The following is a 69,635-nucleotide window of genomic DNA, read 5'->3' on the forward strand; positions in this document are numbered from 1 at the left end:
GTGTAGGGCCTCACTACACCTGGCTTGGCACCCTGTGGTTTCAGGCTCTGTTTGCAACCTTGTGCTTGTTCCCTGGCTCAGCTGGTAGTAGTGCCCCAAAGGGCCAATTGCCTGAAGGCTTAGGTGTGTTTCTAGGTCCTCCCAGTGGATCTTGTCTCTGCTCATCTTCTTCAAGGGCATTCACTGCCTTTTTTCAGCTTCAGCTAAGGCTGGCCCTCTTTAGGCTGCTCTCTGAGTGGTCCTCACCAGTTGTGTGTTATTAACCCAGTCCCTTAACCTATCAGGAACTTCTTTCTCTCTTTAATAAAACAGATAATGTTTCCTGCCATGTTTCCTTCTAGGGTTATTGTGGAGTCAAATGAACTAATGGACACAAACGCCCTGTGGAAGACAGAAGACAACATATTTAGAAAGTATTTCTGGATCTCTTATTTCTTTTTATTTATTTATTTTTCCTACATGAAGGATTTGTTTTTCTTACTGAGTACCTTGTTCTCATAACTAAATTAAGTACTTGGATGAAGAAAGTAGATTCAAAAAATTAGAAAGCTCGGCTTTTACCCTTGAAGACTTCACATCATGGAAGAGATACCATAAAGATGTGACATACTTAGAGAACCATCGTCATTCCAGCGAATCAATGGAAGGCAATGTAGGTGATAATAGCTGGATATAGAATTCCACTTGAATGTAGGCCCCATGGGGCAGGAAATGTTGTTTCTTCATGTTCATTGCTGCATCTTCTGTGCCTAGAACAGTACCAGGCATAGCAGGCACTCATTCTTCCTGTTTATTGAATCAATGAATACAGAAGTGCAGTGATGCTTTCGAGGGACACAGAAGGTTTGAGGGGCTTGAACTCTTGCAGAGAGGCACACATGTTCTGGAGTGGAAGGTGATCTAATAGCAATTATTCCAGGTCAACTGTTCCTGCAGCTGTCACTTCAACTGTCCTAGAGGTGATAGAAATTAAATAAAGCCCCTACGACTGCAAACCAGCCAGGAGGTAAGTATGTGACTCTCAGGCCAAGTTCTTCACTCTCTTTTTTATTTCAGCCCCTCTTGTAATCCAGTCTCTCTGCTCCGCTTATCTCTGCCGTCTCTAATTTCTGGATGTCATCTTTAGAGTCCATGTGAGAGCACAGCTTTTGATGTGATATTATCAACTTAATATCTCCAGTCAATTTTTTTCACAATGCTTCTTTAATTATACTGTTCATTATATTTGAAGTGTGTAATTTTAAAATGACAATCTCCTTTTTTTCCAGGATGCTTGCTAAATATTTAAACTTTGAAATGTTTTCAGTCTCTTTTTCTTTCTGGCTAAATCTATTTTCGCACTCTCTGGGGGAGCACAAGAAAATATTGACTGTGTTTAAGGTGAGGTTTTCAAGTTATATTTTTTGCACTTATGCTTGATTTGCCACAGCTTGGAGTTCATGTTTTGATTTGGTTATAATTACTAGATCTGCTTCTACTGTTGACCTAATTATCTTCTTTTTGGTGAGCTATGTATCTTAGTTAACTTTCAATTCCTGCATAATTGTATTGGTACAAGGAATGTGGGAGACACTATATCTATACTTTACTCCTCTATTATTGAAACTGACTACAAGACTTACCGATGTCTATAATGTTTATGTTTTTAATGCATGTGTTCACTGGTGAAAGCTTATGGTTTGCATAAATGTTAGTATTTTCTATAATATATTTAAGCATTTTCTATTTCATTTTGGTATTTTGTACTCTTTTACTATTTCCTATATTTTATACTTTTTTATAGTCAACAAATTTATAAAAGTGGGCAAATTCTCAATTCCGGCTTGCTGAAAGATAAATATAGAAAGCTGCAGTGGCTTCCTTTTCCTGAATTCACATTAATCTTCTCAAAGGGACATATTTCTTTCTATATACATTTAAATCGCTGTTTAATACACAGGCATGTGATTTGGGTGCTTTTAATAATTGAACAGTGCCTCTAATTTCCAACGCTTTCTCTTCATTCTTTAATGTGCTTCTGATTAAAACCGCCTCCCACTGTCTCGCATCCGATGGGATCTCTATATGATCATTATCATCCTCAACCACAAAATATATGCCAATTTCTAACTACCTGCTGGATTGAAAATATGAGACTTGGACCCTGCTCTCAAGGAGCTTACCGTTGAAAAAGAAAGCGAAAATGACTGCCTCAAAAATGCCAGCCTGCCTAGAAAACGATAGCATGGCAGAGTTGAAGAAGGGAAAAATGAGGACGGTGTCTGCTCAGCTCGGAAGCTACAGCAACGCCTCCCTCTCTTCCAGGACTTCCCAGCAGTTTCCTCAGCGCTGCACTAACTTCTTCCCTATAGTGTCTGTTCGGTCCTCATTTTAAAGAATATATTAACACTGAGTCACAGAATCTTAGAGTTGGCCTGGAGCTTGGAGGTCATTTGATCCAACTCAATCGTTTTAAGAACTGGCAGTCTGAGGCCCAAAAATGTTAAGTAGCTTGGCCAAGGTCATTCAGCTAGTTTAGTAATGAAATTGGAACCATAAACCATGTCTTCTGATAGCTGCTCTCTCTGAGACTCCTCAAATCGTTGGCATTTTTAACCATTAGATCTAATGTTTGTTGATTTGTTCCTTCCCCAGAAAGAGCACCTGCTTGCGCAGAGCACTATGCTTGGCACTGGGTCTGCAACATGAGTGTGCACGAGACGACAGTTTGGAAGGGCGGTGTCAGGTGACCATATAAGTTAGCCTCTAAAGTGAGAACCTTTGAAGCGGTGAAAGGGTCTAACAGCTATATGCACATCAGGTGTAAACCAGGATGTGTGCCAGGGACATCAGGTCTTTGCAGGATATATACATGGTCTGTACAGGGAACTGTGAGGGCACAAAGGTGGGAAGGCCAATTCTGTTGGAGGGGGAGGAGTGTCCATTCAGGGAAGGCTTCCTGGATGAGGCGATGCTTGCAAATTACTGGGGTTTTGATATTCGCCAAGAAGACAATGGCAAAAGAGCATTTCCCATCCCTGGCGTGCTCCAGACACAGCACGACAGCTGACAAGAGCTGAGCCTGCAGAGGAGGGACTCCAATCCCAGAAGACTTCTCCCACTATACTCAGCAAGTGGACAGGGCTTTGTTTTCTGCAGAGGACTGGTATTTGGTCGTTGCCGCAACAAATATCATTGTCTACTAAGAAGCAGGTACTACTGTAGGCGCTGGGAATACCATGGACACGACAGGCAGATCCCTGCCCTGCGTGACATGGCACAGTGGTTCAGTGGGGACGCCGGAGACATACTGTGTGTGTTCCCAGCCCAGTTGCACCACACGATGAACATGTCACCTTGCTCAAGCTGCACCAGCTCTCAGGATTTTGGTTTCTTCATTTGTAAGATGGAGATACAAGTTCCTCCAAATGGGTCATTGTCACAGGACCTAAATCAGTTAGCATTCACAGTGCCTGACCAACACCCAGACATAGAAAGTGCTTATAAACAAGTCTGTACAATAGAACTGAGCTTTACTAGTTGGGAGAACCACAGCAAATGGTTAAATTCTGTAAAGAAAATAGGAAGACTTCTCTGAGGAAGTGACATTGGAGTTGAGATTGTACGACAAAAAAAGAACATTCCAGGGAGAGAGAAGAGCTTGAGCAAAGGTCCTAGGTGGGAGAGGGCATTGGTGTACTTGAAAAGCAGCAGGCCGGAGTGGCCAAGGTAGAGAGCGGTGTGAGATGAAGCCACGGAGTGGCCAAGCTGGGTCACGCAAAGCTTGCCAGGAGCCGAGCGTGAACACCCGTGGTGGTCATGGCTACAGGGGAATGACAAGGTCAAATTTATGGTTCAGAAAGAACTCTGGTACAAAAGCAGAATTCTGGTGAGAAGATTAAGGTGTTCTGTTGATCTTCACAAAAGAAGTAAAATGGGTCTGGAGAGGAAAAATGAGAGTAAAGGTAGACGACGTCACAAGGTCTAGTCACAAATTAGACGTGTGGGAAGTGAGAAAAAGGGAGGGGTCATGGGACACTGCTGCTCTTCTGCCTTGGCTCCATTTGCGGTGCCACCCTCTCAAGTGAGGAATCCTGGGGAAGCAGGGGACAGCGCCAAGAGGATGGGGTCACTTTGGCACCTATTGAGGCTGAGAGGCTATGTTAGGAGGAGAGCGATCTGCATCCAGTTTGGAGACTCAAGAATCGGCAGCACCAGGTTAAGACTATGGAAGAGGCAAGATGGCCCCCAGAGGGTATAGGAGGCAGCCAGAATCGAGGGACAGGGCTGCAGCGAGGAGGGCTGTGCCCATTGTCGGTGCTCGATTACTGCTTGAAGAATGAATGGATGTGCGAAGTGTTCAGCAGAGGAAGAAGAGCTCGTGGAAATAGCTGAGAAGGAAAGACCAGAGAGAGAGGAAAGAATAAAACCAGCATGAAGGACGGTGTCGAGCAGGAGGGAAGAGTCAAGGGGTCAGATGAAGCTGGAAGACCACCCCTCTGGGTGGGGAACCATTATGACATCACTGGCCACTTTGACAACAGTGTCAGTGCGGTTGGGGGTGAGGAGTCGGAGTGCAATGAGCCAAGAATGAATGGGAGGTGGGAAGAGATGGCACACGCACACCCTTCTTTCAAGGAAATCGCCTGCGAAGAGAAGAACAGCGGGGAGACAGGAAGTCGGGTGTGGTAATTGGAAAGAAATGAGCTGCCGTGACCTGCAGGAAGGTGTCAGTAGAGAAAGAGGGCTTGAAAATGGAACCTGGGAATAAGGGATAGAGCAGGGGGTTCTCAGTGTGGAACAGCCAGGGAGGCGGATGGGCCCTGAGATTAGCCCCAGCTGAGAGAAGACATGTCTTCCTCTGAACCTCGAGAGGGGCTGTGAGGGCCGTCCGAAAGGAGATCGTTTGGAAGGTGTAGGGGCAGGAGGCTGAAGGTGTTTACACTTGAAAACCCCTGGAATAGTCACAGGGATGGAGAAGGTAGTGTAGTTGAAGTAAGCTTTGAGTCCAGCTCCATTCTGACAGAAGCCATGTCTTACTGCTTGTAACTTCTTTGGAGGGAGAAGTGGATGGATTTGGGAAGCAGTGCAAGTGATAGCAGAAGGCCCAGTTCCTGTGACCACTAGCTGTGCCAGAGGTCAGTGAGGCCCCAGACAGGTGTCCTGTACAGGATGGAGAGCTTGGAGTCCACAGCGGCTGTGATGGCCCCAGCTGGCAGATAAACAGGAGTTTCTGCCTCCCTCAGGCTCAGCCTCTGCTTGTCTCTCCTACTTTTGCCCTGGGCTTTCTGCAAAGCCTAGCCCCCAGCCCCCAGCTCTTCTCTCCCTTGAAGTCCTCATTTGTTATCCTAATTTCATATATCATCTCTGTGGAGGTGACTCCCACGGCTACCGTGGCCCTGACCTTCCCGCCCCACCTGGCCAGCAAATTCACCATTGGACTTGCCCTGGACTCTCCGATGAGGAGCAAGGTCTCCCGTGATCCTCCCCTCCAAACAGGCTCAGGCTCTGCTCCCTTCTCCCAGGACCACCTCTGCCCCAAACGTGCCAGGCCTGCCCTGCTGCCTATGTGACTCCCCGCCCAGCTGGGCATTTACTGCACGCCCTCTTGTGTGTTATGTCTGGTCCTCCCTCCAGTGGAGGAAGCCGCCTGAAGACTTGGGCTTACACTGTGTGTGTTTCCTCCACATGTGTGGAATGAGCCCTGGAAAATAGCCATTTCCTCAGTCAGTAAATACTTGTGAAGGAAATGTGAGAGGCCACTGTGTAGTAGCTGAGGCCACAGGGACAGACTAGGGGACATGCCAGGAGAGTTGGAGATTTGCAAAGTAACTATTGCAGGAGGGCATAGGCGCGTAAAGTTTTTGCATCTGAAATGATGGCAGGAAGGGGACATTGAGTCACTTTGCCAGAAAGGCCCAGCCAGTGCATGGTTGGAAGAGGACGGGGCCTGGGGAGAAGGAGCTGGTGGTGACTTTAGCCCAGGATGGGAATAGGTTGGTGGCTGACAGCCACAAGAGGCTCTAGGAAGGGCGGTATCATGCTCAAGGCAATGAGAAAAGCAGCTTTGGCACTGGGGCCGGGCACCTGGCAGGCAGTTGCTGGAGGCCAGATGCCTGGGGGAGGACGTTGTAATGGGCAGGGTTGATCTTCAGAGACTAGACTGAGACAGTGACCGAGGACTGGAGAGAGGAGTTGAAATGGGGCAGAGGAAGATCAGCGTTTGGCAGAGGGCGCGGAAGGAGGAGCGTGGCGGCAGCTCACATAGTCTAAGCTTTGCCCTGTGAGTGGAAGAGAAGGAATAAAGAACGATTGGCTGATGGACATTGCATTCTTGGTGGCCCTCACCTAACCCTATTCAAAGGGCTTGTTCCTACAGTTACCCCAGTCCCTCTCTCGGAGATCCCCCTGAGCGGTGTTGAGAAAGAATAGTGGCATCTTCCCTCTGTGGAAGTGGAAGGGGCGAGCTAACTACTTCTCATCTGGTTGGGGGTGGGGAGTGACTTGTGACTTAGGTTTGACCTATCAGACCTTCTCTTTCAGGACGCTGAGTCCTGAGCAGGTGACCTTAGGATGTAGGAGAAGATGGAGATCATTCTATCTGGCAGTTAGCCTGTTCTACTAAGCTACTAGCAGTGGGGCCGTTGTCTTTCTGCCAACCCAAACGTGGCCTTCCAGCCCCCAGTCAATTCTGGGAGCCACATCTACCATCAGAATCACCACCACATTCGCACACACACACACACACACACACACACACACGTGCACACAGTCACGCACGCATGCTTACGTTAAATAATTCTGCTTTGGTTAGCTGGAGTCAGTTTCCATTGCTGGCAACCAAGAACTCTGACTAAATCTGAGAGTTCAATTCTGTTCATTAAAGGTTTGAGAACGCTTTCAGATTCCTGTACAGATGTGGAGTCTGTGGAAGAATCCAAAAGAACCTCACGTTTGTTCATGTCTTTAGTCTCCTTTGTGCCAGATACTGCATGCCAGGTACTGGGGACAGATAGAAACACAACAGGCCCTGGTCTCCATGTAAGCAAGTGATGGTGTCTTAGTTTGAGTTCACTCAGACGCAAACCCCGTGGGGAGGATTCGAGTGCAAGTAGTTTATTTGGGCAGAGGTCCTCGGATGTAGGGGAGGGGAGTAGGGAACTAGGGCAGGCAAGGGGAGAAGGCCAGCAGAGGGTACATCATCAAGCGAGCTACTACAGTGGCCACTGGAGCTCGGCCTGGCTGGGGCCTCTGGGAGACAGTGTAGAACAGGCCTCAAAGTTTCTTCTCTCTACCAGCTGTCACCTCCAGAGGCTGTGGGCTGCTGGACACTCTCACCGCCCTGCAAGTACGCAGAGTTAGCAGCCTGAGCAGCCCTCAGGCAGAGGCCCAGCACGGGGAATGCCGAGGGGCCATGGGCGGGCCACCATGTCCAGGGCTGAGGAATGCAGTGGAGAGAGAAGCCTCTGGGTTCTCTAAGAGATCTAGGACAGGGACAGTGGGCACCAGAAGAGGACAGTCAGTTCCAGAGAGAAAATGTCAGACTCAAACGACGTCCTTTACTAAGGCTTTCGAGGCATGATGGGTTTTGAATTTGAACTTGCAGACGTGGTAAAGGAAGGCCAGCTAGAAAGAAAATTTGCTTTGCCAGGGTCCCAGCCCATGAGGAGCCAGCCCATGGAAGACAGCCAGCCGGGCTCTAAGAGAGAAGCACAAGATGGGGCCTGCGGGGAGAGGGTGTGGAGGCCCCAGAGCAGCAGCATCTCACTGACTGGCCTTTCTGCTCCCAGGAGCCCCGGTGCCACCAGCTACAGGAAACACCCTTTAAACCACTCATTTCTATCGAGGGCCCACCCCTGTCCCAGCTTTTTCCACTAGTCCTTGATTCCCGGTAAAGAGGCGTGATGATAACCCACTGCAGGGAAAAGTACCAGGAGATGAAGGGTCTTTCCCAAGGTCGCCTGGCTCGAGCGAGGCCAGAGCAGAGTTTGAACCCAGGTAGTATGACTCCCAGGCCTGTGCTCCCAGCCTTCCCAGAAGGATTATTTAAAAATTATTTAACGGAGCAGGTTAAGCTCCTGCTCCGTTAACACACTGAAGGCTGTGTGTGTGCTAAATGACAAGTGACATAAAACGAAGTTTGTGGGGGCTACTGGCTGCTTCCATGGCTGCAGAGGGCCTCCCCCAGGTAAGTGAACTTGAAAGATGGCCAGGCATGGGTGGAGTACAGGGTTATGGTGAAGAAGGTTTCCCTGGGCACCAGCCTGGGGCACGACAGGGTGAGAGGGGGACAGGCACTGCTGCCGGCTGCGGGACGAGATGCGTCCACGTGACATGGTGAAGAGCCCAATATGGGAGTCACTCGGTCAGGCACCAGAGAGCACGAAGTTCGCAAAGGATGAAGAAGACACTGACTGCCCTTTCTCTCAAACAGAACTACATTCCAGTGGAGGAGATATAAAAGGCCACACGAATGATGGAGGGAGGTGACAGCTGCCATGACAGGGTGACGGCAGCCTGGGAGTGGAGGAGGCCCAGGAAGTGGGGAGGGCAATGTGGTCCCAGTCCTTCTATGGAAAGGCAGGCCCTGCCTCCCACATCCTCGCCACCCCCCACACTCCTCTCTCCTGCCTGCCAGCTCCCGTGCGCCCAGCGCCCAGGCTGAAGGCCCCTGCCTCTGCCAGGCCCCAGCGATCGTGCCTGCCCCCACCCCTTAAGCCTCCTCCTGTCTCCCTGCAAGAGTCAGCAGGTTGCAGTTAACACACACACACACACACACACACACACACACACACACGCAGTGTGCTACAGTCAGCGGGGAAATCCCCCATGCCCACCACCCAGACATCTGTGGGTCAGACTGTCCTAGACCCAGGCTTGCACGAGGACCTGGAGATGCAGGCAGTGGGGCAGTGATGTGCTCTCAGGGGCCCAGTGAGGCCTGGATGCTCATAGTCATGTGACAGATCTGAGGACGGCAATCCCTTTGGACACAGCCCTGAGCCTTCGCAGCTTAGCTGTGCCCGGAGTGACTGATGCTGTGGCTCTTTGGGAACTGAGGTGATGCACCAGATAAAGAGGGCTGCTCCTCACAGGGCGCTGTTCTGGAGACACTTTGAACCACACAGCTCAAGCTTCATTCCTTCTCGTCCGGAGATACTCCAGGGTGGGCACAAGGCAAGTTCGTTAAATTGAGATTCTACTTCAGCCCGAGAGAGAGCTCTAGCTTGGGCTAAGGTGCCTTTTCCTTAACCCCTTCAGCAATCATGTGGGAAGGGCCGGGGGTTTGCAGAGTCTGTAGCCAAAGGCCAGGTGGCAGAAAGTGGCCCTGCCGCAGGCAGGCTGCTCCATGGCCATGGGCGCCCTGACTCGCTCCCTTGGATCTCACCAGCCTGTGCCTGCAGTTCAGGACTGGGGCGGAGGCTGCCCTCTCCAGGGAGGAGAGGAGGGAGCTGGGGCAGGCAAGGTGGGCTTGTCTGTAGGGTTCAGGACAGCATGTACGACTGGAACAGAAGCCTCTTCTAAAGAATGTGCCGAGTGTGGGGGCAGGGTCCCCTTCGAAAGGGAGATTTGGTCCGGATCGGGCCCATAGTTCCGAGTGAACATGGTGTTCTGGGTTTCAGGAGAGTTCTTGGCGGGAGCTGAGGAGGCAAAGTTGGGGGACAAACTGGGCCTTTACTCTTTAAGTGAGGGGTCTCGGTGCTGGCCCTGCCTAGTTTCCATCCTGAACATATGCTCGAGCGTCTTGTCCTATGCAGGTCTGCAGGTCCAACCGGCTCATTCAGCCTGTGGCTCTCACCCTGCCCTGCTCCACCCTCCATCAGGCTGCAGAAATTCTTCAAGTTCCCCTTCCCATCCACACCTCCCTCTTCCTCCCGCTTGCCTGGCTTGGCCCACAATTCTTCGCTCACTTCCACCATGAACCTCCTTTCCAGGGTACAGCCCCATGCACAGGTGACCACAGACCACTGCCCTGTGAGGCTGGACAGCATAGAACTTTAGCCAGAGACATAGTGGGGCTCAGGCCGGGTGAGTGGAGGGAGTCAAGGCTCTTTCTGGCCAGTGGACAGCGGTGCCTCGTGCCCTAGCAAGTGCCCGGCCTCCCTGACGCGGCCGGGCAATCTTTCTTTCCCTTCAATCTTGCCCCGCCCCCCGCAATCTTTGCCCCGCCCCACAATCTTTGCCCCGCCCCGCAGGCTCTTAATACCTGTCCTAATACCCTCTGCTACGAGGCCGGCTCGGGGCTGGGAAGAGGGGCTAGTGAGCTTGGAGAGGCCCTGGGAGATGCTCTGCCCGAAGCCCAGAGACCTTGGGAGCGGCGGCCTGGGGTCTTAGGCCTTCAAAACCAGGGTCGCCAGGGTCGACTGTCAACCCAGGGGTGGGGCCATGCCCTGGGGCTCTGAAGAGAGCTCACTGGGACTAAGAGCTTAGATCTGATTCGAATCTGTGTTTGGATAATTGATGTTAACTGTCTTCCTCCCGGGCTGAGGGAACTGGGCTGGGAGACGAGCACCGCACCCACCCGAGAGTGAAAATGTGTGAACAAACCCATTAAAGGCTGTTTACATTTCTATTGTCATCTGACAAAGTCTGTTTGTTTAAACCTCAGGAGGTCTCCCCCCGCCGCCCCCAGTTCATTTGGGTCTCTGCTCCAGTTCAGAACTTGAATTTCACAAGTAGGTGTGAATTACACCCATCTTATCTGTCTTGCCTGGAAGTGGGGCAGTTCAGGCCTTACACAGGCCACGTGCATTTAACAACATCATCTGCACTGAGGGAGGCCCAGAGGGGCTGTCGCTAGGTCACCCAGACCTGCCCTTAGCTGGTTTGCCACCTTGGTGCCATTCAGGCACCCCTCCGTGCGGAGGGCTGAGGCCATGATGACAAGGGTCTTTAGAGTCTCTCAGCTGAAAGGTTACGCCCTCCCTCTTTCCCCCACCCTCCCGCCTAGATATGACCATGTCAGTCTGACCACTTCTGGAGATTTCTCCTGCTAACCACTTTGATTAGTTTTTAAATAGCCCTTTTTTTAAAAAAAAATTTGGAACTTTTAGATTTACAGAAAAAATGTGAAGATAATACAGTTTGCACATTCTCTGGCACCACTTCCCCTATTATTAGTATCTTATATTTAGCCTGGTACATTTGTTACAAGTGACAAACCGATATCGATACATTAGTATTAATTAAAGTCCATTCCTTATGCAGATTTCCTTAGTTTTTACCTAATGTCCTTTTCTGTCCCAGGATCCCATCTCGGACACCGCACTACATTTGGTTGTCATATCTCCCTAGGCTCCTCTGGGCTGACAGTTTCTCAGATTTGCCCGTTTTTGATGAGTTTGACAGTTTTGAAGAGGGTCTGTCAGATTGTTTGTAGAATGTCCCTCCATTGTGGCTCGATGTTTTTCTCTTGATTAGATAGGGCTTATAGGTTTTTGGAAGGAAAATCACAGAGATAAAGAGCTTCGATTAATTTACAACAAAAATAATGATAGTTCCGAAATTGTTCATTTTCTCTCTCAATCCTTCCCTGCCTTCCTTCTTTCCTGCTTTTTTTCTCCCATTTTCTTCCCTGGTGCATCTACCGGCTTTGCCTGTTCCAAGCCCTTCCTCCGCCTCTCTGTCGTGTAGTGGAGCAGGGGCAGGCCACCAGAGCTAAGGAGTCGGGAGGCAGGGCGCTCGGTGGGAAGGGAGCGGACCAGGAAGGCCAAGGACTTGATCATGGACTTCCCGGGTTCAAATCCCGGATGTCTATGTTGAGAGCACCCACCTTGTTAGGGTTGTTGGGAGCTTAAGTAAGCAGTTAGAGAATAGCTCCACCAAAGGGGGTGCTCGAGGTGAGCCCTAAACAGTTCTGCGAGACAGGAGTGGGAGGGAGTCGGGGAGCAACACCCCCGGCCCTGCACAGGCTCTACGGCAGAACTGCCCTCGCGGCTGGCTCTTGGGCGCACACAGGGACATCACTAATGAAGGCGACCTCCCTAGAATACCCATAAGGCTCCCTTCTGCTGGGCACTCACCAGGCCAGGTGCCTGGAAGCGACCTGGTGAGGAACTATTAGCATCTCCACTTTACAGAGGCAGCCGAAGCCCCACCCACTGGGTTGGCCTTGTTTATCGACGGTAAATCAAGGTATCTGAAACCAAGTGTCATGGGAAAAGCCAGAAGTTCTTCCTTCTCTAAAAACCTTTCTCTTCTAGTTTACTGATTCCTGGACTCCCTTTAAAAAATACTGAATACAAGCTGCACTAGCACTTTGATGGGACAGAATTTCAATTAGGGAACTGTTGGTCACTTTAGTCAGAATTGAAGAGCAGGAAGACCTGAGCCTGAGCCCTGCCAGCACCGCGTGACCTTGGGTGGGTCTCCGAACCTAAGTTTCCTTTTCTGCACAAGGGGGTGTGTGTGTGTGGGGGGGGAGGAATGATGCAGGGCCATTGAGTAGTTAATATGTACTCCTGATCAGCAGGACTCCTATTTAAATAGCGTTTGTTGTTTTCGAATAAGCTTAATAGCTGAAAAACTAGAAACAATGCAAATAAATGTGCAATAGCCAGTAGGTTTTAAAAAGCTTTTTAGAATGTTCACTAGATTAAAATAATATGCAGCCACTGAAAAAGATATTCACCTAAATATATGATGGTATCTTGGATTGCATCTTGGAACAGAAAAAGGATATTAGTGAAAACACTGGGGAAACTGAATAAAGTCTGGAGTTTAATAAATAGCATTAAATATGAATTTCTTAGTTTTGGTAAATGAATGCTAATGTTAGGGGAAGCCAGGCAAAGGTTTACGGCGACTCCGTGGACTAGTTTTGTAATTCTTGTTTACATCTAACACTATTTCAAAAAAATTTAATGATATTCACAAGTCGTTTGCAATCTAGGCATGTTTGGACTAAAATGTTAAATGAAAAAAGCAGAATTCGAAATTGTGTAACAGTGTGACTACAACTATGCAAATGTGTTTTTTTAATAGGAAAAAAGAGGAAAAGAAAATAAGCAAATTATCAACAGTCAATTTGGTTGACCATGAAATTGAGAGTAATTTAAATCCTATTTTTTTATGTGTTCCAGTTTTTCCTTAATATGGGATCTCGACCACTCCGATCTCTTCAGAGGATGCGAACAGCAGAGGGTCTAGTTCATTTAAGGTGAAGGGCCTTATGGGAAGGCTGTCTGATCACCCTCAGGGGCAGTGGGAGTTAAAGATCAGACCCCTACAGCTCAGGTTATAAGCATTGTCTGCTGCCTACAGGCTTGCCATCCCCACCCACTGCCCAGAGGATGCATGCGTCCAGCCCAGGCTCAAATCCTAGACTTGTCACTTGCTAGCTTGTGACCTTTAACCTCTCTGCCTCTCAGTTTCCTCATCTATAAAACGGGGCTGCTAATAGCTGTACCTACCTTGTAGGTGATTATGAAGATTGAATGAGTTAACTTCAGAACTGCCTGGCATGTAGTAAGTAAGCTCTATGTACTTGTTAAAAGAGCCAATGTCCCCGCAATTAATTTAAACGTCCCTCGTTGTCTCTTGCCCCAGATTTAAAGTCTTAAAGTGGTGTGGAGGGAGCAGGAAGGGTGGATATTGGGATGTCCTAGCTGCAGAGTCAGGGGAGAGAGAGAGTCGAGTGGGTGGTCCTGTTTCCATAGGGGAGGGGCGCTGCCCCCCAGCAAGGCTGCACAGAGGATGGAGAAATCCGGGAGGGTCTAGGTATAGGGCTAGGGGGCAGGGATTTTGTAGTAAGTGCGCAACAAAGACCTTTGGAATGAATGAAAACTCATGAATGAATGAACCGAATAGAAAATTTTAAAAAATGCAACAAGTACAACAAAAAGCAGAGCTCACCAGGGAGGAGATTCCAGGAAGCAGGAGAGAGTTGAAAAAATGAGACAGGGCGGGGCAAGGAGGGGATCTTGATGTGTCATGGAGGTGGCTGCTAGGGTGATGGATGCATTTACATCTGGTGGTCAGGTGGTTCCCAGCCTGGGGGGGGCGGGGTAGAGGTGAATGGGAAGCTGTGGAGATGGACCTAGGGCAGATAGGTGACTGGTAACAATTTTAAAGTACTTTTATCAGGCATTTTTTTGGGGAGGGGGGAGTTGGCATGGGAAAGTGAAAAGAGGAGAGCCCAGGGTGTCTAAAGTGGCATTGTTGGGCCAGAGGGAAGCCCTGAGGATTGTCACCTTTTGGTCATGTGACTTTGCTCCTTCAGCTGGTGGTCTACTGGGAGAAGGGAGTTCGAAACTCAGCTGACCTTTTTCTGCAGCCTCCCACCCCCATCGTAGGGTCTGGGGCTCCGTGTGGGCTAGTCATCCAGCAGGAAGGGCCCCAAGATCCTCCAGATCCCCCTCTCCTTCCCCTCCCTCTTCCTTCTGCCAGCCCCCCAAGATAATTCCGGCCACACTGGGCATGCCCCCAGGTGCTGGCTCACAGCACCTTACATTCTGGGAGCACTCCCTTGGGGTTCCTTTACATTCTTGGAGAATTTTGATCTCGAACGATGTTGAAATTCTGGAGTGGGTTCAAGGGTAAAGGAGGGCAGGGACCGAGACCCCTCAGTCTCCACCTGCCTCCCCAGGGGTAGCAGAGAGGAAAATGTGAGCCTGGGATCCAGGGCTCCGTGTGGGAAGCACTTCGCAGCGATGTCTCCCTTGATCTCACTCCAGCCCACGCACTTGACTATAACCCTGTGAGGTAGTAATTGCAGGGCTAGGATTCAGACCCCAGATTCTGACCTAGAGCCATAACAAACTGGGGACAGCATGCCCCCAGTTTGACCAGAATGTTCAAGTCGCTTGGCCACTCTGAGCCTGTTTTTATTTCTGTACAGTTGGGGTGGGCCCGCAGAGTAGGTGGCACTTGGTGGGAATGGTGTGTCACCCCAGGCAGGAACGATGGGGCAGATCTCCATGCCTGGCCTGCCTGCCAGCCTCTACCAGGCTGAGGAAAGTCTCCTCTCCTTGGGCCCTGCTGCCCTCTGCTGGTTGAGGTCCAGCCGCCTGGCCAGTGCCCAGAGAAGGTTGGGAGCTGGCGCTGGGAGTCGTGACTCATCCTGTGTCCAAGTGCCCAGCTCTGGCTCTGCCACTCACTGCTTTTGGTCCTACTCTTTAGCTTTCTGAACCTGTTTCCTCATCCATAAAGTGGGGATTGTAAGAACCGAATGATAGGATGTGCAGAATATTATCTGTGGGGCCCGGCCAGACAGGACCCTGATGCCCTTCTGCTGGGCAGACAGGAGCAGGGGTCCTGCAACAACCCTGTTTCAGATGCACAGGTGCGGTGGGCGAGCTCTGGGTCAATGGTGTTTTTCGTTGGGTGAAAAGCACCTCCCCGATCCCCCCACCCCCAACTCCCTTCCTGTTTATCTCAATGGCAGGAACAGGCTGCTGAGTGGATATTGGATGCTCCCCTCCCCCACTGGTGGTATCCACATAGGCGCTTCCATGGAGGATGGAGGCTTGGAAGGCAAGGACCACATCCTGCTCACTTTCCCACTCCCTCTGCGCTCAGCACTGGACCAGGCTTGGTGTCTCCTCTGCAAACATGAGCCTTGGAGGAATTCCAGCCCCATCCACCTGGCTCCTCTCGCAGGGTCCTACAAAGAGCCAGCTGCCTCGTGCTCCATGTCCACTCCCCTCTGAGGCCTCCCATCTTTGTCACCAGGAGGGTCTGAGTTCCCTCCCTCCTCCTTCCAGGGCATGGTGACCCACATTGGTAGGAGGGGACAATATCAGTCAAACACTTCCATGCTTGCTCCTGCTTTGCAGAGCCTGCGACAACCTTGCATAGTAAACAATGACCCTCATTTCATAGTCAATAACTCTAGTTAGCAGTTAACGCTGAGTGAATAAACTCTTGCTGCATGAACTCATTGAATTTTCCCAACACTCCAGGAGGTAGGGACCACTCTTATCCTCATTTTCCAGATAAAGAAACAGACACAAAGAGAGCTCTAGTGACTCGGCCAATGTCACAGAGCTGGTAAATTGCAGAACCAGGATTTGAACCCAGGAAAAACCCCTACTTTACACAATCTGACCTTAATCAGAAGCCTTTAGCTTGGAGGTCAAGCCCTTGGAATGTGGAGTGAGTGGTCAGCTAGTCCGTTTCGAACCTCTCTGCTCCTCAGCCTGGTCACAGGCTTTGTTGATTCCCTAGCCAGTTGCTTTGGAATGATTTCCTGGGGGCCATGAGTTCTCATTCTCCAAAGGAAGGGCCTGCAGGAGCAGAAGGAGGCCAGAGAGAGAGCAAAGAAGGTGACTTGAAGTAGGGTGATCTGCCAGCCGTGTTCTCTCTCTTTATCCAGATGTGGGGCCCAGGGTGCTGTCCAGACAGAGGGGAGAGAAGCTTCATGACTCAAAGTGCGGCCCGCCCTGCCCTCCTGACGATGCCAGGGAGTGGCTTGTCCTGGAGTAGATGACTTGGAGTCTCCACCTCCACCCCTTGCCTTCCCGGCAGATAACCCTGAGGCCAGGCGGAGGCGGTGTGGAGAAATGAAGACACTGTGGTTTGTGGCTCTCGGCCCTGGCTAGGCTTCTGGGCTGCGCCAGTTGTCCGGCTGTGCCTGTCCTGCCAGGAGGGGGTTATGAGGAATTGAAAGAGGAGTTTGGTGGGTGAGGAAGAACAGCCACCCATAATAATAACCCTGGCTCTTTGGCAGGGATCTCCAAATATTACCACTCACTGTGCCCTCCTGTGACACCTGATATGGCTGCGTGTGGCCGCTGGGAGGGATGAGGCCTGAAGCTGGAAACCAGCCACCTAATATTCCCACCTCTCCCAGTGCCGGGGTCGCTGAAGGGGCTCACCGTCTCCTCTGAAGGAGCTCACCGTCTCCGGTTTCTCATGCAGGGGAGAGGCCAGCATTCTTCCCTCACTCACAGCGTCCCCACCCCTCCCACAGTCTCTCAATGCTGTGGCGGCTACCCAGCCCAGAAGTCACCTGGCCTTGACTTGTCATGGCTTGTTTCTTGTTTCTGGATATCTGCAGCCACCCAACTGGTCTACCAGTCCCACCTCCACCCTCCCAGCCACCTGGTCCTGCCACCAGACCTGTTATTTTAAAGAGTCCAATCTGGCCTTTCCCATAGCATGGGAAGAAAAACCCAGTTCCTTAGCCTGGGGGCCCTGGCGCAGACAATGGATGCTTTCATGTGTGTGCAGTGAGGTGGGTGTGAGGAAGCCAGCAGCTCCATAGGCTTCCTGGAGAAGGTGGTGTCTGAGCTGGACCCTGAAGGATTTGGGGGTGGAGGGGGCTTTGAACAGGCGGTAACTGGGAGGAAGGATGTGCTGAGGTGGGGGAACAGCCTGGGCAGAGGCTTAGAGGCTGGTATGGGGCACGTCATTAGTGCTCCCTGGGTGTGGCTGGGGTGTCAGGTGCGCAGGCTCAGAGCCTGGAGCCTGGGAGACTTTTGTGGCAATCCAAGATGAGGGACAGAACCGGAGCATAGATTCACAGCATCCATCTGTTTACCACACAGTTCTTAAGTGCTTTCTGTACATCAGGCACAGGGCATTCCGACTAACCCAGTCTGTGCTCTAGGAGAGCTGGCCATTCGTGGGGGAGACAGATGGAACCATGTCAAATGGTGACGATCTCTCCAAGAAAGTAAAGGGGAGCAGCTAAGGGCGGGGCCAAGGGCGGGGCTTGGATCCAGGCCGTCCCACTCCAGCACCTACGTGGGGTGGACTCTTATCTAGCCTGGAACACGTGTCTAAAGGCATTTTGAAACAAAAATGACACAACTAACTGGCGATGTTGTTTTAGTTGTTACAGTTACCACTGGGAAGGGCACAGGGGGAAGGGGCAAGTGCGAGTTCTGGCGGGCGTGGGGAGGCTCCTGGGACCGCTAGGTGCTGCCTGAAGGTGCAGGCCTGGGAACAGACGCGAGGGGGCGCCAGGCTGCACGGCTGCTCCAGGACTTGCGGTCTAGGGCTGGGAGTGTGATTCCAGGGGACCCCAGGACTAGCCCTCCCCAGGACTGGTGGTGAGCCCGAGAATCCCCCTTCTCAGGCTTCAGAGGGGTTTCACTTCAGTCTAGGCATCCTAGCCCCGGGGTCAGGGGCCTGGCCTCGGTGGTGCCCATCTGTTTCTGGGTCAGTTCGGTAGTCACAGCCTGAATACTGGGTCCAGACCAGCCAACTGGGCAAAAGGCCAGAGCCCAGCTCCTTCCGGTGCTGCTGGGGCAGTCGCGGCACTGAGGGTCCCAAGCCGTCAGGTCACCACGCAAAAGCTCCGGGTAATCCGCCGCCAGAGGTTGCGACTGCGGCTGCTGAGGGCCACCTCGGCGGCCTCCTGGAAAACGGCGTGGACGTTTTCGTGGAGCAGAGCCGAGCACTCGAGGTAGGCCACGGCGCCCACGGACCTCGCCATCTCTTGGCCCTACAGGAAGAGTGGATAGGGCAGCCGTGAGGTGGGGGCCGCCGGAACACCTCACGTCCAGCAACCCCAAGCCCTCTTGGACATCCTAGGGAGTCTCCAGGACTAAAGTGGAAGTTGAGTTTTTCTAGGGCACCCACAGCTCCAGTCCCTCCCCCACCCTCACCCCCCCAGCTTGACCAAGTGCTCTCATGGCTTCTTTGGGTTTCCTGCTTCAGTTCTGGACCGGGTCTCTGCCTCTCAAGGCACCAACTGATTAACTTCCCCGGTGTGCAGCAGAGAGCGGCTCGCAGACTGAAGAGCCGAGGGCCCTCTCTGGGCCTCAGTTCCCCATCTGTGAAGTGGGGGGTTAGGACTATCTGATGTGCACACTACTGGCTTTCCCTTCCACAGGTGGAACCTTCTAGAGTATTCTAGGCACCACCTCCAAACATTAGCAGTTCCTGACCCATGACTACCTCGGAAATGAGCCCTCCTCTGCCGGACCCTCGGAATGTTCAGGATGCCTGGCGCGGGGCCCCTCCCCGCAGCCCTGCCCTAGGGCTGGTTTTCCTACCCTGTGATAGGTCACCGGCTCCAACCTATTTTTGCGCAGCTTCTTCACCAGCGACCTGTCCTTGCGCAGGTCGGTCTTGCAGCCCACGACGATGATGGGCACCTCCTTGCAGAAGTGATTCACCTCTGGGTACCACTGTGGGGAGGAGGGCAGCAGGGGAGGGGATGTGATAGCCATCAGGAGTGCTGTCCCTCTTGCAGAGGGGAGAACGGGCTGCTCTCCTGCTCCCAGGCAGCCTCCTGCACAGCCATGAGCACCGCCTGCGTTCAGGGAGATCTCCCCTGTGCCAGGCTCTAAGACTTTCCACCTAAGAACTCATGAACCCCCAGGCCCCGATGAAGCAAGTTCTGTCCTCACTCCCACCATACACAGGCGGCAACTGAGGCTCAGAGGGGCTATGTAACGGCCTTGGTTACAGAACTGGCAGTGGAGGATTTGAGCCCAGGGTCCTGATCTACAACTCTGCCTTTCTGCAAGGGGAGGGCTCCCACGACCGCCTCTCAACTGGGTGAAACAGATCAGCAAATAAGTGATTCTTGAAAGATAAAGCAGCTCAGGACCCGACTGCAGCAGCTGCTCGCCTGTTGGAGGGAAGGGGAGCTCTGGCATCCTGAGTCAGCTGCTCTTTGGAATGTGAGGCTCCGGGGCCCTGGTTATTTCAGCCTGGACTACAACCCGGGAGCCTGGAATCCAGAGACAGGAGCTTTGCATATCCAGGAGCGGAGGCCCGCTTGGTTTGTCTGGTCAGGAAAAATTGGCACGAAGCCAGCTAGCTCCTGGAGCTAGATGGGGCCCGTGTGGGGTCCTGGACAGACGTCCCACACCCCCAGCCTCCACAAAACTGCCCTCGGAAAGGGTCTCCTCCGTGACTCTGCCTTATCGAATCCAAAGTGAGTCCTCGGCCCTCATCCCATCTGAGCCCTGACACGGATCACACCCTCCTCCGAGACGGAGACCCGGTCTGCATTTCACTCCAGGACCCCACCCTTCGGGTTCTCCTAGGGTCTTGATCCGACCCCCTCCTGGGCTCAAGCTGTGGGCTCGCTTTTCCTCTAGCAGCTCTGGCCCTCCAAGAGCCCATGGCTCTTGCCTACCAGTGGCTTCTAAATGGAACTGCCCAGCCTGGTCTGGCCCAGCCCTCTCCAGGAGAACGCAGACTCAGACTTCCACCGCCTACCTGCCGTCTCCCCTGGGATAGCCAATAGGGTCCCCACCTCCCACCTCCCTACCCCCAGCTTGCTCCTCTTCATCTTGGGAAATGGCAAGTCTACCTTCCAGTTGCTCTGGTCAAAACGCCTCTCTCCATCCCATGTCCAAACCATCTGCAAAGGGCTCTGCTTTCTAGATTCAGTATCCGCCCACCTCTCCCCATCCCCTCTGTTAGCACCCCGGTCCCCGGGGCCTAGAAGTGCCTGGCATGTAGATGTGCTCAATCAATACTTCTGAATGACTGCATGGAGCATGTCCCCATGTTAGCACTTCAATGGATGTGTGTCTTGGACCAAGCAACCCAATGTGGGGATAGTAACAGTGTCTGCTCCCTAAGGCTGTAAAAGGGTTAGATGAATAAATAGATATAAGTGCTGGGAACAGTGCCTGGCACATGGTAAGTCCTAATAAATGCTGCCACCATCACCGTGTTATTATTACTAATGCTGTCACTGGTGTGCTTTGAGGACTCCTGGAGCTGTGGGGGAGGGAACGTGCCATGGCTGGAACAGAGGAACTCCAGGGACCATGGGCCTGACACCTGTGAGTAGCTTCTAGAACCCTTGACATAACTGGGGGGCATTCTGGGAGGCCACTGAAAGGCAGCAGTTACACAGACGGGCTGAGAACTGCTGGAAGCTAATGGTTCATGTGACCTTGGGCAGGCTCAGGCTGGGGAGATTCAGGGACCTCTGGGCTACCCACCATTCTCTGGCAGGGTCACAGTACAAAGAGTCACGGAGTTCAGAGTCTGCAGTAGGGGGCAGGTGAGGAGCACTGGGCTGGGAGTCAGAGGCCAGACCCTGCCGCCAATACCTAGGGGACCCCCAGCCAGTCGCTGACCCCTCTGGGCCTTCGTTTCCACATATATATGCCAAAGGCAATGTCATCTAGAGCCTGCCACGCTCTGACAGCCTGTGGGGTCAGCAGTGGGGATAGAGCGGTATGGCCTGGCTGTAGGGGCTGTGCCTCCCTCCCCACCAGTACCTACCCGGTTAAAGACGTTGTCAAAGCTGTGTGGGCTGGTGACATCGAAGCAGAGGAGCAGGACGCTGGCGTCAGGGTAGAACAGGGGCCGCAGGCGGTCATAGTCAACTTGTCCTGGTGGAGTGAGGGCAGTCACTCCCTCCAGATCTCCTGTCGCCTGTCAGCTTCCTCCGACACCATGGGTAAGCCCCCCCAAGACTCGTGTGTGTGTGTGTGTGTGTGTGTGTGTGTGTGTGTGTGTGTGTGTGTGTGTGTGTGTGTCTCTTTGGATTAGGGCTCAGTTCTGTGCCTCAGGGTCCAACACAAATTTGGCACTGAGGTGGCCACTCCACATGAATGTCCCCTCCTCGGCTGTGTTTCTCTGGCTCACCCACGGGGTATGTCAGGCCTGGCCTGGATGAGACCACTTGCTGCGAGAGCCCTCTCCTGGATGGAGGGACAAGGCAGAGGCCCAGGCTGGAGGGACTGAGACCATCACTCAGAAGTCTGCTTTGCCTTGGGCTTGGGGGGTGAGGAGAAAGAGGCATCGAGACCCCAGCAAAGACACCTTTGCCAAGGTAAGGGGGCTGCTGGGACTCCCTAAGGTTAGCTTTAAGCTCTGCTATTAATTTGACTCTGAATCCTTGTGTGGGCAAGGTCAGGAGCGTGGAGGCCAGAGGTCAAGATCAGGCAGATCTTACAGAAGCTAAAGCCGGGGTAGAAAGCTGAAGAGGCCAGGAAACGTCTACCCCTCGAGAGCAAAGAGCTCTGGACTCTCCCTTGTCTCTAGGACACAGTGGGCTGCCCTGGGGTGCGGGAGGCAGCAGACAGGCGCAGAAGCAAGGAGGGTTCGGGCTCCTGGGGGTCCTAATCCTGGCCCACGCCTGTCCCTTGGAGATTGGTTGGCCTCCCCGATTCAGAAGGAAGGCAGTGGGGCACGGCTTCTGGCATCTGGGGCCCCTCCCCCAGCCTTGCACACCCACCTGCTGTGTCCCAGATTTGGAGGTTCACGGGTTTGCCCTTCATTTGCAGATTAACAGTGAGCCGCTCAAACACCGTGGGGGTGTAGCTCTGAGGAAGAAGAGCGAGTGGAGGCTGTGAGGACAGCTTCTGAAGGGGGACAGGCCCTGATGCCCAGGCCAGAGCCCAGGATGTGCGTGGCACTGCCCTCTTTGGGAGCCGGCAGAGTGTAGCACTTTCTGGAAGCAGTTGGCTGGAGGGGTTGAGGCCTGGGGCTGCCACTTCCTGTGTGTCTGGCCAGGCCCCAGACTCCCTGGCGCTCTTCTCCTTGGCTATAAAGTGAGAATATTAAAAGTACCCACCACAGCCTGTCGCTGAGACGCTCCACACAGAGCCCTGAGCACGGGGCCTGGCACAAAATAAACACTCCGCACATGCCAGACGCTGTTATTTTTATCTTTGTCTCCCTGGATGGGGGACTGTTCCATTTCTGAGCCTTCTTCCATGCTGTCTCCTCCTCCTGGAATGACATGAACCTACGTGTGTTCGTGCGTTTGTTCATTCATTCGCTCGCTCACATTCCGTCATTAGGACATTCTCCACGTCCTCTCCTGGACATCGGGAGCAAGTAATAAACAAGACTGGGTGCCCGCCCTGAGGGGCGTGTGGCTTTTTGGGGTCTCTTCTTTGCCTCTCAATTTCTTACAATCCAACCGGAACCCCTGACCGATGCTATCTCCCCCCGTCCCAGGATGCCTTTCTGGATCCCCTCCCATGGCCCCTGCCCGTTTCTGCCTCTCTTACTGGCCCTGTCTGGGCTCAGGAGGAGGCCCCTCCCCCACCAGGCTGGCTCTGCTGGAGCTTGCACCCTCTCCATGAAGTCTGGGTGTATGGAAACGGGATGGGTTTTGTGCACAATGAAGGAATAAAGAGGGGGAGCTTTCGCAGATGGGGTCTGAGCAACAGGTGACGGGGCTTTCAAGACTGCTACATAGGCCCTCTTCCTGGAGGGGCATGCGGGCCATTGCAGCTTGGGTCCCCAGGCCTAGCTCACTTGCTCAGGGCTGGTCTGTGGGGCCGCAGCCCAGGAGACCCTGTCCTCCGCCCATTTCCCATGCCAGGCGAGGCCCTCGTCTGCCCATGACAGGCCCTCTGAGTCAGGCCCTGGCTGTTAGGAGGGGTAGCCCTCTAGCAGTGGGTTGGCGTTGTCCTCCGGGGCACTTGGGAAGCTGCAGGGGGAGGGTGTGGAGAAAGGCGGGTCCCAGAGCAGCAGCTGGGGCAGATGGAGACATCACGGATCGCCCTGGGGTACAGGCTCTGGACTCTAGTCACCTGTTACTCCCTCTACTAACAAGGAACAGAAAAGGCTCCACTCACCTCCCCGTGCCCTCTGGCCTGTCCAGGGCCCCACCCCTCAGGCCCTTTGCCTGACTGCAGACAGTGTAACATGGTAGCTAGAAGTGCTTTGGAGTCAGACTTGCCTGGCTTAGGACCGGCTCTGACACTCACTAGCTGTGTGACCTTGGGCCAGTCTCCTCACTGGTTAAAGAAGAATGTCACCTCACTGCATGTTACAGAAGAAAGGCTGGCAGGTGAGATCCAGCATAAATGCCCGCCACTTAGAAAGCGGGTTGCCAGGAACAGTGTCCACACCAGCCACTGTCCATCTCTCCAGCGTGTGCTCCCTTCCCCATCCCCTCCCCAGTCTGTCACTGGAGGGCACCGATGCCTGCTGAGCTCCCAGCTTGGCCACCCGCTCACCAGTAGAGGAGTCGTCTGCAGGACCCCTCCTGACCTGGGGTGCGGGGCAGCCTGCCATCAAGCTCTTGGGAGACACAAGCTCTTGCAAATGCGTATGGAGATGACACTGTTACCCACATTCTCTTGAGATCTGCTGCGGATGGCCCTTTACCGGGACCATCTCTGATTCCTGCAACCTTGGAAAGACAGTCGTAGCCCTGTTTTCCTGAGGGGGACACTGAGGCCCAGAGAGGGGAAGTGACTGGTCCAAGGTAACACAATGGACAGCTGGCTAAAGATGAAGCCAGGTCTTTCTGGCTCCAGAGGCCAGGTTCTGTTCCCAGTTATCTGTCTCTCCTGAGGTCACCTGCCTCTCCCGAGGTCACCAACTCTAGCACCTGGTGGCAGAAGTGAGCAGAAAAGCTCCATTGCAGTGTGGGGCTGGTTTGCTCCTTTGGCTTGTAATTGTCACAACCTTTCCCCCTACTCTGGAATGTCATCCTGGAGACCTGTCTACATCTTCTGTTGTATCCTTTGAACCCCCAGGCAGGGTCGGTCTCTGCCCATACGGCCACTACGCACCTAATCTTATCTGTTGAGCTGTCCTCAGCCAGAAAGGCAGGGCCAGGACTGGGCTAGACCAGGGCACAGATGACTCAGGCTACGGTCTGCCCTGATGGGGCTCGCGGACAGACAGATGGATCATTACAGGACAGGAGACGTAGCTCGAGAGAGGAGAGTCAGGGGCTTCCCTGGGCAGCACACCCATGGGAGTCCCTGTGTGGACCGGGAAGACTCAGCTGGTTCTGGAAGGGCTGGTGCTCCCTTCCCCTCCGGCCTCCCCTGCTGCGAGCCCCCTGGGCTTTGGCCCTGTGGGAATGGCTGCTGCTCTTAACGTCAGCCAAGAGTCCCCCCGCCCCCCGACCTCAGGAGTTCTCTCTGCTCTGTTCCCCCTGCCCTGAACCCGAGGTTGGGCGAAAGCCGGACAAAGGTTGCTGAGGCCCCTCCAAATCCCCCCCTGCTCTCTGCTCTTCGCTGTCGGCAGGAAGCCTGGGAGATGGGGCTCCAAGTCTCCCAGCTCTTGGCTCCCTGGGCTTGGAGGGCTGCCAGGAGATGGAGTCCAGAGCCAGGAGCAGGAGAAGGTTTGGTCCCGTAGGCAGAGCACTGGGGACTTCAGAGAGTGTCCTGGTCAGAGGTGGGGAGACCTGTGTTCTAGGCCAGCGCTGCCACTGCTGGGCCCTGGGTCCCAAGGCAAGACTGTCTCTCTGGCCTGTTTTCCCATCTGTAAAATGAAGGCTTTTCCAGCTCTGGGACCTTGTGTTTCTTTTAAATGAAGAAGCCCTCTCTTGTGCCTGGAAGCAGAGGGGTTCCTGGGAATTCAGAGTCCCCGAACAGGGAAGAGCCTAGGACAAGGCCGGGTCCATTTTCTTGATAACAAGCATGTCCCCCCTTCCCCTGGCCAGCTCCAGTGTGCCCTTCAACATACATTTCATCAACTGCGAGACGCCCACTTCTACACTGTGACCTCTTTAGGACAGGGATGGGTCTCACCACTGAGGATGTCTTGGGGCCCAGGACACTGGTGGGGAGGCACCGCCCTTCCCAGCCCCCCTCCCGGGCCCCACTGGCCTGGCCCCTCCGTATCGTTCTCCTCACTGCGCCATAATTGTTAGGTTCCCATGGGCAGCATCTGGGGGCCCGGAAACACATCCCCCACAACTTAAAAAAAAATGTGACTGGCCAAAGGGGGTGACGTCAGCTCCATAAACCACAAGAGCTGGCTCAATGTTGCCACTGTGGAAAAGAAAGGTCTGACACTGTTAGCAGGCCCGACCTCTCCCGCCTCCCCCATCCGACTCCCCAGAACCTGCGATACCCCAGGGGTTTTCAGGATGCTGGGATGGACAGGAAGGAGAAGAGATGCTGGGAGCAAACCCATGGATTCCCAGGAGAACTAGGCTGAGAGGCCGCACGGTGGGTGGGTCCACCTGGACAGTCAGTGACCATGCTAACGAAGGCAAGATGACCAACATGCCCGAGCATCAAAGATGTACCAGGCGCCATGCGGGATTATTTCCCCCTTCGTCTCATGAAGTTGTGTGAGGAAACAGAGGTTCGCAGAGGCTGAGCAAGCTACTGGGGGCCACACGGTTCATCAGGGGAGCACCACAGTGCCTAACAGCCGCCTGACTTGAGTCTGGTGTGCTTTTAGCCTCCAAGGCAGAGCCCCCAGGGTTGTGCTATAGGGGCAAAGCTGGGGGAGAAGAAATGTTTTGCAACGGAGCCCCTTGCCACCTTTGAGTGAGTCCTTTCTGTCATAGGTTCAGAGCTGAGCGCCTGACCTGTATTAACTTACTCTTCACAGTGACCCTGGGAGGTGGGCACCATCATCATTCCTATTACGCAGTTAAGGTCACAGGCATAGAGAGGGTAGGGGACCTGCGGAGGCCACACAGCTCTAAGTGGCAAAGTCACGAATTGAACCCAAGGCTCCAAAGTTGGCAATCCCTCTTAGCCATGCTGTGCCACCAAGTGCTCCCTTAACTACCCAGGTTGCCGAAGTCAGTCCCTGTGACACCTCTCCCAGGTAGGTGCCATTCTCCTAGGTAATATTATTGAAGCCCTCACTCCAGATGGCAGAGGGAGGACCCCACACTCTGCTGGGAGGCCCCTCGGGAGACCAGCGTGGGCGCACATCTCGGCAGCTCCGGCACAGGCGGGACACACCGGGCGGGCGCCTGTGCGTAACCGTGACCCCGCGGGCATGCACGCACAGCCGGAGGGCTCTGGCACTCACCTCGGGGAAGGCCCCGTCGGCGAAGACCATCAGCAGCGACGTCTTCCCGCAGCCGCCGTCGCCCACCAGGACCACCTTGACGGACCGCACGCCTGGCGGCGCCTCCTCGCCGGGAGCCTGGGCCGCCTTCATCGCGGGGCCGGCGAGGGGCCGGGCGCGGAGCGGCGTCGGCCCGGGCTGCGGCGCGAGCCAGGCGCGGGGCCGGCCCGGCGGGGCAGGAATGTGGAAGGGGCGGGGCGGCGGGAGGAAGTGCGAGCCGGGCGGGGGGCGGGCGGCCGGCCGCCCCGCCCAGGGTGAGAGGTCTCAGCTGGCGCGGGTCATGAGGAGGCGGGGCGGCGTGGGCCTGGGCCCTCCTCCGGTCCATGCAGCAGCTTCAGCAGAATTACTTGAGACCCACTGGGTGCGGGCGCTCTGAGACCACTGGAAAGGACAATCCAGACTCAGTACAGGAGCACTCTGGGCTGCTGATGATGGCACACTTAGCTGATTACTGAAGGACAGTGTGTGAGGGTCAGGAATGGGACAGAGCGTTAATTGTGTCTAATTCCCCTCAAGTGGGGTGGTGGGTCAAATATGTAGGCCCACCAGCTTGTTTGGGGACAGGGATTGGCTCAGGGTTCCTGCATAGTGGGGCATGAGCAGGAGCTTGGTGACTCTTGATGAAAAAAGAGGAGGAAGCTGAAGGAAGGAAGGAAGGAAGGAAGGAAAGAAGGAAGGAATATTGAAGGAATAGTTGAAGGAAGGAAGGAAGGAAGGAAGGAAGGGAAGAAGGAAGGAAGGGAAGGAAGGAGGGAAGGAAGGAGGGAAGGAAGGATGAGGGAAGGAAGGAAGGAATAGGGGCTGAAGGAAGGAAGGAAGAAGGAAGGAAGGAAGGAGGAAGGAAGAGGGGCTGAAGGAAGGAGGGAAGGAAGAAGGAAGGAAGGAAGGAAGGAAGGAAGGAAGGAAGGAAGGGAAGGAAGGAGGGAAGGAAGGAAGGAAGGAAGGAAGGGTTTCCCCCAGGGCTCTGGAGACAGCATACACTATCCTTAAGGTGTTTCAGGCCAGGTAGGAATGGGGTGACCTTGGCATGCCCTCATGGGTCAGTGATTGGCACCACCATGCCTGGTCTGCTCTTCCCCAGCCAGCAGAAGAAAGTTTCACTGCAGGTGGGTGACCACTTGTCTCACCTCTGGCTGGGGCATGATCTGGGGAAAGCGATGGAAACTTCTATCTATAAAGTGCTTAGATCAGGGCCTGGTGCATGATTGGTGCCACACATGACCGATCCTTATTATTTAAGCAACAGTCATAGACCCTCTGTACCCAAGGGCCTGGGGACCCTGAGCCGCTTAAGACAAAGTCACTACCTTGAGCGGCCCACGCCTAGAACGGGAGGCAGGCAGGGCATCAGTGTGATAAGAGCTACAACAAAGGTGGGGGCCTGCAGCAGGACGGTGACAGTGAGTTTCCACCTCAATTCTGTATTTATTCCTGGCATCCGGAGTGCTCTGCTATCCAGGCCAGTGAACCCTAAGCCTCACCCCCGGCACGGGCTCCCCAACCCACCTCACCCTCTGTCACAGAGGACTGCGTCGCCAAGAGCACCCCTTCTTCTTTGCCTCCATACCTGGCACGTGCTGTTCCCCGAGTTTGGAAGACCTTTCCCCTCCCCCGTCCGTGTCTCACTTTTTCCTCAAGACTCTGGACTCTCTTCTTAGAAGTGTTTCCTAAACCCCCCAACCTGGGTGAGGCCCCTCAGATCTTGGACTGAGTGTTTTCATTGAAGTTCAAAGCAAAAAAGGCACAGAAGGAGGAGCCTCATTGTGTCCTCCCCCGCCCCCCCACGCAGGTCATGACATCATCTGCTTGGAATTCAAAGATGGGCGTGTGAAAAAGCCCTCAGCCCCCTTTCAATTTCACTGTGGCACAAAAAGGCAGCTAGGGCAGGAGTCATTGCCCCCTCCTCCCTGGAGGTAGAGCCCAGACCCCTGGTGGTCTTCCAGGCTCACCCTGGGCCATCCAGGAGGCTGAATGGTGCCTCACCTGGTTGGAGGGAACGTTCCAGGACTTCCTCACCCTTCAGGTGCCCCTTCCTCCCCGAAACTGCCACAGGGCTGGGCAGTGACTTGGCACTGGGCTGGGTGTGTAGCCACTGAGCAGGGCTCTCTGCCCCAAGGAGTGGTGGGGAGGGGCCCCATCCCCCAACGATCAGCTGTCAGCCTCGTTCGTCATCCCCTATCCTCCCCACGGCTGCTGCCATCAGGCTTTGGGTGGCAACGCTGGGAAGCAGGTGGGGCCAGACTGGGGGTGGAGGGAGCCGAGAGTCAGGCAGAAGCATTTGGCCTTGGTTGCTATAGGGATAATCACTCTAATGACACACTTGATGTGTGTCATGCTTTACAGTTTCACTGAACATTTCCTAATAATAACATCGCCCATTAATGGATCGCTAACTCTGTGTGGCCACTGTCCCATAACAGGTGGGGATTGTTAGCCCCATTTCTCAGATGAAAAACCTGAGGCTCAGGCAGATTAAGTTCTTGTCTCAGATCCACAGCTAGTAAGAGGCAGAATCTGAATTTGAACCCAGGTCTGGCCACAAAGCCGTACTCTCCTGACATCACATCTCACGTGCATTATTTCATTCAAGCCTTCAGACTGCGAGCTGGGCAGAGCAGGTGACCTGCTTCCCTCATTCTACAGATTTGGAAACTGAGGCTCAGAGAAAGGCAGTGGCTAGCCTCAGTGGCTGGCAAGACACAGAACCAGGAGTTGAACCCAGATCTACTGATGTTAAACTCTGGCATCACCCCCACTCTATGCTCATGTTTCTGCCCTGGTTGACAAGGAATTTCCCCAAATCTCAGACATTGCTGAGCCCTGGATAGCACTGTTTTTCTAAAGTTTATTTTGGATTGGGGAGGTGGCCCGGGTCATAGTTTGCTTGGCCAGGGTATTGTTTACTGTTATACTGTTTCCTGTGGCTGCCGTTTACTACAAGCCTGTGGGTGACAACCCCTTGAAGCCCCCCTGGCCCAAGCCCAGAGTCCTTCAGGAACCCCGCATGGTGGGTCACTGCCCCAAAGACCTCAGAACAGCAGAGGTGGCCAGGTTGGCCACCCCGTGGATCAGGATGTTATGTCCAATTGACTGCCTGACTGGACAGATGGGAAGGGAAGGAAGATGAGGGAGCAGGAGAGAGAGGAAGGAAAGAAGGAAGATGTGCTGACTTGAAGAAATGAATAAAGGAACAAACGATTGCCTGGATGAGTGAATACAGCGCATGACCTGAGTGCAGGATCAGCAGACAGGGGATCACCCTCCAGCCTCCATTTGCTCCAAGGCTCCCCTCCCTGGCCCTGGCCCCACTGCCCCATTTTCTGACACCCCACCTCCAAACTGCCTGAGACTGAGGAGTCCGCTGATGTTCCGTCGGCGTCTCTACTGCCCCCGTGTGGCTGCTCTGCTCCCTGCATGGCCATCACCCAGGGCTGCCGCTCTGCTTGGGGTACTTCTCTTGGGCTGTGGGGTGTTTATGGATGGCTAAAAGGGAGGGAAAGTGGGTGCCAGGGGGTGAAACTTCAGAGTCTGGTCCTGCCCTTGAGATGCCTTGGCTGGGGACACAAGCCCTTTGCTCCTCAAGCCTGTGTTCTCTCTCTCCCTTTCATCCCAAGCACCAGATCCCAAGAGCCGGAACTCTAGTCAAAGCCTTGACCTCACGTTCACTGAGCACCTGTTGTGAGGCCAGACGCCTGGCATGTGCCATTTCATTCTATCCTATGAAGTGTGTATAATTCTTATCCTCTGACGATTGAGGAAACCGAAGCCCAAGGAGGACAGGTCGCTCGCCCCAGATCCCACAGCTGGGTCTCTAGAGCCCCTACACTCAGAATCTAATCCCCCAAAGTCAGAGGTGTGGGGGGCCTTTGCAGGCCTTCTTGTCCAATATGCTTATTCTTTAGATGGAGAAACTGAGGCTCTTGAGGGGAAGGGATTTGTCACACAGCAAGTAGGCAGCAGACCCAGGTCTATGGCAGGCAGAACCCAGAAGTGACTCTTCTCTCAAGTTTCCTTCTGGCGGGCTCCCCCAGACCAACTCGCCCCCAGCTGCCATTTGACTGGAGCCCAGGGCGGGGGACACAAGCCTCCTGCCCCTGCCTCACCATCACTGATTCTTCTGGGTGGGACGGGAAGGGTGGTTATGGGGTGGGAGAGCTAGGGAGCCCTGTGGCCTACTAGCCTTATGTTTATTTAGCCTTTTGGTTTGCCCCTTCCGGTGTCTACGGGCCTGGACTACCGCAGGCAACAGAGAGAAAGTGAAGTTTGGAGCTGCTGTCAGCTGTGGATGATAAAGTGGCTGGTCCTGCTCCTCCCACATGCAGGCCCGGCCTGGCCAGTGCCGCTGGGCAGGTCAGCAACCTCCACACCTGTCCCTTTGGGTGGGACTCGGCCTGTCCTTGAAGGCTCCTATAGAGAGCGGCCCTGGGACCCTCAAGGCAGGCTCATGGCCTGGGGTTGGAGGTGGGAGAAGATGGGGGATGGGAAGGAAGGGGCAGGAAGCGATAGGAGCAGCTCGGCCTGGGCCCTGCTGAATGCGCCTAAAACCTAGACAGTTCGGCTGTCGCTTGCTGACCAAAAGCAGCCTGCTGATGTCCCAACTTGTCATTTCTGAAGTTGCTAAGCGTGTGTCCTCTTCCTGCCTCCCTCCTTCTGACTTGCTCCTGCCCAGGACCCCTTCATGCCAGTAGGACAAAGACCTTCTGTCTCAGCCTGGACATGAAGCCTCCCCAGCTCAGCTCTACCTGGTCTCTCTGGCTTCAGCCAGCTGTGTGGTTCCCCAGGCACATGCAACGCTGTGCAGGCAGTTCCCCGGCCTGAGGCCCCTCTCTGTCGCCCATGTGTACAGTCCATCCGCCCTGCAAGGCCTGAGCTCAGGTTTCCATGTCCACTGTCTCCTGTCTCCCCGGCATTAGGGGAGGGGCATTCCACTGAAGCTCTTCATAGGCCCTGTGGTGGACAGGCCTCCTGGAGGATGCTGGGAATTCCCACCCAGATCCTCCTCTTCCCATGCTTGCTGTGATCTTCCAAGGGAGGGGAGGGCAGGGGGAAACCAGAGCAGCCTGGGAGGAGTTGGGAGAGGAGGCAGTGTGGCCTAGTGATTAAGAGCGTGAGCTCAGAAGCCGGACCGCCTGAGCTTGAATCCCAACGCTAAGGCTTTTTGGCTGTGTGATCTTGGGCTAGTTACCTAACCTCTCTGAGCTCCAGTTTCCATATCTGCATAAAGGGGATGACAACAGTACCTACCTCTAAGTGGTGCAGGGTCACAGGCTGGGCACCAGCACTCACTGACTCGTACTGCCCTCCCCCCACCGCCGCGCCCGGCTTCCTTCTCTGACTTTTGCTGTAGCAAGGTCTATAAATTGGCCACGTTTTTCCGTCAGCTCCGGTCCTTTTCTGTATGCTGTTCTCTCCGCCAGGAATGCCTTTTGGGCCTTATCCACCTTTTTTGGCCTTATGCTACTTCTCGCCCTAAAGACTCAGGTCACCTCCGGGAAGCCTTCCTTGATATTCCCTACTGTCCTCTCCACCAGGCCTGGCTCAAGGCTCCTCCTCTGAGGTTCCCAAGCATCCCGATGGCACAGGTCCTTGTCTGGGCACCCGATGGCAGCGGAAGGAGGGCTCACAGTAACCGGGCAGAGGCCCGAGTCCCTGGTTCCTGAAGAGGAGGTGAAGGTGATTCGGGCTGAGCGGGACCCTCTGGAAGCCCCCTTCTTCCTGTCCCAGCTTTATTTTGGTTCTAGAATCATTCCAGTCAGCACGCTCGGTCCCATCACACCCATCCCGGGTGCACAGTCAACATTTCATGCAGTTGAAGGAAAGAGGAGGGAGGGAGAGTGGGAGACATGGCCTGCGCTGCGCAGCCACTGGAACAGAAAGAATCCAGGGTCCCCCGGGCGGCAGGGGTCCCCCAGCTGTGTCCCGGGCCCTGTGCTGGAATGGGCCATGTAGACTTCCTGGTGCTGGCCACAGGGTGGACAGTCTGGCCTCAGGGCTGGGTCATGGCTGTGTCAGGTGGGGAGAGCCACAGTTTTGCCAGTCTCAATGCTACCCTGGGCCCCCCACCCTGTTCCAGCCACCCCGTCTTGCCACATCACTGGGGATAACTAGTGGGCCTGGGTCTCCATGGTTCACAAGGGCCAGAGGCAGCCAGCCTGAGAGCCCATGCTGTGGATGGCCCCATATATACTGATCCTCCCCTTCGCCCATCCCTTTGACTCGGCAGGGACACCCACCCCTCATCTGGGGCACCCACCCTTCAGTTTTGAAGGGTGCACAGCTGCCAGCTTCTCTGGGGCTGCCTTTGGTGGATGGGAGCTGCCTTAGCCAAGGATCCCTCCTCCAACGGAGGTGGATAGTAGCCTAAGATGATGCATGTGAGGATGTTAAGGGCCTAGCCCTTTGCTTCTGGGCAAGCCCCCTCTGGGGTGCTGCTACTACCACTCCGAGCTGCCCACGCCACCGGCTGAAGCTTTACTCTCTTGAAGCCATGACTTGCTCGCTGCACCCAGGCTTCCCTGTCCCTTGAGGTGTCCCCCGAGGGCCCTCCGCCACAGACCACTTGCCCGAGAAGCCGCATCTCAGGGCTGCTCTGGGAACTCGCCCTAGGACTCCCTGTGTCCTAGGGGTTTGAACCGTGCCCCAGAATCACCTCTTTCCCATTCTGACCCCCTTGACTGTCTCTCACTGCCACTGCTCAGGCTGCCCCTCCCTCCCAGGCCAAGCCCAAGGGCCTCCTGCTCTACCACCTCCTCCCAGGGGCCTGCAGCCCCCGAGCCCCTCCCACAGACCCCTGCGGTCTATACACTGACCACCCCACTGCCCGCCAGGCATCTCTCTTCCCCACAGGGCCTGGCCTGGAAGGACTCTGACAAAGGCCATGGAGCCAATGCTTGGTTTGCACAGGACTGAACACAAGGGTCTGGTCTGGGCCTCCGTGGTCAGGGCCTTGTAAGGGTTATGGCTCAAGGGAGTAGATTTCATAATGACTCTGGAGCCAGTGACCCATGTGGCCTGCAGGCCTCTGTTTGGCCTGGTCTCTCTGTCTCCTCTGGCCAGAGAGAGGCCCTTGTGTCCACTGCAGTGGGCTGAGGATTGTGTTTGTACAGGGAAGTTCATGTCCCCACCATGCTCAGGCTGGGCTGCCTGCCTGGGACACTCAGTTCTTTTCTTGCCTCTCAAACCACAACTCCCATCTTATCCTCCAGCCCCCAGAACCCCCACCCCCCCAGTCTGCCTGGCTGGGCCACCATTCAGCACTGAGCAGATCACCAGGAAAGGGACGTCTTGTCTTCCCAACATCCTAGGGGCTGTGTTTTGTTCATGTCACTCCTGCTGATGTCCACCACGGCACCTGGCCACCAAGACTTGCTTGGTTCCAGTGCATGGCCCAGCTTGGCACTGGCCTTCCGGCACGGGTGGGGAATGAGGAGCTCTGGGAGGCCAAGGTCATCCCTAGGCCGAGGGGCAGACCTGTTGGGGATCTCGAAGTGGGAGAACAATGGGCCAGTGCCCAGCTGCCCTCCTGGGGCCTAGCCAGCCATAGCTGGTCCTCAGTGGGAGAAACCCTGGGTCCCTAAATACCCAGCCAGGCTGGCTCCTCAGCTGCAGTCTGGACAGAGGGACCAAGATGGCTCATGGGAACTCCACCGGGGAACCCCAGTGTTCATGGCTCCAGCTGGACTATGGAGAAGGATGTCAGAGCTGAGCTTGAGCCAGGCTCCAGGCAGCTCCAGTGCCCACCCCGGCCTTGCCCCAGCTGCTAGTTTCGCCGGACGGGGTGCCACATGGACACAGGCCTGCGTAGCGTGGCCAGCATCTGGTTCCAGTGCGTGGTGCCCATGCCGCTAGCTGATGGCCCGATGATGACATGGCCTATGTTGTCCCCACGGCCATCACTGCTGCTCTCAGCCACCGTCACGCGGAGGGACAAGTCCTAGGGAGGAAGTGACATGGGAGCTGGGGACCGGGGGCAGTGCCAGAGGTCTTCTATGGCTCCCGGGCCCCGGTCTACAAATGCTTGGCTCCAGTGGGGTGCCAGACACGGCTCCCTGAATCCTGACCTATGATCTGCCTAACCCCACAGCCTTCTGTTGCTGTCTCCCTAGCCAGCGGCAGCACCAGGGGGCCCAGGCTCAAATGCTGGCCTCACCGTGTCCTTGCCGTGTGACCCTGGACAGTGACTTGAGCTCTTCCCACCTTAGTTTCTCCATCTGTAAAATGGTGATAATGACAGTTTCTACCTGTTCTGGGAACAAAGTGTGTGAGACATTTAGCGTGGAGCCGGGACACAGTCAGAGCGTCAGAATGCCTGTTGCTGCTCTTCTAATATTCTTGTAGGTTGGAAGGTGGTAGTGAGGGGAGGTGGTGAGTTCCCCATCCTCTGAGGCATGCAAGTGTTGAACACGGGTGTGACCCAGGTCACGTCCTCTGTAGTCCCCCGCCCCTTGGTCTGTGATATTTGTGCTAGGAGGGCTCTCCCTGGGGCACGTCATCTTCTGAAGGCCAAGGGGCTGTGGGGAGCTCAGCAGGGCCTCTGTGCGTAGGACCTCGTGAGATTCAGGGTGGAACTCTGGGCCCTCGGCTCGGCTCTGGCTCATCTCCAGGCCTTTGCTGTTCCCTCCACTGGGAACTGTCTTCCCCCAGATGTCAGCTGAGCTGAGCATTCCTGCAGAAACGTCTCGTGACCGCCCCAGTCTTAGTGGCTTCCTCTTAGTGGATTCGGATTGCCTGGGGACTTTCCTGCTTGTCCCTTGTAAGCACCAAGGAAGCAGTGCCCATATCCCAAGCGCCCAGCACAGAGCTGATATCTAGTGGGTGTTCAATAAATGCTTCTCGACTAGGTGGTTTGAGACAAACCATCACCACTTGCAGGAGCCCTGAGAAGCGAGGCCGCAGGGGATGCAGTGGCCTGAGAGCCCTGGGAGTGTCCTGGCCTGGTCCCCACTCCTTTGTCATTTCCGCCTCACCTGGAGCACGATGGCTGGCACCGAGAAGATCATGGCTTCGTTGAACACGGGGTTGGGGTCATCCCTCTTTACAGCCGTCTTCTTTTTGCTCATCTTCCTCCCATCCTGCAGCAGGTACACCTTGACATAGGGGTCTGGGCGGGTGAGGGGGTGAAGGTGAGGGCCAGTGTCACACTCACTTGCCATAAGCCTGCCTAGCCCCAATGGCCCACTGGCTCCAAATACCCCAAATCTTCACCATTGCCATTAGCTACTGCAGTCCTGCTATTGGTCCTTTCTTTCTCTCCTATTTGACAGATGAGAAAACTGAGGCTCACACGTGTGTCAGAACAGCTGGACTTTGGAGAGGGCCGCCTGGCTCCCGCCCACACACACGCTCCCCTCACACGACGCTTGGGGAGTTTGGCAGACCCTCCACTTTTCATTCTATAAATGGCCCGAGTGCAGACGTCAGCTCTGAGTCACCCGGCGCCCGCTCAGCGGGGCCTGACTCAACAACATGGGGCTCTGAAATAACAAGTCACCGTCTGCTCGTCTGCTCGTCCGTCACCTACCGCCCACTGGGTGTCCTTGCTGTGCCTGCCTGGACCCTGGGTTTCCCCAGGCTCCAGAAGGTTAGGTACCCCCAGCCCTCTGTCTTCAGTTACCCGGGGCTGGAGGCTCCTGCAGACCTGGGGCATCGGGTCCTGCCTGGTCCCCATGTGGGATCTGGGATGCAGTCCAACCTCTGGGAGCAGAGCCTCCACCATGAATTCCGAAGTGGGAAGAGGGTACCCACTTTGGTTTCTTCTCAGTGCCCCAGGCGTCAGCGCTGCCTTCTGCTCTCAGAATCCTCCCCACCCCCGTCCGCAGGGGCTCCCTGCTCCACTCTGTGGCTTCTGTGTTTCCCCAGCTAGGTTAATCTTCCTACTGTGCGTGGCTCCTGAGCTTAGCCAAAGCAAGGCTTGGGGGCCTGGCACTGTGCCCCACACTTGCTGATGCCTCCAGGTGCCCAGGGCGTAGCAGCTGGGCCGCAGCTCCCACCAGCTGTATGGAGGAGCCAGGCAGCCAGCGAGGCCTTACCCGCTGTGGCCTTGTCATGGGTCCAGAGGAGATTCTTGGCCTTCACTACTACCACAGTCAGGCGCTCGGCCGTGGGGAGGTAGCTGAGGGATAGCAGGATCTCACCCACAGCGTCAGCGGCCTGGAAGACAGGAGAGTGGCTTAGAGGACTTCTGCCCCCTGGACTTGAGGGGTCCAGGGAAAGGCAGAAGCTTCCTTCTCTGTTGAGAAGTTGCTGCTCTTGGGGCCCCTTACACCAGGGCACCAGGCTGATGAGGCCGAGACAGGGGCACCCCCTACAACTCCATGGAGCATGCACCACCCCTCCCTCCCACTGGGTGTGGGTCCTGCCCTGAAGGAGGGCCAAGGGTTGCCTGTCAAATGTAGCATCCAAATGTGGTTATGTCCCCTCGTTCCAGGAAAACACTCTGTGGGGGTGTTGTACAGAGGTCCACGTGGATGGGAGTTAGTAGATCGTTTGCTTAAATAACAATGATGCTCCCCAAACCCTCCTCTATTTATAAAGGTCAACTTCGTCTTGGCCTGTGTCTGAAATAACTCACGTTAGGGCCAGAGGAGTGCGCCCCTAACAGAGACTCGAAAGGAGCAGAGCTTCTGTAGGTTCAGTGGTAGGAGCAGCTGTAAACAGAGGTCCGGGTGGGTTTTGTTTGCATGTGGTACAGAGTCTCCCTGAATGTGGCTCAGGTCTCTTTCTCTACTATCTGAAAGATGTTGGTGTTCAGGTTGTGGCAGAGGACAGTTTAGTCCCTCCTCCAAAGTTGGTGTTACGTTGGCTTCATGGGTGGACAAGTAGGCAGACTTACCTTATTTTGGTCCTGTAAGTAGAGCCAGCCGCTGAACGGCTGCAGCGAGAGGTCGAGTACGGAAAGCTTCAGCTCCACCACCCCTGTGCTGACATTCCGCTCGTCTTCATCGATGCCGAACACAGAAAACCGCAGGCTCTTCTCCTCCAGGGCTGCAGGGTCCAGGGGGATGGAGAACTTCTCGTCGAAGAAGATGGAGTAGGCATTCCTTTGGATCTGCAGAGAGAAAGGGCCATGGAGGGCACGCCGAAGCTGGGGAGGAGGTGGCAGCCAGGGGCCTGCAGGCCGTGGCAGTGGAGAGCAGTGGACGGGGAGCCTGGAACTTAGGCTAGAGTCTTGGCTCTGCTGTCCCCCAACTTTAATGGTCATCCTTCCTTTAGTGGCTCAGCCCCGATGATTTAAAAGCCCGCCTGTCCTCCCATCAGTGGTGGGCGATCCAGTGGCCTGGCATTCGAAGCTTCCACCATTGAACCCCACCTAGGTCCCATCCTCAGTGCCCATGGTGCCACAGAATCCTCGGGATGCGCTGGCTGAGCTGGTCTCCGTCTTTCTTGCACGTGTTCAAGTCCAGCCTTGGCCGGCGTGAGTACAGGTAACTGTACAGTTGAGAGCTATTGATGTCCCAGCCCCCACAGAGCCTGGCCCAGGACTCTCTGAATGTCGTGGGACAGATGGACGGACGGAATGACTAGGCAAGGCTACGCAGACTCTGCTTCGAAGCCGTGGGAAGGCCTCTGAGAGGGTGCACTTGCGGGCACGGCTCCCCCTTCCGTGGGGGAACTGCCTTAGTCACTGCTTGGTGATATTTAAAGAGAGGAGCTCTCATTCCTGGCACCTCTCCTGAAGCTGGGGGGCTGCCCAGCCTGGGGGCAACCGCCCACTCGCTGGATCGGCTGGGCTGGGATGCTAAGAAGCCTGCCCTCTCAGGAATAAATCCACCAGCACCTCCAGGTGCCCTGAACTGCACTCTTTGGTGGCTGCCTGGGCTGTGGGGAGCCTCCTCTTCTACTGCTCCCACCCAATCGAGGGCCCCTTCCGCCGTGGGATAAAGCCCACCCCAATCCTGGCCTGCGTTAGGCTCTTCATGATCTTCCTCCGGCCAAACTAGCTTCTTGGCTGTCCCCCGCCCACAGGGGCCCGGGGCCCAGGGGCCCTGACCATCCATTCTCTGCATTGTATTTCATGAGCTTGTGGGCAGAAGAAACAGGAACCCTGAAGCGAGAACAGGAATCCTGTTCGCTTGCTGGGGTTGTCGGGGGCAAAGCACGTTCCGGAGCCTCAGTTTCCCTGTCCGTAAGACGCCCTCGATCCACCTCGTTGGGGTAATGAGAGATTCGTGGATGTGCTGGGCTCCGGGAACCTGGTTCTCAGCACACGATGGCTGTGGTGGCAGCTGTCTGTCAGTGATTCCCTCAAGGGATGTGTCTGCAGCTACTCAGCAACAGGCAGCCTGGATCTGGGCTCGCAGTCCCTCGAGCGCTTACTGAGGGCTGGACTAAGGAGTCTGCACGTATTAACACATCCCCTCAAGAATTATGACACTTATTTGACAGACGGGGAAACTGAGTCACAGAGAGCTTAAGTGACTTACCCAAGGTCTCACTGTTGGGAAGTAGGGAACTGGAATTTGAATCTGGACAGTCGGACTCCAGCGTCCTGCTCCTAGCCACCCACAGAACTGCCTTTTGGAAGCTGCGCGCCCCCCCTTGGTCCCCACACGCATGTGGCTGGTGGTCAGCCCCAAACCTTTCTAGAATTAGGGGGCAGGGTGGGGCGGGAGAGGGATGAAGCCCACCACTGAGGAACAGCCTATTTTCAGTATGGTTAAGGTGACCAGACACGGGTGGGTCTCTGGGGCGTCAGAAGGACCTCAGCCCTGCAGGTCCTCCGGCTCCTGCTCTGGTCAGAACCATGGCGTGTTGACCTCTCCCACCTCCGAGGACCCCCGGCCTCGGCGTCTAGACCCCTCCACTCAGCCTGGAACTACTGGCCACCAGTCTGGGCAGTAGGATGTGTCTGGTGTAGGCTTTGCTCCCTCTGGCATGGTGGAGGGACCTGTAGGGGGGGGCGGCCTGATGGGGTGCCTCTTCTTCCCCTCCTGGTTTACCCCAACCCTGTCGCATTCTGCTTTCGGCCCCAGGAGCCGGCCTCCGTGGGCTGCATCAACAGGCTCCCTTGACCAAAGGGCACGGTGCCTATCAAAGTGGCTCCCTCCACAGCCCCGTTTCCTTGGTACCTCCCGGCCATCTCGCCCCCTCAGACCAGGGCACCACGTGTCCCTGAGGTTGCCCTACCCCCACCCACACCATCGTAAACAGTCCTGTTATTAAGCTCTTCTCCAATTAGCCAACTTGAGTGTGTTATCCATTCTCTGCCAGGATCCCAAGTTGATACAAGGGACAGGTTGGAAATGGACAGGTATCTCACACTGCATTTGTATGGCAGGATTGCCGAGCGTGCTGCATGCTGGGAGCCCGCAGGTGGCGGCCCCAAACTCCCCCTTCTGTCCTCCCTGTAGCTAGCCCCTTGGGCTCTAGGACCGGTATCCAAACCCGCTGCCCTCCTCAGATCCTGCCTGGCACTGCAGACCCACCCGCCTTAGGAGGACTCCCCGGAGCCAGAGCACACCTCTGGCCTGACCCGCAGCCCCACTCACCCGGGAAATGCCCACGATCTGCTCGTCCGGCAGCAGGCTGACGCGCATGAAGCAGGACTCGAAGCTGGCTTCTTCCCGCTCCAGGAGGTCCTTCCCCTGCAGCACGGCCACGTGGAGGGTGTGGGAGGCAGCATCGTAGTCCATGCTCACCTCCACCTGGCCCAGCGTGAAGTCCTGCCCAAAGGTGTTGCTCACGGAGGAGATGGAGTTGAGGGAATCTGCCGACTGGGACTTCCGGAGAGTCCCGTACGGGGCCAGGTCCAGCTCACGGCCCATCAGCTCCAGGGGCCCCAGCTCACTGATGCTCTCAAAGGTGTCCTCGATGCTGAGGCTGCCTTTGCGACTGGGTGGTCCTCGAGCGCTGGCCCGCTGGGCATTCCAGGCAGGTGCTCTCTGGGGGTGGGAAAAAGGGACATGGGAACATGAGAAGGGTAACGGTGTGGAGATGGCAAAGAGACGTGGCAAGCTCTGCTCATTTAAGGCACCTCCGAGTTCCCTTTTTGCCTAAACAGGGCATGCCTTAGTTTGGCAGGTCCTCATTTAATGTCATTTCATGTCACTCAGTTTTCTCTCCCTAACCAGGATGTGAGAGAGCTTTTTCTCAAAATGTTTATTTATATGAATTGAGTTCCATACATGTTCATTGCAGTGATGTTTATTAAAAAAAAAAAATAGGTAGCAATCCAGGTGTCCAGCAGAAGGGGAATAGGTAAGAATCCTAGTGAATAGCTACTCAACAGATGATCGAGCAGCCTCAAAGGAAGTTTTCAAAAATGTCTACAACACGAGAAAGCTTTCATGTCGGGTAACACTCACACTAATATTCAATTTTTTTTTCTTCTCTAAATCGACCTTGGGATTTGAGAAAACAAAAGCCTTTGTATCATGAGCATCTCCTGCATTGGGGTACAGTCTTCATTAACATAATTTGCAATGCCCGCCCCCTAGTTTTCCATTAAGTAGATAGCCATAATTTATTTTACAATTCCCCTACTGTTGGACATTTACATTGCTTCTAATTTTTCACAAATATAAATAATGCAGCATTGAATAGCTTTCTTAAAATTCTGGCTCAGAGGACAGTCCTTTTGTCAAATACTTATTTGACACATGTCACCGAAATGCTCTTTGGAAAAATTGTGCCAATTTACAGTCCCCCCAGCAGAGTAAGAGATAGTCCCCTCCGAAACCCCAAAGAAGTGAGCATGTGGGACTTGTATCTGGTAACAGATTCTGGCTGTGTTCTCCGGAACTCTACATGATTTTAGAAAATTTCTCTGCCAAGTGTCAAATGATGAAACATTCAGCAATAGACATTGAGAGCCCTAAACATGTTTGTACTTCCTGATACGGTAATTGCACATCTGGGCCTCCATTCAAAGTACATATTCCCAGATGAAGACAAAGTTTTACATGTAAAACATTCACTGCATCATTTAAAAGGAGCCATTAAAATGATGTTTATGATGGGTATTCAACAACATGGGAAAAGGCTTCAATTATAAGTAAGATGATAAGTAGGATATAAAATTCTAGGTAGAAATGACACTCATTGTGGCAAAACTGTGCATAGAAAAAAGACATAGATTAAAAACATTGGAAATACATCGACATGTTAGTAGTTGAAAAACAGTTAACAGTTGCTTGCCTCTAGGTGGTGGCCCTTTGGGAGAGGTTTTTCTTCTTATTTAGATTTCCTACATTTTTCAAAGAATGGTTTTTAAAAATTGGAAGCATTCATTCAACAAGTATTCACGGATTACCCAGCACTGGGCTAGGTTGGAGATACGGATGAAGGTCCTGCTCATGGGAGAAAACTAATCGGGAGGGAGCGAGGTGGGGAGGCAGTGGAGGCCGCCCCGAGAACAGCTGGTGAGGGCGCGTGTGCAGCTAGACAGAGAGGGCGGAAGCCTCACCTTCTGCTTGGCCTCTGCGTAGGTCTCGCCATACTTCTGCTGAAGGTACCTGTAGTCGTAGTTGGGGAATGGGGAGGGGCTGGGGAAGCTCCCCGATGTCCAGAGCTTCCACAGGCTCACGGCTGCAATTCCCAGCAGTGCCAGGGCCCCAGCAGCGTAGACACCCACCTCCCAGTCGGGGGGGCTCTTGATGACTGCAAGGCAAGAGCAGCCTCTCATTAGTGGGCCCTGGGACCCCTCGGCGGTTACGAACCTCCACCCATGGAGCACAGACTTACTTATTCATTGAATGAGTATTTATTGGGTGCCCACTATGTGATAGGCTAGGTGCTTGGGATCCAGTGTTGAACAAGAATATGCTCTTACGATTTTTGCTTCTATCCCCTTTTCCATAAAAACAAACATTTCTACCAGGAATGACACTTGGCTAGAGCAGATGAAGAGCTGAGAACAATGGTTAAATATTCATTAGGCTTTAAATAAACAGGGTTGTTGTTGCCCGAGTTCTCCGACCTCACAGCCTTCAGAGGACCTCTTGCTTCCAGGTAATCAAAGTGGCCTTTTGGGGCCTGGGGGAAGAGAAAGGGGATTTGGGGGAGAGAAAGAAATGACCCCATTTTTGCCCCGAATCTCATCTAGAACAGCCCAATAGCCATCGATTGATGAATGGATAAATAAAATGGAATATTATTCAGCAACAAAAAGGCACAAAGTACTGGCACATATTATAACACGGATAAACCTTGAAAATGTCATGCTAAGTGAAATAAGCTGGTTATAGAAGACCTCATGTGATACGATTCTATTTATATGTTGAAAATAGGAAAATCTATACAGACAGCCTAGTGATTGTCAAGGGCTGGGGAAAGTAGGGGAGAATGTGGAACATGAGGTTTCTTTTTAAGGTGATGAATATATTCTAAAAATTGATTGTGCTGACGATGGTTGCACAATACAATAAAGTCCGCTGAACTGTACACTTTAAGTGGGTAATTTACAGTGTATAAATTTTATCTCAATAAAGCTGATACCAAAGCAAACAAACAACAACAAAAAACAAATAAACAAACAAAAAAAACAATTCAGCCAGAAGTGAGAGGTGGCTGTAGACTATGTAGGGCTTGGGGACAAATCCAGATGCTCAAATGCTTTTTGGTCACTGATGAGTATATAACTTTCCTATTTGAGCCTCGTTGTCCTCAAACATGGTAATTAACTATCCTCTCAACCATGTCGGGTAAGTCCTCACCTAGCGCGGTGCTTGGCACATGGTAGGACCATACGTGTTAAAAGGCAACCTGGCTTTACATCCCCCAAAAGGAGCCAATGAGGTAGTGGGATTTATTTTGCAGACAGTCACACGGTTGGCAAACACAGTTCTCTAAACCATTCTTAGTGTTGCCTCTACTCGATTCAAATGGGGAAACTGAGGCACACAGAGACCTTGCCCAAGGTCACAGAGCCCGGAAGGAAGGGGTGGTGCTGGGATTCGAGCTCTGACAGCCAGACTCTAGAGTGAGCAGGAGTCACCACCGCCCAACCTGGGCTCACCCCGGGCAGTTCCCTAGTAGCAGGGTAGAGAGAGGTGGGGAGGGCATTGCAGGGGTGGAGATTTATCATTGCACATCCATTGAGCACCTACTGTGTGTGAGTTCCCTGTGGAGCAAGTCAGCCCCAGGCCCAGCTCACAGTCTAGGGGGAGGGGTGGGCAAATAAATAGACAAAAAGGAGCGATGGGAACAGCCCGAGAGGGTCCTGGAGCTGGAGGAGATGTCCCTTCCTGGAGGGATGTCTAAGCTGAGGTAGGAAGGAGGAACACAAAGTGAGCCAGGCCTAGGCCCCAGGGGCTGGGAGTTTAGGGTGGGAAGAAGAGGGGTTTTGTAAAGCCCAGAGCATTCAGAGTGCCCGCTGGGGGATGGAGGGGGCTCCTTGACACTGCTCCCGGAAGCCTGCCACATAAGGAGGAATCACACAGCCGTGGTGGCCCCTCTGGCAGTGGGAGGCCTCAGCCTGCCCCTGCTGCCCTGAGTCCAGCCACGTCTAGCCAGGGTCTACACTAACTCACTCTGGAATGCACTTAGTACCTTATGAGGTCCCTATGGCCACTTTCTAGGGGAGAATGGAGGTTGGAAGAGGCTAAAGAACACATCAGCTCAAGACCACAGGGGTGACAAATGCAGGGCCTGAGTGCAGGCTCCTTGGCTCCAGGCAGGCCACCTAGCCTCTCTGGGCTCAGTCTCCTCATCTGGAAAAACGAGATGGGGACAAAAACATCCCCACCTGGTGTTTCCACCCCGGGGACTTGATTCTAAGGGAAAAAGCCTAGCAAGTTTTCTCTCCGGTGTGAGTCATCGAGGCTGTATTTATAAAAGCAGAAATCTGCAGGCAGCCAGAAGAGCTGACCCGGGCTGTGGTGCTGTCTTGAGAGGGAATGTCACTGGCTTTTGAGAATGACAATTGAGGTCATTAGGATGTCACCGTGGCAATGGCAATGTAGAGAAATGTTTCAGGCAATGTTTAGAGAAAAAAGTCAATTTCGAACAAGGTCTAACCACATGGTTTTGATGTGAAAATCACATAGCGAATGGACAAGGGCTGGGCGGATGGGGAGGAACAAGAAGAATAAGAAATAAAGATGCAGGGACTGGGCGCGAACCCTGTTTAATCCTGACCTCGGTTGCTAGAATGTAATTTGTAGGCGAAATGAAACCACGACAAAGATCTATAGAGGACGCCAGGGCCAGCCCCCCACCCCTACCCCAGGGAAGCTGGGGAAGCTCTTGGAGTCTGGCGAATGGGGGGTGGGAGGGGAATGTACCTGGTTAACTGGAGAGGGGTGCACGTGAGGGACTCGAGCTGAGACAGGCACAGCAGGGCCTTGGTGCTAGCGGGGGCAGGCAAACGGGTGGGCACAGAGGCCTGAGGTCCCAGCAGGCAATGGGCATGGCAAGGTGGCAGAGTAGCGCCAGACTCCCCTGAGAGTGAGGATCCCAGGGGGCTGAAGGACTGAAGCCAGGGCTCTGGCTAGCAGAAAAAGGGGGCAGGGCCAGGGGCATAAAAGGAAAAGCCCCAGGAAGTTGACACGAACCGATGACAATTAATGCTCACTTAGGTATTCATTTATCGAGTACCAGCCCTGGGACTGTAGGGGAAGAATTCCCAAGGGAAGTGAGGTGTATGCGGAGACCAGAAATTCAGAAGAGGAGGAAGAGGAGGGGCTGGAGTCGTAGTTATAACAGGTTCCCTTCTATTTACTATTTGCCAGGCTCTGTTCCAAGCACTGTACGGGTATTAGGCCACTGAGTCCTCAGTGCAAGTGTGCGAGGAAATTTCTATTATTATCTGCATTTTATAGATGAGGAAGCTGAGGGCTATAGGGCATAGCTGCTGCCAGACAGCCTGGCTCCAGATCTGTGCTTGTAACCTGTCTCAAGGCCCTAGCCAGGCCGAGGCAGGGAAGTATTCCAGGCAAAGGGAAGGCATGAGCAAAGGCCTGGAGTGGGGCAGAGCTGTGTTCGCACTGTGCTGGGCTAGCTCGCTGAACCTTCCCAGCAGTCCGTGAGGCAGGCCTCGCTGCCCCATTTTACAGATGTGTAAGTAGAGGCTCAAAGAGGTTTTTTTCACTTGATCAAGGTCAGGCCAGGGCCTGGGCCAGGACCTGGGAGCTTACAGGTAAAAAGTGAAAATCCCTGGCTGTAGGTTGGGAAAGGGGTCCCTGGTGTGCCCCTCAGCTCAGCCCTCAGCCGAGTGATGGCCAGAAGCTCGAGTGATGGGGGAGCACTGGCCTGGAGTCAGGAGGCCTGGATTCATGTCGTGACCCTGTCCCTTACCGTCCCTTTCCCTCCCTGACCTTCCCTCCTGCCATCTGTAGATGGCTGGGGGAACATGAGGAGAAAAGATGGTGAGAAGTGTGTCTGGTGTCTTGAGGCCATTCCCAAGCTCGGAGCCTGCAGGGGAAGGTGTGGATTGTGAAGCGGGAAAGGTAGGAGCTGGGTCCCAGCTATTTGCTGTCCCTAGACTAGGTGACTTCTGAGTTCAAGGTCCCGTGGATCTAACATCGACCTTCTTGGATTTCCTCTCACTTGGCTACTTGACAGGCTCCAGGAATGGCCCTGGTGAGTGGATTCTGTGTCACAGGCTCTTCTTTAGGGAGCAGCGAGACATGGGCCTCCTGGGGGATCCCCTCAAGTCAAATGGAGGGAGTCACTTCCATGGAAGGAGCCACTGGAGTGAAAAGGTGAAGCATGGTCCCAGCCCCGTGTCCCCGAGGCTGTGTGACTTTGGGCAAGTCACTGACAGTCCTTACCAGTAAACCAGGGCCGTTACTGGTGTCCCACTGACACCCCCACCCCAGGCCTGGTGGGAGAGTCCTTCGAGATAGCATGGTTGCCGCTGGGACTCACCGCTCAGGTGGTATTCTGCCACGTCCACGGCCATGATGCCCAGTGTGGCGACTGAGACTAGAAGAGAAAAGAGAGTAAGCAGAGCGGGCTTCAGAGGGTCCCCACCTCCAACCCTGTCTCCTGACCTCCCTGGTGCCCATGTGCCGGTCACCCAGAGCTCACACCCAGCTGTGAGGGGGGCCCCAGCAAAAGTAGGTGATTTTTTAAATTGTGTTCTATAAAAATGGTTGTTAAAGCTCTCTACAAGTACTCTAAGACCACGCTTCGGGGTTGCCAGATAAAACACAAGACGCTCAGCGACCCTTGAATTTCAGATTTGGTTGTGGTATAAATACATCCAAAGATCGGGACATACTTATCCTGAAAATGTATTCAAGGTTTATCTGAAACACCAAAGCTGCTGGGCATGTGTTTGTATTTGCTCACCCTGGCGGCCCTCCCTCCCTCCCATCCTACCGACGGACCAACCAGCGGCAACTCTGTCACTCATTACAGCGGGCCCTAGGGTGTCCGCAAAGCAGCCAAGGACCTGTCAAAGACGGACCGCGCACACGATGGTGGTCCCATAAGTTATAATGCAGCTGAAAATTTCTGTCACCCGGTGACATCTTAGCTACCGTACTAAGTACAGTAACATGCTGTATAGGTTGTAGCTGAGGAGCAATAGGCTACCCCACAGAGCCATCGAGGTTTGTGTCGGCGTGCGCTGTGACGTTCGCGCGATCACAAAATCGCCCAGAGACGCATTTCTCGGAACACGTCCCCGTCATCAAGCACCCCGTGGCCTTACTTCAGATGCTTTTAAGCTGGAAAAGGAAAGGCAGAGTTTCTGCAATGTTCTGTCTGAGGCCCTTTTGCCCCCACCGCACCCTCCGCTGCCAAGTTTTATGAACCTTTGAAGGTCTACGTTGTTCTAGGAAGGTCTGGAAACTCATACGAGCCATTTCCCGAAGCCAGGGACTGCTCATAGTTTTATTAAGAAGTAAATCTGGCTCGCGGACATATGCTGAATGGAGGGGGCTGGTTGGAAAGGGGAGGCTGGGATGAGCTGTACCGTCTGAATCCAAGGGACATGGAAGGACAGGATAACCCTCAGCCCAACCTCTGCATTCCCTCGTGGCTCAGAGGGGTGGCCGCAGACAGGGGAAGAGGGGTAAACAGGGGAGGCGGGGGTGGAGGGGGTGCTTGGCCCCCAGAAAAGCAGGGAAGTGCTTTTCTGTTCCCACGGGCATGTCAATCTGTATGGTGGGAAATTCTGGCTCTTCAAATAAAAGCTAGATACCTGGATAGCTTATATGCAGTTTCTTGATTTTTAAATGTTGCAATCGATTCACAGAAAATGTAAAGACTGTCCAGGCGCAGTGTAAAAACCTGCTTGGCCTTGGCGAGCCCATTTGTAACTCCTTGAAGCATCCTGTGGGTTCCCTTTGGGACTGGGGTCAAATCAGAGGGTGAACATTTCCTTGGGCATTTTCCAGAATCCTGGGGTTCTTCCCAATCTGTGGCTCTAGAGTCAAGATGTTGAGGTGCCTTGATCAAGACAGGGTTAGCCAGCACATATGGGCGTACCTCAAATCCCAGGGCAGGTGGCCTTGAGAAGCAGGGCAGAACACGGCCCTGGGCGAAGCCCTGCCAGGTGCACCGACCGCTCCTTGCTCCCAACCCTGCTGCTGATGCCCCCACTCCCACGTGAGATGTGGGTTGTCATGGTGATGGGAAGGCAGTGCTAACGAGGAAGGGCTTCGCCCTGGATGACTCAAAGTGGAAGCTCATTCCTGGGACCCGGGCTGGAGATCATGATCTCGACAACTCACTCTTTGCACCCAAAGGCAGCTCTAAGTACTTTGCATACACGTGACCTCATTTAATCGTCTAACAACCCCATGAGGCAGGTACTATTATCACCTCTGGTTTGCACAGAAGAGTCTGAAGCATGAAGGTAAGGTCGTTTCTTAGGCAGCTAAGAAACTTCAATCCAAACCGTCCGGCTCCACGTTCCTACCCCTGTGCCAGACTTGCAGGTGGGCATATGGTTTCAAAAGTTTCCTAAGAACCTGCAGGCCAAATTGGGCACTGTGTACAAGCCCAAGGTGGCCCTAGTTTCTGGCAGAAAGAGGTCCGAACACACGGAAACACATGTTAACGTGAGCAGGCAGGTTCCAGCCTGCCTCTGCCTTGCTGGTAATCCGATAATGCCAGCGGCTTTCTTCCCTGCTCACTTGGCACAAGCTGACTTTGGAAGAGTGAGGCCACGCTGGGACAGCCAATGCCAGCGGCAAGGGCGGGGTACTCCCCTGAGGCAATCACCTGAGGTACAGGATGAGAATCTGCTGATCAGACCTCTGGCTCTCCAGGGCCCCCATTCGTCCAAGGCTGGTCCAGCTCAGACACCAGACGGGCGCATTGCCCACCTTTCTCCCTCCCCTCATCACGACCCCCGTCTGGGAGGTGTGATTTCAGCGAAGGTGCGAAGGACTCCAGGCACACCCAGGCCAGAAGTTCCCGCAGTGGATCCGTGAAGGGGAGAAGCCAGAGCGCACCTGTCTGAGAGGAGGAGGGAGAGAACTGGGAGGAGAGTCATGGCGCCTGGGTGGGGGGCGGTCTGAACACAGCTCTGAATCCCAGATCTTGCCCATCACTAGATCTGAGCCTCTGTTGTCCCATCTGTAGAATGAGCCTCCTGGCTGCCCTTTCGGCCAGGAGGTAAGTGTAGTTGGGCTTGGCAAATATTAGCTGCGGTGGTCTCCTCCTGGCAATTATCTAAAAGGTCCCCTTGCCCCTCATTTGAGCTGTGGAATCATGTGGGCAGCACTGCCAGCCTACAGATGTGTTTCATTTATCTTAAATTAAAGTGAGTTGCCAACATTTAAAAACTGGGAAATTTCCCATTAAAAATGAATTTCTAAAAAAAAAAAAGAGATGGATTCCTAGCTTCCCTTTAAAAGTTAGAATATCTGGGGACAGTGGGTCTGTATCCTCCTCGGTCCCCCCAAAATAGCCTGAGCTGGAACTGAGTAGGCTCTGCCCCTTCAGTCAGGGCACTTGCTCTGTCTGCCGGCCGAGCACCTTCCTCTCCTACGTTCACTGTCAGGACCTGCTGGCCCCCGGAAGCACCTCCGTTCATGAGGAGGCGAGCAGGCCTTCAGATGCGCTAGGGGAGGCTCAGAAAGGTTAAGTGACTGGCCTAAAGCCACAGAGCCAGCAGTGGTGGAGCTGGGCCTGGCAGCCATGCCTGCTGCCTGGTTTAGTGCCTTTTCTATTAGTAGCCACAGCCCCCGTGCCAAGGACTTCTCCCAAGACCCCAATGGGATGCATCCTGGGACACTCCGCAGAGAAGGAAAGTGGGGCTCAGAGAAGGGCAGTAAATTTGTCACCTAATCAGTAAATAGAGAGCCAAGACCAAGCTTGATATGGCTCTGCCTTGAGCGCCCTTCTTGATGGCTTTATTCCCTTTCCCTGAGACCCCAGGACTCTATTTCACCCACTACTACTACGACAACCTCATTAGGCTCCGGCTGGCAGCCTGGAGGTCTGCCAGGCAGAGGGGCTGCAGCTTTGGCTCAGAACAGGATGTTGACGAGGCACATCAGGCCAGGGCAGCCTGTGACCGGAGCTTCTCTGAGCTTCTGACACACAGGAAATGGGGCACAACGGGGGTGAGCGAGAGCTGTCCCAAACCCATATCTGAGCTCCTCAGATCCATGTCCCCTTGCTGGCATCCTTTCCCACCCAATCTATTCGTTCTGGCCCCAAAGCCCCAAACCCTAACGTGCATGGAGCGTGCTCATGGAAAACAGCTCTAGGCTCATATCCAGGCTTAATCATAACTACCTGGCAATAGCTACCTAGTTCTATCAGAATTAGACATAATATATGTTTAGTATGGTGTCTGGCACACAACATAGACCTGATGATTGAATGGGTAAATGGATCCCCATTTTAAAGATGAGGAAGCTGGGACCCCTGGTCACTCAGCATTATGAGTAGCAACGCTGGGATTGGCGCCAAGTTGCAGTGCATCTGGGCTTGGGCTCCTGGCCACCATGCCGCCTCCTGACTAGGCTTTTCAGGGGGCGGAGGTGGGTAGGAAGAACTGCCACTGGCCTGACAGGACTCTGAGCACAGTCGAGGCCCCCTCCTGGGCTTGTCAGAGGAATGGCTTTCCAGGAATTTTGCGCTTCTGCAGGGGAAAGGGGACCTGAGCCTCTGCTCCTCCCATCCCATGTCCCTGCTTGCTGTGTGCACATCACATCTCTGGCCAGCAAGGTGTCTGCTCTCCTTGCTCTCACCCTGAGGCCAGCAGGTAATGGGAAGGATCAGGGCTGGGGGTAGGGCAGCTCCCCACCTCTCAGGCCGCGAGCCTCTTTAGGATCCTGAGGTTTGAAATTCTTTTCAAGTGCTCCCCCTGCCCTTTCTGATATAACCACAACCTGCTACCCATTCTTCCAAGCCCATAGGAGCCACAGTACAGACCGCTAGGATGGTGGCAGCTGGCATTTATTGGGCACCTACTATGTCCAAGCACTGCACCGAGGACTTGCCATGTATTATTTCAGTAAGCCCTCCCTGCCGCCGTCTGACAGGGTAAGAACACCGAGGGGCAGGAAATGACTTGCCCATAGCCACCAGAACAAGCTTGAGCCTCAGGCTGGGAACCCCCACTCCATCTGGGAAGGTGTCATCTTGCAGAGGGCTTGGGTACTTGTCTTGACCCCTCTCCAGACTGGCTGAGCTACCTGGGATGGATCTGTCCCGTCTGAGCCTCAGTTTCCCCATTTCTAGTAGGAAGCACAACTGCTGTTACTCTCCAAAACCTGTCCCGCTCTGGCTTGGGGGAGGGGCTGACATTCCAGGGTGCGGGTTTCCCGGGCACTTTGAACTGGGGGTGGCCTCACTGGTTGAGGAGGGGGCCTCACAGTCTCTCCGCAGCCCCTGGAAGGGTGGTCAGCAGGTTGGCCGGCTCAGAGCTCCTCCACCCACAGGCCTGGCTCCAGGTTCGCATGTTCGAACCCATTCCCCCCCCCCGCCAGCCCAAATCTTCCGTAGGCGGCCCTGAGACCCTCAAGCTCCTTCTCCTAAAGAGCAGACACGAAGGTTCCGAGGGGCCCCTGGAAAGTCCCCACCGGACTGGTGACACCAGAGGGAGGCTGAGGATCCTCTCCTGGGTTCCCGGGGCCTCCTGGCGATAGGGTACGACGTGCCTCTCAGGATGGGGCATTTCCCGAAGATCCGCCGCCCGGGCGCGGGAACCCCCAGGGTCTAAGGGGACGGGAGTATGGGGGGCTGAGCCAGGAGGGGGTGTGAGACGGGTCAGGGGCAGTGGGGACAGTCAGGGTGTTGAGTGTAAATGTGAGGGGCGTGCGTGCAGCGCGGGCGCCGGGGAGGCGTGTAAATGGCCGGGGGAGCCGCGCGCGTGCACACGCGGGGCGGACGTGCGGGGCGCAATTCGAGGCGATGCGCAGTGCGCGGAGTGGCCGGGCCGGGGAAGGGCGCCAGGCGTGCTCTGTGCCGGGCGTGCGTGTGCAAGCGCGGCGCGGGTGTGCAGACGCGCGGGGTGCGCGGAGCCCGAGGTCCGCGGCGCGGAGAGGGGGCCCTGCGTGCGTCCGTGCGCCGTGCGCTGGGGGCGGCCGGGTGCGTACTCACCCCGGCTCCCGCACCGGCTCCGGCTCCGGCTCTGGCTCCGGGTTCCCGGCCGGTCTCCCGCAGCGCGCACGCACAGGCGCCAAGCCTGGCGGTCACCCGCAACGCCTCCCCTGCAGTGTCGCCCGGCGGCCGCCTTAGAGGAGCGCGGCGCGGGCCGGGGGCTCGGCGGGGCCGGGGAGGCGGACTGGAGCTGCGCCGCAGTCCGGGCACGCTCCCAGGAGCCCGCCGCGCGCTCCCTCGCGCCGGCCCGCCCGCCCGCTCCCTCTTTAATTTAAAGTGACAACCCCGAGCGCTTTCTCCGCTCTTGAGAGCCGCGCGGCGCTTCCGCGGTCTGAGCGGAAGATCCCCAAGCGCGCCCCAGGGTCCTGGGGTTCGGGGGGCGGTCTCCCCGAGGCCTGGTCCAGCCCCTCAATCCCAGGCCAGGGGACGAGAGTGAGGCGGGAATGTGCTCACCAGAGGTCGGAGAGGGAGGCCGAGCTCTCGACGCCCCTCGCGGCACTTGGCGTTGTCCTGTTCCCTTTCTGGGCCTCAGTTTCTTTTTTTGTAAAACAGCCAGATACCGCGCACCTCCTGGGAACTGCTGAGAAAAGCAGGCAGAGCAGCGGGAGGTGGCCCCCTGTCTGAAAGGATAATTACCCTCTCCCACCATGCCTGGGCTGTTACTGTAGGCCAACATCATCTCATTTAAACCTCACAACGACCTAGTGGAGTCGTGGTCACTCCATTTTTTTGCATGAGGAAACGGGTTCGGAGGTGAAATGACCTTCCCAAGGTCACAGAACCAAAGGTCAGAGCCAAGACTTGAACCCAGGTCTGTGTGACTTCAAAGCCCATACTCTTAACCACTTAGGGGTCGTGCTTTCTCTTCCAAAGGAATGAATGAATCATTCAGGAGATATTTATGACGCCGCCGCCGGGCGCTAGGCACAGTGCCAGGTGTGGGCGATCTCCCTCCCATCTTACAGGAACAGGGGGACAGGTCCCACTCTGCCAGTGCCGGTGCCCAGAGGCTCGCATGCGTTAAGAGATTAAGAGGGGCCGGATTGGGGGCGGAGGAGAGACAGTACCACGTGCTATGGGCACAGTAACCAGGAGAGAAGGCTTGGTGGGCACCTGGGGAGGCCTCCCGAGGATCCGGGGTGGGGTGGGAAAGAGGGGTGAGAATCTCAGGTGGGGAGCGAATGTGCAAAGGCAGCAGTGTGCTTCCTAGCCCATCCGCCCTCTGGGCCTTTGGGGGCTGCTGGCTCAGGAGGAGCTGGGTCTGGGCTGGTTTCTTGAGAAGGCGGCTGCCTTGATCTAGAAAGCAGGACCCTGGTGAGCCAGGAATATAGTTTAACTCACTCCCAGCGGGCGCCCTTGTTTTCCATTCATTTCCTGGACCTAGAAGAGAAAGGAGAAAGGGCATTAATTATACCCCTTGGAGGGCAGGGACCGGCCCTGGGTCATGGGCTTTCACTGCCATTTCTCATTAACCCTCACAGCCACTTAGGTATGAATGAGCCCATTTTCCAGGCGGGGACACAGAGGTCTGAGGAAATGACAGCGTTCCTAGTTTGGGAGGGAATGGTGAGTTAGACACACTATCCGCACATCAAAGGACACTCTGAGACGGGTTTCTATTGGAGCAGCAAAAAGATGAAGTTGAGGCTGGGCTGGTTCTGGGGTCAGCCCCAGGCGGATGCAGGAACTGGAGTGAGCATGAAAGATCTTATCCATTTCAGGTGAAAAACCCTTCAAGGAACAGGAAAGCATGCACAGGTAAGGCGTGCGCATGTGAGCCAAAGCCGGAGACTATGGTTCCAGCAACGGTCGGGTGTGAAACGCATTGTAACGTAGTCACAATGGCATCCGGAGCAGCCAATAAGGGAAACAAAACTACCACTGTCCGCAACAAGGTGAGTGAATTTTGCTTGTAATGTTGAGGGAAAGAAGCCAGACACAAAAGAACGACATCCTATGATTCCATTTATAGGAAGGTCCAAAAACAGGCAAAACTACTTTCTACTCTTAGCAGTCCGGATGGCAGTTACCACGGGGTCGTGACGGGATGCGGCCTCCGGGAGATTCTGGGGTACCGCTCACGTTCTGGTTTAGAACTCCGTGCTGGTCCCCTGGGTGTGTTTGTGAAAATTTGTGACCATGCACACTCATGATTTGTATACTTTTCTGCATACGTGATACACTTCAATATAACGTACCAAAACAAACCAAAAAACACCCCGTGTGGCGGCCCACTGAGCCGGAATTATACAAGCCCAACTCCTTTCTGTGGTTCCTAGGCCCTGCTGGCCTCCCTGACCTGTCCTGCCACCCTCCTCCTCACCCACTCACCTCCCACCTCGGGCCTTCTGGTGTTCCTGACACCTGCCAAATCATGTTCCTCCTCAGGCTCTCGCTCGCCGGTCCTTCTGCCTGGAAAGTGCTTTTCCTGCTCTCACCAAGACCGCTTCCTTCATCTTCGGCTTTCTGGTGGCTCACCCTAAAGAAGCCGCCTCTTCAGAGATGCCCTCTTGACTCCCCCACCTAGAGGCCCACCCACAGCACACTTCGTTTCCTTCAAAACACCAGCCATAATCTGCAATTATTTTATTTGTTTATTCACAGTTCATTTTCTGTGTCCACCGCTAGACTAACGGGGACAAACCCGTGACACACTTACTGTGTGCCAAGCTCTCCTCTAACATTGTGTTAAGGCATTGATCCTCACTCAGCTCTGTGGGGAGATACCATTCTTAGCCCTGTTTTACAGTTGAGGCAACTCGGGCTCAGAGAGGTTATGAAACTTACTCGTGGTCACACAGCTGGAAAGTAGCAGAGCCTGGCTCCGGAATCCTTTCTTTTAACTCTACACTTTGACGGATTTTGACTATCTTCTTCTCTGTAGTATATCTGGGACAGTGCCTGGCACGCAGTAGGTACTCAATAAATGTTTGTCGTGTGAATAAATGAATGACTAAGTGAATGAAGTGCTAGTGGGAGGTGATGGGGGGGAAGCTCGGATTCCAGAGCAGGTGTCGAGGAGAGGGGTTAGCCAATGGTATCTGGACTCCCAGTAGCAAGGTAACCAGGGAACTGATTGCAGATGGAGGTTCTCAGACAGCTGGGGTTAATTACAGCCACGGTCAGGGCCAAGGCTTTCCTTGGGCATGGGCACATTTCCTGCTCATGTTGAGTCCACCTTCAGCCTCTTCTAGAGGCCCTACAAGGCACAGAAGCCATCCCCAGAGGGGGCTCTGCCTGGAGGGTCCACATTCTATCAGGGGTCCCTAGTAGGATATAAGCCCCCCAGCAGGTGATGTCACTCATCAGGTGCCCAGGTCCCGATGGTCCCGCAGAGAGTGACATGAATCACATGAATCACCTGCCTCTGGCTAGAGGCTGTCTGGACCTTGGCATCTCCCCAGGGATAAGAAGGTCCCATGTGACTTGGAATCAGGTTGTGGCTGCAGTGCCGGTCTATAAAGGCCACAGCCTGTGTCATTACCTTGAGTCTGTCGTGAAGTCCCCAAGCTCCAGTAGCTGGAGCCAGTAGCTGGTTCCCCACCATCTCCTTCACCAGCCCGTCCTGTGGCGAACGTCCATGGCTGTGGGCTTGGTCATAGCATGGCCCCTACTCATTCTTCATTAGCTTCTGGGACAATTATGACCAGGTCCTGAAGAGCTAGGGAAGCTCAGGTGAGGCACTGCCCTGAGGCCTGAGGCCAGATCTTGACAAGTGTTATAAAGAAAATAAAGCAGGGTGATGTGACAGAGAGTGACTAGGTGGTCAAAGAAGGCTTCTGCAGAGGTGACTTTTGAGCTAGACCTCAAACGATAGGACTCTATGGGGCATTCCAGACAGGAAACGGCAAGTGTCAAGGTCCTGGGGCAGCAGAAAGCCCGGTGAGTTGCGTGAGCAATCAGAAGCTGGGTGGCTTCGGGGGATGGTGATGCGAGGTGAGGCGGAAGGGTGGACAGTGGCGAATCCAGGGGTGGTAGGAGCAGGGACCACGGTGATTTGATGTCAACTTTTGTGACTCTTTTTCTGCCTGCTCTGTGGAACGTGGTTGGTCAAGAGTTAGGAACAGGATCCAAGCAGAGATGACGGGGACTCGGAACAGAGTTTTGTCAGGAAAAGGAGTAGAGACGTAGGGTCTATCTTGGGGGCACAACGACCAATTCAGAAGGGAAGGTAATATCGTTCCTCCTGTGCCATCCACTAGCCTCATAAAATAGAGTGTGACTCCTGTGGGGAGCCTGCCGTGGGGAGTTTTTGTGATCCTCTTTTGGGGTTACTGTACGTGACTTGGAGAGTCTGTCTTGACACATTTAAAGAAACACTAGTCTAGCATCTAAAACAGCTAAAGATTATTTACTTCTTTCTGGAAAATGACAAAGAAATGTATTCATAACAGACAGCAAAAACCCTTTCTTCCCACCTTCTCTCGCCCACGTATTCTGCTCCTCAAATTTCTCTCTACCTGGCTCCACATTCTTTCCGAAGCTCTGTTTAGGCTCTCCCGCCCCCACCTCTCACCCCACCTCTTTGTGTATATGACGCCTTTTGTCCAGCTGTGAGCTCCCGGCCTCCCTCTGGCCTCTCCAACCCCCTTCCTCCCATTCCCACTCTCCTGAGGTCCAGTGCCCTCCTCGCCAGAAAGGGAGGAAGGGGCAACTGGACACTTCTGTATTCACAGTTTTTTCTGGTCACATACAGGAAGGAACTTTATAAAGATCAAAACACCAGACACAAAGGGATTCTGGGAGTGAAAGCTACACAGCTGGGATGTGTCAGGCATGTTTGAAACACTCGTTATATTCATTATCTCCTTTGATCCCCCTAGGGTGATGCTGTTATTAACTATTGAGGAACCCAAGTCCAGGAGAGCTGAGATTACCCGTGGCCCGAGGACACCCACCTTGCCTCATCCCACATACCTCCTCCATCCACACCAGGGTAATAGGAAGTGGCCTCGTCAGATGCTGTCACCAACGCAGCTCCGAAGAACAGTTGCCCTCTGGAATGTAGAGAGCATGAGGCCAAGGGGCTGGGACCCAAGATGGGCGAGTGTCGATGGGGACAGGCTGAAGAAGGCCTGGAGGTGCAAATGCCCCTGGGGTGGCAGGAACTTGTTCTCCCAGCGCCGGCCTCAGCCTGCCTGCTCCCCTATGCAACCCCCCACCCAAGGGACTATCAGTCTCTGCACCCATGAGACACCTGGGCTGCCTCCTCACTTGCAGCTAAGGTCAGGGGAAGCGGCCACTGGCATGAGGGCAGAGGAAGAGTAAAGGGGGATCTGCAGCTCTGGCTGTAGGGCAGGAGGCCCCCATTCCAGTCACCCAGCGTATGCCCAGGGTGTGGTCTCTGCCAGCTTCTCCTCTCCTGCTGGGTGTCGCTCTGTCTGCCTCTGTGGTTCAGAGGCCCAGATTGGAGTGACTGACTCTTCCCCACCTTACTCTGAGGCCTGTTCACTGGCTAGAATGGTCCTTCCATTGACCCCCACTGCTGTCTTTGGCAGTCCCAGCCTCCAAGGAACGTCGATTTTGGGGAGGGGAGGCCATGAGGATCCCAGCTGCCTGCAGAGGACCAGACAGACAACTAGGCCCACCTGTGTCCTCAGACCTCCCCAGGCCAAGACTTGTTGCTGCCTCTATTTGAGTCAAAAGAGTCATGGGGCCAGCCCTCCCCCACCCTGCTGTCGTCCCTCGCCCTTTATTTTTCAGCCTGGGGTTCACCCACAGGACCCGAGGTTCCCACTGGGTCCTATTCGCTGAGACAGCCTGGCCTCAGCTCCCAGGCAGAGAGCAGCCTGGCAGGGGCCCCTCTTCCAGCCCTTCCAGAGAAGCCGGCACGGGGGGAGGCAGGGAAGCTAGTTCGTGGTATCTGTGGGCTACCCATTTCATTCACTCCACCCCCAGACCCCCAGGCATCTGCTTTGGGCACATTATTTGGATTCCCAGGCATTGAGTCAGTCAACAACTAGCACTTTCTATGGTACACAGAGGTGAAGGACACACCATCCGCGAATCCCGAGCACTCCCAGGCTGGCGGAATGGCGTAGTGGTTGACTCCTGACCCCTCTCCCCGCCAGATCAGTCCAATTCCTGACCTCCGCACCTGTAAATGTGGCCTTATCTGGAAATAAGGTCTCTGAGGAGATAATTAGGATCTCCGGATGAGATCATTTGGGATTTAGAGTGGGCCCTAAATCCAATGACTGGTGTCCTTCTAAGAGAACAGAGAAGGTCACGGACCCAGGGACCTAGCGAGGAGGAGGCCATGTGAAAACGAGGCCACGTGGAGTGAGAAAGCCCTAAGCCTGGGAACGCCAGGGCTGCCTGTCACCACCAGAAGCCGGGAGAGACCCGGAAGAGATTCTCCCTCACCCCCCTCCAGGGGGGAACCCATTCTGCTGACACCTTGATCTCAGACTTCTGGCCTCCGGAACTAGGAAAGAATAAATGTTTGTTATTTCAAGCTGTCAGGTTTGTGGTCGTTTGTTATAGTGGCCCCAGAAACCTAATAGAGGTGGCATGAACCTGTGCCAAAGGCACTCAGCGGAATGCCACAAGAATCTTGAGGCAGAGTAGCCCTGATCTGGGGATCAGATGAGGCTTCTCAGCCAAAGCCACCCTTGACATGGGCCTGTAACCTCGCCAGGAAGAGACAGAGACAGGGGAGGACCTCATAGGTGAGGGTCAAGGGCAGCACCATTCGGTGCGTTGAGGGCCCAGCTGACCGGCTGGCAGGGCCTCAACCTGGAGAGAGGGATTGTGGGCCAGGAGCCTAGAAGAGTGAGTGGGTTGGCCCAAGGGCTGAAGGCCTAGAATGTCATGGTTGGGGCAAAGAGAGGTAGAAATGTTGCCTGAAAACCAGGACATTCTGGGTGGCTTACTCAGCTCCTGGAAGATGCAGGGAGAAAAGGGTGAGGGGCAACGCAGGTGGGCTTGAGCGCCAGCCCACCTGAGAACCTTCAGGGAGGCCGGTGTCAGCTCAGCATAAATGAGAACTTTCTCACGGTCAGGGCCCCCAAATATTGAGAGCATCCCTTAGCGGTCATGAATGCCCCACCGAGGGAGGTGTGTAAACAAGAGTGCCTGGCCGAGAGGTCAGGCCGGATTAAGGTTTGCTAGGGGTGGTTGGGGAAGGGCCTCTCCATCCTAAGACACTACACGTTGCTGCTCAGCTGGGCCCCTCTCCCCAGCAGCCAGCCTTCCCACGCCAAGGGTCAATTGCACTGAATTACTCTGGCTCAAGCCACCCACACCCTGTCTCCTGCTAGACTCCAGAGCCTGTCACCTGTGAAGACGTGGAGGCCATCCCTTGAGGCCCAGAACTCAGGAATTAAAGGTAGATTCTTGCCCCTCCCCGCAAAGACTTTCTGGGATGACTTTCCGGGGCTTTGAAACCCCAGGTTATCTCCTTAGTCCCCTCCCCTTTGGGGGAAGAAGCACTGTAGTCTCCTTTCAGCATGTGCTTACTCCGTGCTAAGTGTCCCACATCTGTCAACCTCTACAACCCTCGGAGCACCCAAATCACTGAGTGACCTTGGGTAAGTTCCCTTCTCTATGCCTCAGTTTCCTCAAACTGCGAGGCAAGGCACATTAATTAAGCACCTATTATATGCCTGGGCTGGACTGGGAGACAAGTCCCTCACATCTAACAAGAATGTTGATTTCACAGGAGGGTTGTCACTAAGGGTGGGACTGTGCCAGTGGACATGGCGGGGTTCAGAGTGGGAGGCTCCTGAGGGTTGAGGGGTTGGGGACATCCCTCAACCCTCAGGATCCTTTAAAGACAGCCCAGAGCCTTCATCTCAGTTTGGCGAGGACCTACAACATCTGACATCTGGGGAGAATTATTGCCTTCAAAATAAGAAAGGAAAAGAAAATCGAAGTTAATATTTGATTACACACAAATATTTTGTCAACAAGTAAACTGCACCTCCACAGAATGTGATAAACAATTCTATTTACTGTGAAACGTGGACCCATTTTGTGTGGCGTGTCGTGGATAAGGCCTTCAGGAGAGAAAAGGACCTGGGGCCTAGCAAGGTCTTAAATGGTCCCAAATTCTTTCCTCTCTCCTCCAGGCCTGGAATTCCTCTGGCTTAGCCTGTTCAGGGGGCGAGACCTAAAAAAGAGTATGGGCACCACTCCAACAGGCCCTTGTTAAAATAGGATGAAAGAGTCACAGGAATGCATCTCGCACCCCCTCCCCAGATCCTGAGCCACAGCTGCGGCTGCCCTCCCTCAGGATACCCAGGGACAGGTGTCAGGGCCTCACGACACGAGGAGGATATAAGGCAGCCACAGAAAGCATTTGGAGATGGTAGCAGGTGTCACCAGCAGGGTGCGGGGCATCCAGCTGACACAGGGCCGGAACAGTCATGGTGAGACGAAGGGGCATGAGCTCAGGGCTGGGCACAAAGCCCAGGGAGAGGTTGGAGGACCGGCAGGTCAGTGGGGCTTGGCCGTGCCCACCTCAGCTACGTTGCGATGCCTACCGTCTGGACACTCATTCCCCTCTTGGCTCTCACCTGTCCTGACTGCCCCTCAGGACCTGGCACATCAGCGCTGGAGCCTGGGTTTGGGCAAGGTTGATAGCTTCAGAAATCATGCCATGTCCTCCCCCACAGGGGAGCCCAGGGAAGACTTGGCACAGATGCTCCTACGGGGGCGGCATGAATGAGTAAAGATTCTTCTTCAGGGTAATTCTTAAGACTCTGGGCTTTCTTTTTCTAGCCTGGGAGGTGGCAAATATTTTCTCTAAATGTCTCGATAAGCCAGAAATCACAGGTCAGATATTTTTGTTGTATTTTCTCACCTATCACTCAGCCTCTCCTCTACCCTCCCTCATCCCTCAGGCCATACTCTTTAAGCTTCGGCCCTAAGGCCCTACTAAGTCATCCCCAAACACACCAAGTCCTTTCTTGCCTCCAAGCTTTTGCTGAATGCAATTCCTTTTGATTGGAATTCTCTCTGTCTGCTTCTCTCCACGTAAAGGCCTCTGTATCATCCAAAACCCTCCAGCGAGTCAGTCCCGGCCCTCTCCCACGGTACCTGAATCCTCGCTCTAGCACGTCGCAGACAGTGCTGTCCTGGAATTATTTGTTTCTGTGCCTGTCTCTACTGGATGCTGGCCATTCGAAGAGCAGATGTCATGTCTCATCCATCTCTTGATCCTTTAGGCCTAGCATGCAGTAGGTGTTTTATCAATATTTAAAAATCAAAATATCACATTTGTGAAGGCTTGCAGTGCCAGGCACAGTTCTCCGGGCATTGCATGTGTTGACTCTTTTAATCCTCACAACGCCCATCCGATGCAGTTCCTTTATCGGCCCCCACTTTGCACGTTTAGGAACTGAGGCTAAGAAATGTGGCCAAGAAATACGTAAACAACCAAAGTATCTGTCAACAGATGAAGGGATAAAGAAGATAGTGTGTGTGTATATATACATACATACACACATATATACATGCATACACACACACATACAGACATACACACACATACACACACGATGGAATTATTCAGCCATGAGAAATGAGGAAATCCTGCCATTCGTGACAACGTGGATGAACCTTGAGAACATTATGCCAAGTGAAGTAAGTCAGACCGGGAAAGAAGAATTCTGTGTGATCTTGTTTATACTGAAATAGCCGAACTCACAGAAACAGAGTAGAGTGGTGGTTGCCTGGGGCTGGGAGAAATGGGGAGATGTTGGTCAAGGGGTACAAACTTCCAGTTATAAGATGAATAAGTTCTGGGGAATCTAACGTACAGTATGGTGATTATAGTTAATAATATTGTATGTGTACTTGAAAGTTGCTACAAGAGTAGATCTTAAATGTTCCCATCACGAAAAAGAATTGGCAATTATGTAACGCGATAGAAGTATTAGCTAAGGCTATGTTGTTATGTAATCATTTTGTAATACGAAAGTGTATCGAATCAACTTTACATCTTAAACTTATAACATATAACGATGTTATATGTCAATTATATCTCGATAAACCTGGGGTGGGAGAAAGAGTTATTTTTCAAGAAAGAATGGTTTATCACAAATTATAAATAAGACCTGATAAGGGAATTCATATATTTGATGCTCCTACGATGTAACTATACTTAAGTGTGGTTTCTACTTTTATCTGGTGGGAAAATAAATCGAGTGATTTTCCACTAAGAAAAAAAGAAGAGAGAGAAATATGGCCAAGAACGAACACTAGCAGGCGGCAGAGGTGGAATTCAAACAAATGAATAACAAGTAGTAATAAGTAATGAGTCGATGAATGAACAAATGAGTAAAGGGACTGAAAGGAGGAGAAAATCAAATAAAAAGGGACTTACTCAGGATCAGGGAGGAAGTGCTCCCCCTCAGAACCGAAAAGAAACCTTTTCGAAATCCAGTCTTTTAATAAAGTACTGTATATTCTCCCTTCTCCCACTCCCTCTTATTACTGCCTCCCACTCATGAACTGAAAATTCTCCGTGTAAAAACTAGCAAACCGGAAGGAATGTGAAGGAAGTGCTCGGCAGATCACCCCACACGGCCGTGACCCCTGGGGTGGGTGGCTGCTGGGTTCCTGCAGAACCAGAGGGCGGGTCACGGAGCCTCCTCTGGGTCTGCCCTTTTGCACAGGGCATGGGATTTCCTCAGTCTCCCCTTGGGGATAAGGTGCAGTGTCTCCCTGACCTCCTGTCCCAGCGCCTCTGGGCTGTCCCCTCCACACTGCCAGCTGCCAGGACAGCTGTTCTAAAACTCTGCTGTGGTCTCTTCCCTCTCCTACTCGACTTACCCTGTCTCTCCATTGCCTCAAGGGTTGGCCTCCACCTGCCTCCCTCTACCCAACTCTCCCACCATGCCATTCGCTCCCTATTTCTTGCTCATTTCCCCCATCCTCTGTGAAGCCTTTACCAACCCCCAGCAAGTTACAGAAACCCACGCAAGCTAGCTGAAGCAAAAGAGGAGGGTTTGTCAAAAAAAGATCCAGCATTGCATGGCACTAGAGGGCAGCAATGAAACCAGATGTCCATAAGGGACAAGAATCAGGGATGGAGAGACTGTCATGAACCCAAGTGGCTCCCCTCTGTGGCTTGGCTTCCTTCTTTCTTCCCTGAAGTTCCCTCAGGAGGGAGGATGATCACTCACAGCTCTCCAGTTCTCATTTTTTAGAATTCCGACCTGTGCCATTCTCAGGAGAGAGCTCTGATTGGCTGGGGCGGGTCAGCTGATCAGCCCTGCTCCAATCCTTTGCCGCCAGGAGTGCAGTCACGTGGCACAGACCTGGCTGCTCAGGCTTCCGCTCTAGGTTGAGGGGATGGGAAGGGACTTTGATTCCACAAAAGGTGCTTCTGTCACCTGCTCATTTCTTACCTTCACTCCTCCTGCAGGATTTATCTCTTTCTGCCTGTGCTTACTACACTTCCTTTGCAACTTCATTTAAATTCCAATCACATTTTTCTGTTTGCTGTCTGATTGGTTGTGCATGCCTAGCTAGCTCTGTGCACAAGCCCACCTGAGGACCCCAGCATGCAATACAGGCAGACTCTTGACCCCAGTATTAGTTCAAGGCCTGTATCTTGAACTTCTCAGGGCCATCTTCATGGGTGTACAGCCTGTGCATGGCCACATGGCTTAATGCTCTGCTCTTGAGGTCTTGAAATTTTCAATAGTTTTTGAATAGAGTCCAGCATTTCCATTTTGCACATGGCCCTGCAAATTACGTAGCTGGTCCTGCCTGTCTCCTTGCCCCAGCTCGAGCTCTTCCTCCAAACGTGACAGTCAGTCTGCTTGTGCTGTCATAACAAGATACCACAGCCCGGGTGGCCGAAACAACAGAAATTGATTTTCTCATAGTTATGAAGATTAGAAGTCCAAGATCAAGGTGCTGGCAGGGTTGGTGTCTGGTGAGCGCTCTCTTTTCGCTTGTAGATGGAGACCTTCTTGCTGTGTCCTCACATGGCCTTTTTCTTCTGGGTGCCCATGGAGAGAGAGTGTGTGCTCTGGTGTCTCTCTCTCTTCTTATAAGGACACCGGTTCTATCTGATTAGAGACCCACCCTTATGACCTCCCAAAGGCCCCATCTCCTAATATAATCATATTGGGGTTAGGATTTCAACAGATGAATTTGGAGGACACAATCCAGGCGATAACACTGAACTTCTCCGTTCCTGGCCCCTTTATGTGCACATTGCACACAGCCTCATGCCTACCTACCCTTTGGATCTGCCAGGTGCTGCCGTCCTTGGGGTGTGACCTCTGGTTTTCCTCCTCAGTGATGGCTCACCTTGCCTTGCATTCCTCACCTTGGGCAGCACTCTGTCCTACCCAGTTCACCCCTGACCTTGTCTGACACAGCCCTTCAGGGCCCGAGCCCCTCAGGCCGGGGGAGGATGGGCCAGACAGTCTTCTCCACCAGGCAGGGAGCATGCATTGCTTTCCAGAACTTTGTCATCTGCCGGGATGGTGTTTTCCCCGCCTGCCTAACTCGTGTTCAACCTTCAAGACTGGCTGAGACCCTCCTCATCCTTCATGCTATTTCTGCCCACTTCCCACTGCCCCCATGGCTGGGGTCACAGTTCCCTCCTACATGTCTTATCTCACCCATTAGGGCTCCCACCATCACATGTCAATGGCCAGTTTTGTGCCTGGCAGGCCCACTGGTCCCTTTACGATGGCAAGGACACCTCTCACCATCTTCACCCTGATGTCTCAGACAGGGTCAGCACAGAATGGGCACAATAAATGGTAATATAATCTTTGAGGCCAGGGCTTAGACTTGTCACATTTGATCTCCTTCTTCCTGGACCCTATCTGATTGTGCCTAGAACATTTGCAGTGAAGACAGTCTGTAGGACAGAGAGGAAGTTGGCCAGTTCTAGGCCAAATGAAAGAACAATCTTCTGGGTTTTTAATCATGATTTTTAAAACTAGGGCCACCAAAGTCCCCAGATAACCTCACAGCCTTCGGTCCTTTTTGCTTTTTGTTTGTGGCCATTATAATCTTTAAGAAACACATTCGTTTAATTTTTTATTTTACTATATAGTTATATAGCTCCTCATTGTACCAAAAATCAAACAACGGCTGTAGTTTAAGATTTGAAACACAAAAATTGGTATGAAAACTTTTCTAATTCTGTAATAACTGAACTCAGCTCCCTAGCCCACAGTTCTGAATGGCAGCAAAATCTATAATATTGCTAATTTAGCACTGGGAACTTTCTATTTACACTTAGACTTTTTAGCCTTTGAGGAAGTTTTTCTCGTATTTGATCTTGGCTAACAGTACGAAATTCACTGTACTTTGAAACCCAGTGCAACATTTAGTCTATAATCATGTAGCAAAAGTTTCATAAAAACAATACTGGTATTTTCTATTCTGTTCCTATTTGCTATTCTGTGCCGCGATGTTTTATTCGATTCCATTTGTTGTGTCGACCCACTGAATTTCGCCAAACACTCATGGGACACAGAGCCAGGTCCTCTCCCTGTCCCTTGCTCTCTCCTCCCACCGCAGATCAAAGCTCAGAGGGTGTAGTGTGGTTCCAGCACCAGGAAAGGGGCACCCAGTCCCCAGCTCCTTCTCTGGTGTCCCTCCTCTTTTATGAAGACCCCAGTCCTCCCTTTGAAGGGGCCTCAACCCTCAGCTCCAGTTCATCGGCCTCTGTCCTATGTTGGCTGTCGCTTACCAGGGCCTGACCAGGCCTCTGCCAATGGCCAACAGGCCACACAAAAGCCCTTCCCAGATCCAGGCTCTCTCTGCCCCTGAACTAGTGTCCTTTGGGAGCTCAGGAAATATTTGGAAGCTCTTCCATCAACGTGGGGTGCAGAAGTGATGGCAGAGGCCTCTTACTTGTTTGGTTTTACCTCAGGCATGGCTTAGTCACTCTCCCAGGAACTCGCAGACTCCCTAGCTCTCTCGGGAGGCCACGTCCTAGGGAGGAGGAAGGGGAAGTGGATGTGGGATTGGGCACCTCTCAGGCCCCTAGAGCTACCCTTCCCACCCGCTGGATGCAGAAAAAGGCACCCACCTCCCTCCACACCTCCTACTCCTGGGCAGTTGCTGAAAACACTTTGCTATATGTGTCCTCCCAGCCTGCAGCCCTGGATTTCTCAACTAACCTCTTTTCCCACAGAGAGCCCTACAACAGAAAACTCCTACAGGGAGAAGCTTGTCCTCAAGGCTATTGTTTTCATTAGGGGCTTTGAAAAGTCTTAACACAAAATCCAAAGCTGAGCAATGATGTCTTTGTTCCCCTGTGTCCACCCTGCAGGGGCCAGTTCTGGGGAAGCCGGGCCAGTGGGTGTGCGGTGGGGGTGGGGAGCAGGCTGAAAGGAGAATAATGAAAGAAAAAACAAAAACAACCACAGAATCAAAATAATACCCTTCTACGCAGATCCAGTGAAAGTCCCACCCCCACCCCCACTCTGCCCTCTGAAGATAAGCATGTTTAGCAGGTGTTTGTTTATGCAGTCACTTGTACACGTGTGCACAGAGATGTGTGTGGGCATACATGTCTTGCTGTTATTTTTGCCTTTTAGAACCAGCTTGCCTGGGTTCAAATTCCTGCTCTGCTATTTACTAAGAGTGTGACGTTGGGAAAATTACTTCACCCCTGCTTTAAAGCATCTCTAGGTTACTTCTAATAACTAATACAATGTGAATGCTATGTAAATAGTTGGCACACTGTGTTGTTTAGGGAAGGGGTCCCAACCCCAAGGTCGTGGACAGGTACTGAGCAGTGGCCTGTTAGGAACCGGGCCACACCGCGGGAGGTGAGCAGCAGGTGAGTGAGCGAAGCTTCATCTGTATTTGCCGCCGCTCCCCAGCACCAGCATCACCGCCTCAGCTCCACCTCAGATCCTCAGGCTTTAGATTCTCATAGGAGCACCGGTCTCTGGTGCTAAAAGGTTGGAGACCGCTGGTTTAGGGAACCATAACAAGGAAAAAAGTCTGTACACGATCAGCACAGATGCAGCCATCATAGGCCTAACCACAGAGTATATGTCAGCAACAATATAACTTTTTCCAGAAATATTTCTATCCGAGGTTGGTTGAATCAGCAGATGTGGAACTCGTGGATATGGAGGGCCGACTGTATTCCATTATATGGGTGCACCACGGCCTCCTACCGATGGGCCAAGGTTGTTTCCAATGTTTGTTATTACAAATAATGCTGCAACGAACTCACTGGCCATGTGCATTTCATTTTAAAAGCTATCGCCAAACTGCCTCTTCCGACGATTGTACCAGTTTACACTCCCGCCAACGCTACCTATTTCTCTGCACCCTCATCCGTACTGGAAGCAGCAACTTGATGGTGAGAAAATGACGGTTTATTGTTGTTTCGATTTGCATTTCTCCAAATACAGGGTGTCTGGGCATCTTCATGTGCGTATTGCTCAGTTTGTCTCCTCTCCTGTGAATAGGACTATATTTCCTTCTTTTGCCCACTTACAGGAGCTCTTGTGTGTTTTGGCTACCGATCTTTTCCTTGTTTTATATGTTGCACAAAGTTTCTCCCAGGCTCTCTTGTCTTTTTTCTTTTTTAATACCCTCTTTAGAATAGTTTTCGATTTACAGAAAATTGCGAAGATAGTACAGGGAATTCCCGCATCTACTTTTCTCTATTAATATCACTTACATTAATCTGGTACAATCGTCACAATGAATTGACCCAAACGGATACATGATTATTATCGTTAACCAAAGTCCAAACTTTATTTGGATTTCCTTAGTTTTTACCTAATGTCCTTCTTGTGTCCCAAGATCTGATTCAGGACATGATACATTTAATCACCACGACTTCTTACTCCTCTTGGTGGTGACAGTTTCTCAGACTTCCCTTGTTTTTTTTTTTTTAATTTTTTATGTCTTTGGCAGTTTTGAGGGGGACCAGTCAGCTATTTTGTAGAATGACCTTTATTTGGGATTTGTCTGTTTCTCTCATGATTAGACAGGAGTTATAGGTTTTGGAGGAGAGGACCACAGAGATAAAGTGTCATTTTTGGCATGTCACTTATCACTGTTGATGTTGACTTTGGTCACCTCACTGAGGTGGTATTTGTCAGGCTTCTCCAGCATCGGGTTGCTCTTCTGGCCTCCCCTCCCCCATCACTTGTCTGTTAACTGTGTTAATGGTGCCTACGATTACGTACTGTCGACAAAAGAACGTCTAAACCGATGGAAAATTTTTATAAGAGTTTGAGCCAAATTTTCGAGGACCTGCCTGGAAGCAAGATCTCGACAGACTGAGAAAATGCTCCGGAGAATGGCAGTTTCGCAGCTAATTTTATACATTTAGAATCAAAGGAGAAAAATGTGAGTAAGGTTACAGGAAACCCATTGGTGGGAGATTAAGGAGGCGGGAGAAAGCAAAGCTGGACGTCTCTGGGATTGGGTGAAAAGCAGATGGAGAGACAGGCACTTCTTCTACATGGACGGGGACGGGAGAGTTAACATTTAACGCTCCCGGCACACGGAGGTGGTGTGCGGGGGACGAGATGGCAGTGAGGACCTCCCTGGTCTCATGCTCCGGTGGGCTCGTGCTCTGGTGCGAGAAGCAGCTGTACTTTCTAGAGGTCTGGAAAAGACAGTTACTCTGGCAATTCGAAGGTGTGTTATCCTGGATTTATGAGAACAATGGACAGGGTTTACTGAAGGTCAAGATCGACCTGTGCTAAGGAAGCTGTCGCCATGGATGTGACTACCCGCCATGACCTGCCCAGCTAGGAATTTGTGATCAGACCATCCCGTGTGGTTACTGTTGGTCGCTGAGCTGGTCAGCCTGCCATGTGGCTCTGCTGAGCTCGTCAGGTTAGCTCCATAGCCCCTTTTCCATTCACAGCAGTGAGTGCTCCTGGAGCACCTCGCCCTGTGCTAAGAGCTTCCACACTCGCCTCACTGACTCCTCAGGACAGCCCATAATGATGAACCCCGTATTGTCCCCATTTCGTAGATAAGATGTCAGAATTTTCTCATGATTAACCACATCAGAGCAAGCAGGTGGCAAAATCAGGATTCCTACTCAGATCTGTCTGCCCTGGATATAACTGCTTCGATGCAGAAACCAAGGTCTAGTGTGGGCACCCTTGCCCTAGTCTTCCCAGACACCTGGTGGCTCTGCCCAGGCCTTCCCACAGCCAGGGTCCTCTGACCCCAAGTCTGTGGCTGTTTTCACCCACTGTGGCCTGCCCTGGCCTCAGCCCCACCCCAAGCCGCCCACTCCCGGTCCTCCTCCAGTCTGTGTCCTTTGGCCACTCTGGCTTCCAGCACCATGGGGGAAGGCACCCAGACTTCCCAGCAAATAAACACGCCCACGGATTTCCAAATATACAGAGATAAGTGTTCTGAACCGCCTCACTTAGGGCTGGCTGTAAGTCCAAACATCCCACCTGGCTTCTGCTCCTCTTGGGGTCAGGTTCCAGGTCCCGAGTCCTCACTGGAAGAGCATATGTCCTTCGCTGTGTGGTGGAGGGGAAACATGCACCATTGTCCCCATCATCACCGACGGTGGCGGCGGCAGCAGCAGCAGCAGCTCACCGCCACATCCCGGTTTGGATACGTTT

At 53.6% G+C, this 69,635-nt stretch overlaps 2 protein-coding genes across 3 annotated transcripts; both read right to left on the reverse strand.

Annotated features, from left to right (window-relative positions):
* Nucleotides 1-17,456: 17,456 nt before the first annotated feature.
* Nucleotides 17,457-26,803, reverse strand: RHOD (ras homolog family member D). Of its 2 annotated transcripts, XM_039840736.1 has the most exons (6): nt 26,596-26,725; nt 22,421-22,578; nt 22,082-22,169; nt 21,124-21,233; nt 18,924-19,058; nt 17,457-18,370 (listed from the first exon to the last, which is right to left on the reverse strand). In XM_039840736.1, exons 2-6 carry the CDS (start codon nt 22,562-22,564, stop codon nt 18,203-18,205), a joined length of 645 nt encoding a protein of 214 aa, XP_039696670.1. In that variant the 5' UTR covers nt 22,565-22,578; nt 26,596-26,725; the 3' UTR covers nt 17,457-18,202. The 2 variants fall into 2 exon arrangements, with proteins under 2 accessions (XP_039696670.1, XP_039696671.1); XM_039840737.1 differs by lacking the exon at nt 22,421-22,578 and having other exon boundaries at nt 26,596-26,803.
* Nucleotides 26,804-33,453: 6,650 nt separating this feature from the next.
* Nucleotides 33,454-52,588, reverse strand: SYT12 (synaptotagmin 12). Its single transcript, XM_039840738.1, has 9 exons — nt 52,537-52,588; nt 52,084-52,193; nt 46,441-46,497; nt 42,038-42,231; nt 40,122-40,514; nt 37,466-37,681; nt 36,663-36,783; nt 35,601-35,734; nt 33,454-34,567 (listed from the first exon to the last, which is right to left on the reverse strand). The coding sequence occupies exons 3-9, from the start codon at nt 46,472-46,474 to the stop codon at nt 34,394-34,396; spliced, it is 1,266 nt and encodes a 421-aa protein (XP_039696672.1). The 5' UTR covers nt 46,475-46,497; nt 52,084-52,193; nt 52,537-52,588; the 3' UTR covers nt 33,454-34,393.
* Nucleotides 52,589-69,635: the final 17,047 nt, after the last annotated feature.

This window comes from Pteropus medius, unplaced genomic scaffold (genome assembly GCF_902729225.1).
Source record: "Pteropus medius unplaced genomic scaffold, Ma_sr-lr_union100, whole genome shotgun sequence".
Lineage (NCBI taxonomy): Eukaryota > Metazoa > Chordata > Mammalia > Chiroptera > Pteropodidae > Pteropus > Pteropus medius.

Coding starts and splice junctions, on each gene's coding strand:
- SYT12 (XM_039840738.1), bottom strand. CDS start 46,474: ATGGCCGTGGACGTGGCAGAATACCACCTGAGCG. Junction 42,232..46,440: donor GGCAGAATACCACCTGAGCG/GTGAGTCCCAGC, acceptor CTTGCCTTGCAG/TCATCAAGAGCCCCCCCGAC. Junction 36,784..37,465: donor ACTTACAGGACCAAAATAAG/GTAAGTCTGCCT, acceptor CCTGTCTTCCAG/GCCGCTGACGCTGTGGGTGA.
- RHOD (XM_039840736.1), bottom strand. CDS start 22,564: ATGGAAGAAGGCTCAGAAATGGAACAGTCCCCCATCCAGGGAGACAAA. Junction 22,170..22,420: donor CGTCTCAGCGACAGGCTGTG/GTGGGTACTTTT, acceptor CTTCTTCCTCAG/AGCTACACCCCCACGGTGTT. Junction 19,059..21,123: donor TTGACAACGTCTTTAACCGG/GTAGGTACTGGT, acceptor TCCTCCCCACAG/TGGTACCCAGAGGTGAATCA.